The following is a 72,089-nucleotide window of genomic DNA, read 5'->3' as shown; positions in this document are numbered from 1 at the left end:
AATGATAATGTTGTTAGAGTTATGACTAGAGGGGGTAAAATGACTCAGGAACCTTTATATCCTGAGGGCCACCCTAAGAGAATTGAGAAGGATTCTCGGAGAACTAATGTTGATGCACCTAGTCCTTCTAAAAAGAAGAAAAATAAAAATGATAGGACTTTGCATGCTTCTAGTGAACCTGTTGTTGACACACCTGAGAATCCCAATGATATTTCTATCTATGATGCGGAAACACAATCTGGTAATGAACATGAACCTAGTGATAATGTTAATGATAATGTTCATTTTGATGCTCAACCAAGCAATAATAATGATGTAGAGATTGAACCTGTTGTTGATCTTGATAACCCACAATCAAAGAATCAACGTTATGATAAGAGAGACTTCATTGCTAGGAAGCATGGTAAAGAAAGGGAACCATGGGTTCAGAAACCCATGCCCTTTCCTCCTAAACCATCCAAGAAAAAGGATGATGAGGATTTTGAGCGCTGTGCTGAAATGATTAGACCTATCTTTTTGCGTATGCGTTTGACTGATATGCTTAAAATGAATCCTTATGCTAAGTATATGAAAGATATTGTTACAAATAAAAGAAAGATACCGGAAGCTGAAATTTCCACCATGCTTGCTAATTATACTTTTAAGGGTGGAATACCTAAGAAACTCGGAGATCCAAGAGTACCAACTATACCATGCTCCATTAAAAGAAACTATGTTAAAACTGCTTTATGTGATCTTGGAGCCGGTGTTAGTGTTATGCCTCTCTCTTTATATCGTAGACTTGATTTGAATAAGTTGACACCTACTGAAATATCTTTGCAAATGGCTGATAAATCAACTGCTATACCTGTCGGTACTTGTGAGGATGTGCCTGTTGTGGTTGCAAACGTTAAAATTTTAACGGACTTTGTTATTCTTGATATTCCTGAGGACGATCGTATGTCGATTATCCTTAGTAGACCCTTTTTGCATACTACAGGGGCTGTTATTGATTGCAACAAAGGCAATGTCACTTTTCATGTTAATGGTAATGAGCATACGGTACACTTTCCGAGGAAACAACCTCAAGTCCACAGTATCAATTCTATTGGAAAAATTCCATCAATTACTATTGGAGGTTTTGAATTCCCTCTTCCTACTGTCAAGAATAAATATGATATTCTTATTATTGTGGACGTGCACATCCCCGTTGAGGTAACCTAGTGCTATTCGAAAATTCTCCGGTGTCATGCGATTCGGAATGAGTTTGTTAACAAGACTTGATCAACCTTGTTAGTGGATTCCTTTTGATGAGCATGAGATGGATGAAGTTAGAAAGCACAACCTTCTGTACCCTCCTTTTACTTTCTGTTATTTAGATTAAATAAAGCAAAAATAGTATTTTCTGTCTGTTTTCTGAATTATCCGTGCAATAAAAATACCCCAAAAATAAAAGTTCTCCAAATGCCTTGAACTGAAATATGATTTTTTGTAGAATATTTAAGAATATCTGGCACTGAGAACACATCAGGGGGAGCCAGCACCTGGCCACGAGGGTCCAGGGCGCGCCCACCCCCTGGGCGCGCCCCCTGCCTCATGGGCCCCACGTGGTTCCCTCCACTTATTCATGCACCCACACACTTCGTCTTTCTCCAGAAAAATCACCACCTAGCTCAAACCCGTGTTCTAGCTCGTTTTGCTTCCTTGCTCAAAGCTCCACTCACAAAACTGCTTTGGGGGATTGTTCTTTGGTATGTGACTCCTCCAATGGTCCAATTAGTTTTTGTTCTAGTGCTTTATTTATTGCAAATTTTTTCTACTTAGGTGACCCTGTTCTTGAGCTTGCATGTCAAATTTATTTGGTCCTAAGTAGTTCTAATGCATGATATAGTCTCTAGGCACTTGTGGGAGTAATTGCTATCAATATTGTTGAGTTTGGTTCACTTTTATTTTGAGTCACTAAAAATTTTAGAAATTTTTCAAAGGAAGAAATATGTTTAGGAAAATGTACCAAGGTGGTTCTTCAAGGAAGTAAGGACCCATGCCCGCAATACATGAGCTGGACTATGAACTACCAAGAGAAGCTCAAGTGCGGCCTTGTGAATGGCCATCAGAGAATTTCATGGTCCAAGCAGGAATTAAGGAGGAATTTGACGCATATGTGCGTAATGCTGAACTCGAGGGCTTCATGCTAGATAAGTGCCCCCAATATTACCACATAACTGATTCCTTTGTGAAAAGGTTTAAATTTACATCCTCGTGCAATTCTCACACTGTCGTATTTGATCTCTATGATAAATCTTATACCATGGACTTAGAAGATTTTAATACTGCTTGTAAACTCCCGCAATGGGGTAGTGCTAGTGAACCTCGCAAATCTGAGTTTAAAGATTTTCTTGCTAGTATCACTATGGGGGAATCTAGAGAAATAACACAAGCTACCATAGGGAGCATTCATTTTCCTGCTATACATTATTTTGCTCTCTTTATAGGTAGATGCATTAACGGTAAGGACAAGGCATGTCACATGTGTGTTCCGATCTTAGTGTTCTCAAGAGTGCTGTATTAGGAGATAAACAATACAACTTGGGGGCTATTATTGCACGAAGGTTGCATCATAACAGTATTAGTGGAGATTTGTTTGGTGGAATTTATGCAACCCGTGTAGCTAATTATCTTGAGATACCCATACATGAAAATGATATCGAATTGCCTCCTACGTATTTAGATTATAATGCCATGGTTCATCATCAGTTTGTTGAGAGGAATGAACAGTTCCTCCAATACCGACTAATCTTTGACAGACGTCGCACTGTCCATGTTGCTCTCCCTACTCCTGCTTTCTTTGACTTTCAGGCAAAAAGTAGATATGTTATAACCAGGGAGGAGGCAAACGAGTACGAGAGGAGGACGGAGGCATCTCGCCTCCAAGCTGCAGCTCTTGAGGCAATAGCCGCTGCATCTCAGTACGACTCCAGTTACAACTTCGGATATCCGCCAGGACATCCATGGGCATAGATCAACTTAGGCCAAAAGCCTAAGCTTGGGGGAGTACGTATTTCTCACCGACATTACATTCATGTTCACACACTCATTCTAGTTGTCGGTGCTCATACTTTTTCATTGTACTATCCATGCTAGTTTAATTTCTGTTTTTAGTCTTCTTCTTGTGTGTTTGAAAAACCTTAAGAAAAAAAAATGTTGTAGCTTTTAGTTAGTTTACTTTCCATGCCTGTAGTGGTAATAATTAAAAGAAAACCCAAAAATATTTCTCGTACTTCTTTTGCTTGTTGGGAGCTTTTCCGTGTAAATAGTTTTATTTATTTTCTTTGGGGGTCGAGATGAGAAGACCATAATTAAAATGTTGAAGTGGCTCTTATATGCATTATTGTTGATTTAACAAAGAGCCCATATTACCTTGTCTTCTCCTGTGTATTAAAATGCCTGCAGATTCCAGCTTAGTCCAATTGCACGTGCACCACTATTATTGTCCACACCGTTTGGTCGTGCAAGTGAAAGTCAATAATGACGATATATGATGGACTGATTGAGATGAGAAAATATGGTATGAACTCGACCTATCTTGTTTTTGTAAATATGATTAGTTCATCGTTCCTAATTCAGCCTATTATGAATGAAACATGTTTGCAATGACAATTAGAGATTATAGTTGCTCATGCCATGCTTAATTACCTAGGAGTTTATAATGGTTTACCTTGCAGGCCAACATGCTATTAAAATGGTTGTGATGTGGTATGATAGGGTGGTATCCTCCTTTGAATGATTCGAGTGGCTCGACTTGGCACATGTTCAAGCATGTAGTTGAAACAAAATCAACATAGCCTCCACGATATTTATGTTCATGGTGGATTATATCCTACTCCTGCTTGCACTCAATGTTTATTAATTTTAATGCATGTTCATGACTGTTGTCGCTCTCTAGTTGGTCGCTTCCTAGTCTTTTTCTAGCCTTCACTTGTACTAAGCGGGAATACTGCTTGTGCATCACTTCCATAATCCCCAAAGTTATTCCATATGAGTCCACTATACCTTCCTATATGCGGTATCTACCTGCCGTTCCAAGTAAATTTATATGTGCCAAACTCTAAACCTTCAAATGAAATTTTGTTTTGTATGCTCAAATAGCTCATGTATCAACTAGGGTTGTCTGTATCTTCCATGCTAGGCGGGTTATTCTCAAGAGGAGTGGACTCTGCTCCTCACTCACGAGAAAATGGCTGGTCACCGGGATGCCCAGTCCCATGCTCAAACCAAATCAAAAATAATTGCAAACAAACTCCCCCAGGACTGTTGTTAGTTGGGGGCACCCGTTGTTTCGGGAAAGCCATAGATTGATGCTTGTTGGTGGTGGGGGAGTATAAACTTTACCATTCTGCTTGGGAACCGCCTATAATGTGTGTAGCATGGAAGATATCGAGATCTCTCGGTTGTTATGTTGACAATGAAAGTATACCACTCAAAATATTATTTATCTCTATTTCAAAAATCAAGCTCTGGCACCTCTACAAATCCCTGCTTCCCTCTGCGAAGGGCCTATCTATTTACTTTTATGTTGAGTCATCATCATCTTATTAAAAAGCACCAGTTGGAGAGCACCGCTGTCATTTGCATGCATTACTATTAATTTACATTGAGTATGACTGGATCTCTTTTACCATGAATTACAATGTTTGGTCAGTCCTTGATCTTCAGGGGTGCTCTGCATTTATGTTTTGATACCATCTTGTTATATCATATTATGATTGTTTTGAGAAAGTGTTGTCATCCGAGATTTATTATTGTTGCTTGCTAGTTGATTATGCCATTGATATGAGTAGATATGAGACCTAAGTGTTATTGTGAATATGGTTAGTTCATAATCCGTGCTGAAAACTTGAATGCTGGCTTTACATATTTACAACAACAAGAGCAAACAGAGTTTGTAAAAGTTTTTCATTATCACTTTCAGTTTATCAACTGAATTGCTTGAGGACAAGCAAAGGTTTAAGCTTGGGGGAGTTGATACGTCTCCAACGTATCTACTTTTCCAAACACTTTTGCCCTTGTTTTGGACTCTAACTTGCATGATTTGAATGGAACTAACCCGGACTGACGCTGTTTTCAGCAGAATTGCTATGGTGTTATTTTTTTGCAGAAATAAAAGTTCTCGGAATGACCTGAAACTTCACGGAGAATATTTTTGGAATTAATAAAAAATACTGGCGAAAGAATCAAGACCAGGGGCACACCCTGTCCACGAGGGTGGGGGCGCGCCTGCCCCCCTGGGCGCGCCCCCTGCCTCGTGGGCCCCCTGGAGCTCCACCGACCTCAACTCCAACTCTATATATTCACATTCGGGGAGAAAAAATCAAAGAGAAGGATTCATCGTGTTTTACGTTACGGAGCCGCCGCCAAGCCCTAATCTCTCTCGGGAGGGCTGATTTGGAGTCCGTTCGGGGCTCCGGAAAGGGGAATCCGTCGTCGTCGTCATCATCAACCATCCTCCATCACCAATTTCATGATGCTCACCGCCGTGCGTGAGTAATTCCATCGTAGGCTTGCTAGACGGTGATGGGTTGGATGAGATTTATCATGTAATCGAGTTAGTTTTATTAGGGTTTGATCCCTAATATCCATTATGTTCTGAGATTGATGTTGCTATGACTTTGCTATGCTTAATGCTTGTCACTAGGGCCCAAGTGCCATGATTTCAGATCTGAACCTATTATGTTTTCATGAATACATGTGAGTTCTTGATCCTATTTTGCAAGTCAATAGTCACCTACTATGTGTTATGATCCGGTAACCCCGAAGTGACAATAATCGGGACCACTCCCGGTGATGACCGTAGTTTGAGGAGTTCATGTATTCACTAAGTGTTAATGCTTTGGTCCGGTACTCTATTAAAAGGAGGCCTTAATATCCCTTAGTTTCCAATAGGACCCCGCTGCCATGGGAGGGTAGGACAAAAGATGTCATGCAAGTTCTTTTCCATAAGCACGTATGACTATATTCGGAATACATGCCTACATTACATTGATGAACTGGAGCTAGTTCTGTGTCACCCTATGTTATAACTGTTGCATGAGGAATCGCATCCGACATAATTATCCATCATTGATCCAATGCCTACGAGCTTTTCACATATTGATCTTTGCTTAGTTACTTTTCCGTTGCCACTGTTACAATTACCACAAAACTGCCACTGTTACTTTTGCCACCGTTACCGTCACTTCCATACTACTTTGCTACTAAATACTTTGCTGCAGATATTAAGTTTTCCAGGTGTGGTTGAATTGATAACTCAACTGCTAATACTCGACAATATTCTTTGGCTCCCCTTGTGTCGAATCAATAAATTTGGGTTGAATACTCTACCCTCGAAAACTGTTGTGATCCCCTATACTTGTGGGTTATCAAGCGTATGCGATGCCGGCATCTGTCCCAAATGCGAGTCTTCAGACAACTATTTGTGATATCTTGAATATCCCAAATGCTCCATCCTTGCTACTGGTTTGTGCTTGCCTTACCATGGCAGTCGGTCTTCTGTGGTGCTACGTTTACGATGCACGCCCCATCACAAACAGTTCACGATTATAGTACATGTATGATAAGCAGACAATAACACACATTCACTTCTCCCCAACCGTATGATATATAATTAAGAAGATTAGCTAATCATCGTACGAGTGTTTGATAGGATTACGAAACATCGGACGGTCGTACCAATGTCGTACAGGATAATTATCGCAGACGCTATTCCGTGGTGCAACATTTATGATGCGTACCACATCACAAACAATGCAGGATTGTAAAGCATGTACGATAAGGTGACTATCACAAACATTTAGTTTGCTCGCACCATTTGTGATATTGTCTAACATCACACACGCTTTTCAAACGGCGACTGTGTGCATGGTTACACATGTTTCCTCTCTGTGAACTGGGTCAGATTATGATGTATATCACACACGTTGTGCTTTACAGACCATGTGCTCCACAATGACCTGCAGAGCGTATTTTCACCCTAACTTAATTGCTTCTATTTAAAATTGTACCGAAATTGAATTTGAAAGTAGTTATAACTTCATTCATATCCATCAGGTTCAATAACCAATGCATTATTAGATTCACACGTACATATGTTCAAGAATTACATCAAAAAAAAAGAATTACATAAGCACCAAATAAAGAATGATGAACCAGGGTTGTATACTTGTACTATTAAAGACGGTAAAGAAAGACGTGAAAGACATTCTGGTTGGTGAAAAAGGTGAAGTGGAATGCCCCTATTGTGCTCTCCTCCATGTAGAAGGCAAGCACGACTCTCGTCCAATCCCTTGTGATGGCCGACCGCCAATCATGTAGTTTGAGAGGTAATCTTGACTAAACTGCTTCGGGAACCACTGCAAAGGAAAAAGATTAAGACATTGTCATCTAACACAACTCATTACGGGCAGTAAAAAGAAGGCGGTAGAGTTCTTACTTACCATGCTGCAGTTCACTGTTGTCTTGGATAAAGTGTAAACAAATAGTTTAATTGCCATCTTTTGACCCATTTTACTAACAACCTTTATGAATTTCCTCACTTGATGCTGGTTCATGAATATCTCATTGCCCCATACGCAGAAAGTGTTGAAGTGCGGATCTTTACCAACGACGTATGTACCTAAAAGTACCAAGTTAATATTATAAGCTAAACAACAATTGCACAATGATGTAGTACAACACTTCATCCGTCCCATTATATAAGATCTTACTACATCCAATACACTCACATATTGGATGAATTAACATCTTATATTATGGGGCGGAGGGATTTTATTACATTGTTACAAATATCGGCCGATTAACTGAAGTTAACTCCTGATGTGTTGTTGTTGTTGTTGTTGTTGTTGCTGCTGCTGCTGTTGTTGTTGTTGTTGCTGCTGCTGCTGCTCTTCTATGTATATCTAGACATCATCAGAACATTTAGGTAACACTCTTCCTTGTTGCTATGTAGCCTAGGATTGCATATTTAGTCATTCAGTACAATGCATGCTGCTACGTAGCCTCAGATATATCCTACATGGCCCTAGTTAACCTATCGATAAATGGGTTAAAGATATATTCAATGAAATGTCCGATTCAACGATTAATCCCATATCAGCCCCGGGCCTATATGGTACCAGCTACCGATATCCTGAACAGTGAGTATATATAAGCCATGGGATGAAACTAACCTTGATGGAAAACATCAGTTGTTCCCAATATTGTTCTGTGTAAGTACATCTAAAGGCATGTTAAGCACAACAGGCTAAACATCAACCAAATATATCCATGGTAGAAACATAATCACCAAATGATAGCTTCAGTGTGCAGGTTTAAGCACGCTAGTTAATCAAAACAAGAAGTGGAAAGGTATGTTAACTGCAACGGACATAACGTTTAAAACAAGCAAATATAGTCATTCAAACTGGTATTGTGCAGGTCTAAGTACACTAGTTATTGTTAAAAAAAGGAAAGGTGTGTTAACTACAACATCCTTAACAGCAAACAAATATCGTCATTCATAGTGGTACTGTCAAAACTGTTATTGATGAAATTGAACGGCATAGTAAATAGTTGCACATATAGAGCATCACATTGTGAATAACTGAAATAAACAAGTCATAAGGCCATCTCTAGCCGATCACCTAAAAGTTATCGGAGTAAAACCCTTAGTGGAGTACGTATAATCCACTAATTCTTGGCCGTTTCTAGTCGATCCCCTAAACTTAACGGAGTAAACTTCAATTTGATCAAGTTCAAAGCAATTTGAACCAAAAGTAGCATACAATCAAACATAAACATAGATAGTTTTGCACAACCGAACATAAAACATAAATTTAAACTAAACTACTTTCGGTCGAAGTGGAGGTCGAGCCAATCCTTCCTCGTTAGGTACGGTGTGCCGCAAGCCGGGTCCAGGCCGGTGCCGTCAGGGTCGTTGGGGAAGACACTCCTCCACTCGTCAACGGTATTGTTGAAACTGGTATTGATGAAATTGAACTACACAGTTCATACCTGCACATATAGAACATCACATTGTGAATAACTGTAATAAACAAGGCATACTATGAACAACCAAATATAGCAATTGAAACTGGACATATGCTATCTACAAATCGAACAACCAAAAACCGTTAAAAGAGGCATATGCTAGCAATAACAGGCTTAACAACAAGCAAATATAGTCATCATAGTGGTATTGTTGAAATTGCATAGAACGTAGCTTGTCCTTAAACATCAAATTGTATAATTGAACATCACAATGTGAAAAAAGAGGGGCCATATTACCTACAACAGGCTTAACAGGAAACAAATATGGTCATTGAATTGGTATTGATGAAATTGTACTACAGAGTAAATAGTTGCACATATAGAGCATCACATTGTGAATAACTAAAATAAACAAGGCATAAGGCCATCTCTAGTCGATCCCCTAAAAGTTAACTGAGTAAAACCCTTAGTGGAGTATATGTACTCCACTAATCTTTGGTCGTTTCTAGTCGATCCCCTAAACTTAACGGAGTAAACATACTCCACGCCGTCATTGGGGGAAGACACTCCTTCACTCATCGACATTGATCTCCTCATCTTTGCCGCCCACCTCTCCATACTCCACACCGCCGTCCTCGCCACCTTCGACCTCATCGTTGGAGGAGAGCACGATAACCTCGCCGCCCTCCGCACGGGCCAAGATCAACTGCTCCACCTCCATGAGCTCTGGGTGCTACCGGCGAAGCTCTTGCATGTAGGCCTCGTCCGCAGCCTTGGCCTGGAGGAGCTCCCTCGCCTCACAGTCCTCCCACGCCATAGCCGAGATCACCACCACCGGCTCTAGTGGACGAGTTCGACCGGACGTGTGCTGAAGGGGAAATTGAGCCTAGCCGCCGCGCTGTGGTAGTGGGCCTGCCAGCGGTCGCACTCCATTTCCGTCAGCTCGGCCTTGTGGAATCTATCAAGCCACCGACATGTTTGGGTCTCTTGATCCGTAATCTCGGCGACCCACGTCCCCCACCGCCGCTGCCGGACCCCGAGGTAGGACCTCATCGGCGGCCAGGCCGAGGGAGGACGGGGAAGTCCTCGAACTAGCATCGGGGCGCGGCTGCGGGCCGATCAGGCGACCAGCAACGGCGGCTCAATAAAGAGCCCGCAGAGGACGACGGGCACACCTCGGTGGCCACCTCGCCCACGTCGGGCGAAGAGGCCGGGATAAACCTTTTTTGGGTCATTCGCTCCTCGGGAAGCATAGCCAGGCTTAGGCTGCAATGCTCTGGCATGGGGGTGGGGATGGGATCTGTGGGAATGGTTGCATGTCGTAGGCATCATCTAAGAAACTCAAGGTGGCGAGGGTATGTAGATCGGTGGGTAACCTGCATAGGAAGACAGGCAGAGGTTGACGATGGAGGCGGCACGGCCGCGGCTGCGGCGGTGGCGGGAACCTACCTATGGTTTCGAGCGAGGGTGGGTGGTGTGTGTCTTCGTGAGCGGAAGTTTGGGGGGTGTGGAGGGGGGTGATGTCGCTTGAAACTGCGTCAATATTTCCCCAAAGAGGAAGGGATGATGTAGTACAGCCATGGTAGGTATTTCCCTCAGTTATGAAACCAAGGTATTAATCCAGTAGGAGAACCAAGCAACACTATGTAAACTGTACTTTCACACAAATAACAAATACTTGCAACCCGACGCGTATGAGGGGTTGTCAATCCCTCTTCGGCTAACAGCACCAGAAATTGTCAAGTTAACGGGATAAAATTTGTGTAGATTGCATAAATAGATCTCGATAAAATGCGAAATAAAATAAGTAATAAAAAAGTGCAGCAAGGTATTTTTGCGTTTTTGGAATAATAGATCTGAAAAATAAAAGCGAATAAAAATAGATCTCAAAGCAAATATGATAAAAAATAGACCCGGGGGCGTATATTTCACTAGTGGCTTCTTGAGAAATAGCACACGGCGGGTAAACAAATTACCGTTGGGAAATTGATAGAAGATCGAATAATTATGAGGATATACAAGGCAATGATCAATATATAGGCATCACATCCAAGATAAGTAGACCGACTCCTGCCTGCATCTACTACTATTACTCCACACATCGACCGCTATCCAGCATGCATCTAGTGTATTAAGTTCATGGAAAAACGGAGTAATGCAATAAGAACGATGACATGATGTAGACAAGATCAATTAATATAGGAATAGCCCCCATCTTGTTATCCTTAATAGCAATGATACATGCGTGTCTTGCTGCCCCTTCTGTCACTGGGAAAGAACACTGCAAGATCGAACACATCACAAAGCACCTCTTCGCTTGGCAAGAAAAATCGATCTAGTTGGCCTAACTAAACCAAATATTCAAGAAGAAATACGAGGCTATAAATAATCATGAATATAAGAGATCAAAAAAGACTGAAATAATATTCATGGATATAGATTTGATCATAAACTCAAAGTTCATCGGATCCCAACAAACACACCGCAAAAAGAGTTACATCAAATAGATCTCCAAGAGACCATTGCATTGAGAATCAAAAGAGAGAGAGAGGAAGCCATCTAGCTACTGCCTACGGACCCGTAGGTCTATGATGAAATACTCATGCATCATCGGAGAGGCACCAATGAGGATGATGAACCCCTCTGTGATGGTGTCTAGGTTTGATCTCGTGCTTCTGGAAATTGCGGCGGCTGGAATTGTGTTCATCGGATCCCCTAGGGTTTCTGGAATATTTGGGAATTTATAGGGCGGAGAGGTGGTGCGGGAGGTCACCAAGGGGGGCACAACCCCCTGGGCGTGCCTAGGCCTCTTGGCGCGCCCTGGTGGGTTGTGCCCACCTCGGGCCTCCCCTCTGGTACTTCTTTGGCCCACTGGGTGTCTTCTACTCCATATCCCCAAAAAGTTTCACTGCGTTTAGACTCCGTTAGGTACTGATATTGCGCGAAGTAAAAAACAAGCAAAAACAACAACTGGCACTGGGCACTATGTCAATAGGTTAGTACCAAAAAATGATATAAAGTTTGTTGGTGTATGAAAGTTTGGGCCCTTTGGTACCCCTTACTTGTGCACGGGCAATTGCAGCCGCACCCGCGGCAAGGCTTGACGGGGGCAGCTAGAGGCGAAATATAAGACGACCAAGACGGCATCCAAGCCAGTAACCAGATAGCAGAAGACAAGCTGACCCCCAGCAAGATCCTTGCCGGGGCGGCTTGCGAAGCCCCGACAAGATCCTTGCCGAGACGGCTTGCGAAGCACTGACAAGACCACCACCCTTGAGGTTGAGAGCTCTGACACCATCAACAATGTCAAGACCAAGGCCCAGGGGCGCATGTGTAGTGGCATGCAGATCTTTGTGAAGACTGGTGGCATGCAAATCTTCGTGAAGACCAGAAGGCAAAGTTCCTACCAAGGTCCTTGCCGAGGACGTTTGTGAGGCCCCGGCAAGATCCCTGCCGGGGACGTTTGCGAGGCCACGGAAAGACTCGCGCACGGCAAGGCTCCGCCGCCCTGCCAACACTCCAGCACAGTGACTGACCTGCCAGCCTGGCAAGCACCTGCGTGGTGGCATGCAGATCTTCGTGAAGATCCTGCCACCGCTCCAGCGCAGCGGCTAGCCAGCCAGCTTGGCATTGCATGCCTCGTTAGCCTGGATGCGTGTCAAGACAGGGTGAGGCGGCGGCGGGCGGGACGGGCTCTATTCCTGTCCCCGATAAAGTTAGAGGGCACGTAAGCAGCACATTTAATGCATTTGTCCTAAGACGTCAGTGATAAACATGTACACTGTAGCTACTTTACACCTCCTGTGTGCCGATGTGGCAACCCCTTGAACGTATAAAAGGAGGCCCAAGGCGTACTGGATAAGGATTTGGACTTTTTGAACTCTTCGGCCCAGTTTGCATACGTAGCAGCTAGCCGAAGCTCAAGAACACTAAATATACACTCAAAGCAGGACTAGGGTTTTACGCTTCTCAGCAGCTCGAAACTGGGTAAAAACTCATCGTGTTGATCGCTACATCTGCTCTTTGTGCACTCCTCTTTCCCTGCCAACCGTAGAAGGGATCCACGAGATCCCATAGGTGTCGTTCCCCCGACATCTTTGGCGCGCCAGGTAGGTGGAGGCTAGGTTGTGCAACTCTGGTCTAGCAGTTAGCGCGTCAGTTTCTTGATCACCATGTCTCCCAAGAAGAAGACGATCACGGTGATCGGTTCATCTACAGCCGACACGAACGGGCGATGGGGTAAACGCGGATGGCGACAGGGGTGGAGATCACAAGCACCCATGCCATTCTGTTAACCGAAGCCAGGCAAGCGGCATCGTCCGCTGCCGTGACGATGACCCACGCACCGCCGGTTCTAAGGACGGAGCCGTGCTGCCTACGGGCGGCGCGGGGACCTCCAAGTGTGGGAAGGCGACCTCCAAGATGCCCCCGTCGATGCATGCACCGCGGTCCTCCCAGGTCGTGCATGACGAGCAGCGCCGCGACGTTGGTGGCCCCAGGCATCGCCGCGGAAAGAGCCCTCAGCATCATTCTTGAGATGCGCAGGGCCGGCATGCATGCCAGGATTCTGGTGAAAATGGCGCATGGCCGCAGAACTGTGATGGAGCTCCTTCTAACATGGTTAGAAGTCCGAGCACCTCTCGTTCCTCGCACTTGTCGCTACCACCTACACGAGCAGAAGCGCTGGCACAAGCGCAGCTACTCCTCGACTTTCCTCCTGCTGCGGAGAAGCAAGAAGAGTGGAGGGCTGCTATCCAGAGCCTTATTGGCCATGCCAATAAAGATGGGCACCAGGAGAACGGTCCTTCACAGCTTCGGTCCACCGAGCCGGCACGTGCCAACGGCGGAAGGGGAGGAGGCGCTGCAACCACGGTGCACTCCCCTCCACCACGACAGCAGCGGTCGCCGGCTCGCCGGGTTGACGCCCGTGATGACGGATCCACGACATCGTCCGATCCACGAGCTCGTCGCGACCAACATCAAGTTCTTCGGGAACGGGTCAAAGAGGACGCTCGAACTACCATTGAGCGGCGACGGGAAGCGTGCCATCAGTCTGATAGGCGTGCAGGGCCCACTACATACAGGCTTGTGCTGGGGGATTCTGGTGACTTGCCTTACGAGGTAGGTTGTCTAGCTTTTACCCGTGAGCTGCGGCAGTTCCAGTGGCCCACCACCTGCATGTTCAAACCAGAGGTCCCGGAGAAGTACGACGGCAAGACTCATCCGTCCGAATTCCTGAGCGTTTGCACCATTGCGATGCAAGCTGCCAGGGCTCGAGACGGCAAGGTGCTCGCCAACTACTTTCTGTTGGTGCTCAAGCCCAACGTCAGGCCGTGGTTGATGCACCTGCCAGTAGATTCCATCTCCTCTTGGTCGGATTTGTACCACGAGTTTGATGGCGCCTTTACTGGGGGCCACACGGCTCCTGGCCAAGCCAGTGACTTGCACCTCATCCCCCAAAAGGATGGCGAATGCTTGCACAAATACATACAGAGATTCAGCCATGTGTAGTACAACATCCCAGATGTTCATCCTGCCGCTGTCATTAGTGCGTTTCATCAGAACGTGTGCAACCGCAAGATGCCTGAAGAGCTGGTGATGAACAAGGTTACAAATGTTGCCGAGCTTTATGTTTTAGCCGACAGATGTGCTCGGGCTGAAGAAGGAAGGAAGTACCCTGGCGAAGATGCCAGCGCGGGAAGTGACTTCGGAGATGAAGACGTCGTCGCCCCAGCAAAGAAGGGCCGACGACGCAAGAGGAAGCGCAAGGGCAAGACCGTGCTTGACGTCGAGGAATCCGGCAACCCCGGCACCGCCAAGAAGGCCAAGGTTGACGACCCCGGCAAGGAGGTTGCCGGGTGCGCCGCCTGCCAGGCCTTGGCGGCTGCCGACAAGCCAGAGGGCTCTGACAAGCAATATTGCAAGATCCATCACACCAAAGGCCATGACCTCCAGAATTGCCGGCAAGTTTAGCAGCTTATGGAAAGGCAGAAAGCTGAGTATGAAAAGCGAGACAAGGAGAAGGGGCAAGATGGTGCTGAGGGGTCCGGCAAGAAGCGTGGTAGCTGAGGGGGCCGCCGCGGCAAGGACAAGCAACAAGAAAGGCCTGCTCGGGGCCGCGACAAGAAAGAGGGAGATGATGACCATGAAGAGGACGATGAGTCCAGTGAGCACAAGTTTCAGAAAGCTACAGAAGCCATGTGCATTGATGGAGGCACCTCATTGCATTCTTCTCACCGCCAACTTAAACAGTGGGCGCGCGAGATCAATGCGACAGAGTCGTCGATCGATGCCCAGAAGCCGTTGAAATGGTCCAACACGCCTATCATTTTTTACGCCGAGGATCACCCTGATCGCACAACCGCGGTCGGGTGCTTGCCGCTGTTGGTTTCACCAATAATCCGCAACCTCAAGGTGACAAAAATGCTAGTGGACAGTGGGGCCGGTTTGAACCTGATCTCGCCCAAAGTGATCAAGAGGTTGCAAATCTCCGATGGAGATCTCGAAGAGATGGGCACGTTTCAAGGGGTCAATCTGGGGAGAAGCCAGCCAAAGGGTAAGATCACACTACCGGTCACATTTGGTGGTGAGCTGAACTACAGAATAGAGAAGATAGTTTTTGATGTCGCCAACATTCGTTTGCCGTATAACGGGATCCTTGGCCGTCCAGCATTGGCCAAGTTTATGGCAGCGTCACACTACGCCTACAACACACTGAAGATGCCCGGCCCAATGAGCATCATCACTGTCGGTTTCGAAAAGAAAGACGCGCTCATCTGCGCCAACCAGCTCTACCGGGAGGCGGTGGTAGCACGTGCCGCCAAGGCACTTGCTCCCGCCACTGGAGCTCCCGAGGGGAAGAAGACCGGCAAGACCTCTTGCACCCACTCCGGCAAGCGTGCCTCCTCGGAGTGCTGCGCTCCTGACGAGGACGTGCTAGAGAGCTCCATCGGCAAGAGCAAGAAATCCAAGGCAGCACCACCAGAGACCAAGAAGGTGCCCGTCAAGGAGGACGACATGGGCGGAGCTTTCACTATAAGCTCCACCCTCGACAGCAAATAGGAAAGCATGCTCATCACCTTCCTGTGGGCGAATGTCGATGTGTTTGCATGGCAAGCATCTGACATCCCCGGCGCTCCCAGGGAGGTGATTGAGCACCATCTTGCTGTCTGTCCTCATGCGCGACCCGTCAAGCAGAAGGTCGGGAAGCAAGCTTTGGAGCGGCAAGAGTTTATCATCAAAGAGATTAGGAAGTTGGAAGCAGCAGGTTTGGTCAGAGGAGTGCTCCACCCAACATGGTTGGCCAATCCAGTGGTGGTGCGCAAGGCAAACGAAAAATGGAGGTTGTGCATTGATTATACAGATATCAATAAAGCCTGTCCAAAGGATCCCTTCCCTTTGCTGTGCATTGACCAGATCGTGGACTCCACTGCTGGGTGCGACTTGCTGTTCCTTGATGCCTACTCAGGATACCATCAAATCTTCATGACGAAGGAAGATAAAGAGAAGACCGCGTTTATCACCCCATGTGGTATGTATTGTTTTATACGAATGCCTTTCGGGTTGAAAAGCGATGGGTCAATGTTTGCGAGAGCAGTTCAAATTGGTTTTGAGCCCCAGCTACATAGAAATATGGAAGCCTATATGGATGATATAGTGGTCAAAACCAAGGACAAGGCGACACTTGTGCAAGATTTAGAAGAAACATTTGCAAATTTGCGCAAGATCAATCTCAAGCTCAATCCTGAGAAGTGTGTGTTTGGCGTCCCATCCGGCAAGCTTCTCGGATTCTTTGTGTCTCAGCGTGGGATCGAGGCGAACCCCGACAAGATCAAGGCGATTGAGCAGATTGAAGCACCAAGACGAGTCAAAGATGTGCGTCGGCTTGCTGGTTGCGTCGCTGCTTTAAGTAGGTTCATCTCCAAATCTGCTGAGCGTGCCCTGCCCTTTGTCAAAATCTCAAAAAAGGCAGGTCCAATGAAATGGACTCCAGAAGCAGAGGCAGCGCTGCAAGATTTGAAGAGGTACCCCTCCTCTACGCCAATACTAGTTGCACCTAAACCACAAGAGCCGTTGCTGTTGTATCTAGCGGTGACAAATCAAGTGGTTAGTGATGCGCTAGTGGCGTAGAGGGAAGTTGATGAAGAAGCAGTGGCGGCGGTGAGACCGTTAGATGACGAGCCAGACCTCTCCCCGCAGGGTCTGGTGCCGGCAAAGAAAGACCCCTGGTAGAGTCTGGTCCCGACAGGGAAGAGTCTGGTGCCGGCAAGGCAGGATCTGCGCAAGAAAACGGAGTGATACAGAAGAAGAAGATGATGCAGCACCCAGTTTATTTTGTCAGCTCCCTCTTGCAGGGGGCTAGATCAAGATACTCTGGTATGCAGAAGTTGATCTTCGGCCTCCTTATGGCCTCGAGGAAGCTGCGTCACTATTTTCAGGCATATGAGATCACCGTCATCACTCACTTCCCGTTGCAACGGATCTTGAACAACCCAGATGCAACTGGAAGGATTGTGGAGTGGGCGTTGGAACTGTCAAGCTTTGGCCTCAAATTTGAAAGCACTTCGACAATTCAGAGCAGAGCCTTGGTGGAGTTCATTGCAGAATGGACCTCAACGTCTGACGAGGAAATTCAAGAGACCACTCTCCCCGGCAAGGAAACGAGCCATGATTGGATCATGTACTTTGATTGGGCTTTCTCGGTGCAAGGCGCCGGTGCTGGTGTGCTACTCGTTGCGCCCACCGGAGAGCACCTCAAGTACGTAGTCCAGAAGCACTTTCCCTGGGAGAGATCAACAAACAACATTGGAGTATGAGGGGCTGCTTGCCGGTCTCAGGATCGCGGCAGACCTTGGGATTAGGAAGCTCATCGTCATAGGTGATTCTCAGCTTGTCGTCAAGCAAGTCAACAAAGATTATCAGAGCCCGTAGATGGAGGCCTATGTAGATGAAGTGAGGAAGTTGGAAGAGAGTTTTGATGCTCTGCAAGCAGAGCATGTTCCTCGAGCAGAGAACAGCATTGCTGACGACCTATCAAAATGTGCTGCCCTCAAGTTACCTGTGGAACCAGGGACCTTTGTGCTCCAATTAACTCCGCCATCCGTTGAACCATCGGCAGGACATAATAAGCGAAGGAAATCAGGCCCCGGCAAGTACTTTCCCACCGAGCTCCCAGGAGCTGCCGGCAAGGAAGTTGCCGGGGACGTCAAGCTTGCCGGGGAGCAACAGGCTCCGGTGGGGCCTTAAGCCCTTGCCGTAGAGACAACTGCCCCCACGGCAGAAGACATGCCTTTGGTCCTTACCATCGAGCCTCAGGCTCCGGCATGGGCACAACACACTGTTCATGTCGGATTTTGGGTTCCGGCAAAACCCTTGAGGTTCGAACAATGGGGTGCGCACGAAGGTCTCTCCCCCCTAGCTTGCTCTCGCCACGATCGCCAGGCCTAGCGCGGCGAACCCAGAGAACAAAGGGACACAAGATTTATACTGGTTCGGGCCACCCATGTGGTGTAATACCCTACTGCAGTGTAGTGTGGTGGATTGCCTCTTGGGCGGAGGATGAACAGTTACAAGGGAAGAACAGACTCCTGAGGAGAGGTGATCTTGTGCTTGGTGAGCTGGTGTGGTGTCTCTCCAGCTGATCTAGATCTCTCTCCCCTCTACGGTGGTGGCTAGTCCTATTTATAGAGGCCCTGGTCCTCTTCCCAAATATTGAGCGGGAAGGGATCCCACAACGGCCAAATTCGAAGGGAGACAACTAGTACAAGTTATCCTGACTAAAGGTGGTCTTTGCCTGCCAAAAGCTCTAGTGGCGACGTCGTCTTGGGCTCCACAGTGACCTCCATCCTGCCGTCCTGCTGGTCTCAGTCTCGTTGCACCAATATGGAAACCTTTGCCGGATGCCTCGGGACTCATTGCCTGCGCTTGCCTCTTTAGCACCAAAGAGGAAACGAGGACACTGCGCACGCTGGCGCCCGCCTGGTCATGGTCGTCATGGCTTGCGTCACGGGAACCTCGCAAGGTGCCCCTTGCCTTGATCTCTCCGCTCCTCGCAAGCCAGCCTGATGAGGCCGCCCCGAGGAGGTCTTGCGTCGTCCGCCTCGTGAGGCTTGGCCCCTCACGCGGGTCTTGAGTGTTTACTGGTGAAGATGGGTCGTACAGGGCCGCTGGTGGAGCCACGCCGTGGGCTGCAGGCAGGCAAGTCTGGGGACCCCCATTCCTAGAACGCCGACAGTAGCCCCCGGGCCCAAGGCGCGCTCGGACTTGGCTTCGAGGCGAACCCAAGGGGCAAGTGCGTAGTGCTGCTGGCCCCCACAGCCTGCGGCCTTGGCCGACGCGTGGCAATTGATTGGACGTGGGCGTCGCCGGTTCCCCACGCCGCCTCGGCAACTGCCTGACTTGACGAGTCCTTCCTGCATGCAGAGAAAAATCATTATTACCTGTGATCGTGGGGATCGCCGGTTGGTCTTCTCCCGCTATAAATGAGGAGGGGGCGGAGCCCCCGTTGCTCATCTCTTCCTGCTCCGCTCGCTCCTTCTCCCTTGCTCCATTGTTAGAAGCGAGAACCATGGCGCTGATTCGGAGGTTCTCGGCCGCGGAGAAGGGAAAAACCCCTCGCGACAAGCCCGGGCCACTTCCGCCGAAGAAGAGGCCGGCCCACCGCCGCGATGTAGTCGTGAGGCTGGAGGTGTCGAGGCCTTGGTGCGAGCGGCCCCCTCCCGGGTACCCGCTGCCTCTGTACGCCCAAGCTGAGGGCTCCGGACGCAGAGGCGGCGAGCGCCGCTGTCCGTGCCGTGGCCGTGGTGACGCACGCCGTCGCTCCTGGAGCCCACGCAGCAGACTCCTCGCGCAAACTCGTGATGTGGGCGGCGATGCCTCCACGCACTTGGATTCGCTTTCCGCAGTTCTTCTCCGCCAAGATGCCGGCGAGGGGCCCCCTCGAGCTTTGGCTGCAGCACGCTGACTGCGACGCCCCGGTGACTGGAGCGGAGGTTGAAGCCGTTTCCCCTGGCAGGATTTTCAAGACCCGTGGCTAGGGCAAGGTTGCTCGAGTCTGCCGTGTGGAAGGCGCCCTTGCCATCCACTTTGAGTACGACGGCGCCTCCACCAAGTTCTTCAAGGTATTCGACGAGGAAGGTCGGTGCCTGTAGTGCTGCCCTGGAGGGGGTCGTCGCGACGGCGCAGCGACCAGCGTCGAGCCTGCCGCTGGCTTCGCCAGCGGTTCTTCCAGTAGCAGCGGTGACGCTTGGGAGTCCAGCGACTCTCCCGAGCCCTACGAGATCCCGGAGACGAGCGACGACAGCTATGTACCCCGAGCTCTCGCCGGGCCCGGAGCAAGGCCGCAGCATCCGGCCGCCTTCGTCGCTGATCTGGATGGGGTTGGCGCCGGCCTCCCATGGCCCACTGTTGATGATGGCGTCGGCTATGCTGGCGCGTGTAGACAGAGCTCCTAGGAACTCCCTTCTTTTGTTCCCTGCGAGGAATCGAAATGGACCCCGTGGGGGCGTGTAAGGGGTCTGTAATGTCTTCTATTCATATTATCCTTATTATGAAAACTTGTGAACACATGTCTCGTTTCGGCTCAGTCTCCCCTTTCCAACCCTACGGCAACCTGGTGCTCTATGCTGATAGGTCTCGGTCCCCAGGCAGGCTGCAATCGTCGCTGGTATGCCAGGTCGCGATGCCGCGGTCAAGGCCAGGAGGTGAGCGGCCCAAGGTCCAGTAAGAGCTCCTGAGGCGCGATGGTCAAGAGGTCCCCTTTGGCGCGCAAGCTGCCACCGAGAGGTAGGAAAGGGCAGTGACGTTGCTGTAACAAGGCTGCCACAGGTGAGGATCCTGTGCCGTATTGCTTGGTTGACCCAGGCGCGAAACTTATCTTGGCAGTCCGGAGCTGGTTCCGTGTGTTGCGCCAGACTCATGTGTTGGCTGCTGTAGTGCAGCTAGGTTGGGCCCATGCGAGTCTCCTCCTCTCCACGCTCTTCTATGTGCTCTACATCCTCAGGTCCCAGCCCTCGAGCGAGCTCAGCCACCACTGGTAGGCCAGGTTGCGATGCCGTGATCAAGGCCAGGGGGTGAGGGCTGGAGATCCACTAAGAGCTCCAGAGTCGCGATGCTCAGGAGCACCCCTTTTAACGTGCAAGCGAATCGCGTGGGAGAAGAGGGAGCCCGTGGTACCACCTGCTGACATCCTCAGGAGGTCCCTGCAGGTTAGCGCGAAGAGGGACATAGATTGCCACTATGATTACCGGTCTGCCACTGGTTGCTCCGCAAGAGGATGAAGGCACTAAGGGCCTGGTGAGGTGACGTGCGCAGGGCGTGCCGTGAGTCAGAGCTGGACTGTTCAGATTTGTCGACTTTGCTAGGATAGACCCGAGCACAAGCACCGTGCCAGCGTGAGTAGCTCCCGTGGTGGGTGATAATCAAGCAGGTGATAACCATAGATAGATTATGCATGGGAAGCGAAATAGCCTGGGTAAATGCAAGGAAGGTATACGCCGCTGGGACAAACCCGAGAGGCCTGGGGATGATGCAGCCCGAGGGGCGGCCCCAGCAAGGTAAGCTAAAGGTGCAAAAGGATACATGCCGCAGGGACAGGCCCACGCGGCCTGGGAATGATGCAGCACGAGGGGCGCTCCCAACTAAATAAACTCGAGAAATGTCGCCTGGTTATGCTGTTGAAGGGATGTTGGTGTAGCTGAAGATGCGTGGGAAGGGGTTGCTCCTCACGAGCCACCGGGGCCCTAAGCCTCTAGAGGCTCTGGGGGTCCAGGTTGTTCCTTGAGGACCGCCTCCATCTCCGCCAGAACTGCGTGGTGCCTGGCTTCCTGAGCCATCAGGACGCTCCGCAGGTTGCACTGGAAGGCGGCTACCATGCTCGGCGGGCCGAATGGCATGCGAACATAGCTGTGAGGTGGGCCCTTGCAACGTCCCACGTGCGAAGGCCAGAAGGGCTCCTGAGATGCGGCCCTGTTGAGCCCTGGGATGTCGATGCAGACGCGCAGCCCACCATCCTCGCCTGGATGGGGAGCTGCGCCAGGTGGGCGGCGGTCGCCGCGCATGGCTCTTGCTTCTTGAAGCTCTTGGGTAGTCTTGGTGATGAACTCCTGAGCGCCACGCGCTCCTCGCCCGGTGCCCTCCTGAGGGAAACATGCCGCAAAGCACGCCTCCACGTGGTGCCCGAGCGCCTCCCTCGTGATGTTGGCCAGGTCCGAGGCCCTCCAGAAGAGAGCCCCCGAGCCTTGCCCGAGGATGGCGCTGAGCACGCCTTCCTATGCGAGGGGGAGGCACCCCAGGTGCGGGCGCTGATCCTGACGCGGCACCGCTAGAGGCGCCGCTCTGCTGAGGCCCTGCATGGAGTAGCTACTTCTTCTTGGGGATGACCTCAGGAGGGTACTGCGCACTCTCATTGTCTGGATCTACGATTGCTGCGGCCTGGAAGGCGCGCTCGAGGGAGCACACCGCATCTTTTTCTTCGCAGGGGACTGTGATGATCCCGCCGCTCCATGGCATCTTGAGGACGTTGTAGCCGTGGTGGGTCACTGCCATGAACTTTGCCAGTGCTGGGTACCCGAGGATGGCATTGTACGGCAGACGGATGTGGGAGACGTCAAAGTCGATGAGCTCGGTGCGATAGTTGTCGCGCTGTCCGAAGGTGACAGGGAGGCGGACTTGCCCTATCGGGGTGGTGGAGCCGTCGGTCACTCCAGAGAAGGGCTTGGTGGGCTGAAGCTGATCATATGGCACTTGGAGGCTATCGAATGTCTCGACAGACAAGATGTTAAGCCCTGCACCACCGTCAATGAGGGTCTTGGTGACTTGTACGTTGCTGATGACGGGTGAAAAGAGCATCGGGAGGGCGCCAGTGGTGGCCGCGCACTTGAGCTGGTCCACCGAGCTGAAAGTGATGGCGCTCTTGGACCACCTGAGCGGGCGTGTGGCCTCAAGCCTGGGAAGGGCTGCGTTCACCTCGCGAGCAAACTTCTTAAAGATACGCTGAGAGGCTGGGGCCTAAGCTCCGCCCAAGATGCAAGCAATAGCACGCGGTTCCTGGAAGCCCCCAACCCCCTCGTCCTGAAGGTGGTCGTCGTTCCTTCTTGGTGGTGGTGGCAGTGGAGGGAGACCGACATTGCCCTAAGGGCGGTTCTCGCGGGGCTGATCCCTCCATGTGCCCTCACGAGGCTGATCCTGCCAGCGGTCCTCGCGAGGCCGGTCGCGCCACTCTTGGCGGGGCCATGATCGTCCCAGCGTCCTGCGCCTCGGCCCCCTCCTCGGCCGTAGCCCCGGTCATTGCGCTCGGGGCGTCGACCGAAGCGTCCATGTCGAATGGCTCTGAGCTCTTGACAGTCATTGGTGTTGTGGCTGTGTACGTTGTGGAAGGCGCAGAACGGTCAGTTGCTTTTGGATGACTCGGGATGGTCCCGGCCGCGCTTCGTATGCGGCTCTGCCGCGAGCACGGCCACTCCCTTGCGCTTCACGTCCTTGGCCTTGGCTTTCTTCTCCTCCGGGTCGGTAGCTGGGAGCTCGAGGAGGGACAGGCGCCCCTCCTCAGCTCTTGCGCACTTGGTCGCCAGGTTGAACAGCTCCAAAGCCGTGCATAGCTCCTCGTGGATGGCGAGCTCCTCCTTCATCTTGACGTCACGGACGCCATCAGAAAACACCGAAATGATGGCCTCGTCCGTCACCTTGGGGATCTTGAGGCGGACGTTGTTGAAGCGATGGATGTACATTTGCAGGGTCTCCCCTGGCTGCTACCTGACGCGGCGTAGGTCGCCCACGGCTGGAGGGCGGTCACGAGTGCCCTGGAAGTTGGCGATGAAGTGGCCGCGCATCTTGTCCCAGGAGGAGATCGAGCCCGGGGGCAGGTTCAGGAGCCACGAGCGAGTGCCATCCTTGAGAGCCATGGGGAACCAGTTTGCCATGACTTTTTCGTCGCTGTTGGCCACCTCGATGCTCAGCTCATAGAGCTGCAGGAACTCTGTAGGGTCGGGGGTGTTGTCATAGCGAGGAGGCAGGTCTGGCTTGAACTTGCCCGGCCAGGCGACGCTATGCAGCTCCGGAGTGAAGGCGCGGCAGCCTGCTGTGGCCACCGGGGTCCTTTAGAGAGGTGGGGCCTGCCCTTAGTGCCCGCGCACCGCCACAATAGGCGGCACACGGTCTTGTCGTGGTGGTGCTGGGAGCACGAGAGCATTCTCTTGCGGTCGTGGAACTTCTTGACAACTTCCTTCTTCTCGCGCGGGCGCCCGACGCGGTTGGTCACGCCGGGGGGCCGTGCGCCTTGGTGCCAGGGCGCCGTCTCGGTGCGGAGGTGGTGGAGGCGCTCCATGAGCCACGTCGCCCGCGGCTGGCGGCGGGCGAGGCAACGAAGGGGAGGGCACGGTGGAGCCCCCTGCGGTGCTGACAAGCTCGGCGATTCGGTCCAGCCAGTCCTCATAAAGGTCGTCGATGGGGCGATAGCGCAGGAGCTCGCGCACCACTACAAAAAAATACACTTCCGTGATGATACGTGTTTGTCACAGTAGGTCGCGTTTTTTGTCATGCATGTACATCCATGACAAATTTATGACAGAATCAAGATAGTCATACCTGTGTTGTCGTAGAAGTGTTCCATGACATTACCAAAATTATCATCACGGAAGTGTCCACTTCCATGACGATAAATCGCGCGCCACAGAACTGCTTTCGTCAAGGGTGACCGACACGTGGCATCCACTGTAACAGAACGCCGTTAAGCTATCGGGTTCGGTTTTGGATCCGATAACCCGTTAACAGCCCTGACCAATGGGGATTTTCCACGTGTAAAATCATCATTGGCTGGAGGAAACACGTGTCGGCTCACCGTTGGGACAGATGTCATCCACTCATTGGACACAAAGCGCCTATGATACGTCGACACGTGGCACGGCCCAACAGAGGCCCATTCCTGTGAAAAGGCCGGCCCGTTTGACTTGGTTAAAAGGTGGCGGGCCGGCCCACGACAAGCCTGTTAATGGCTTGTTCGCATATAGCCCATTTACATCCCGCTAACCCAGGGCCCGTTTACGGCCTAACCGAATTAGGCCCAGTACCGTCATCTGGGCCATCCAATATAATTCCAGCCGTTTTAACTTCCGGCCCATGTATGGCCCATGACGTCTTTTGGCCCATATGAGGCCCTTATTACTCTCGGCCCATTAACGACCCGTGGTAAAACTGGCCCATAATGAACAGTGTATCACTTTATACCCATTAAAGGCCCATTATTCCGTTGGGCCGTTTCCAGCCCATGTTATCTTTCGGCCTTCTCGGGGCCCATTTATTCTTGGGCTCATTTCCACATTCGTTTACTTACGGCCCGTTACTGTCATTTTCTGCTTGTGGGCCAAATTCAGCCCGTGGTTACAGTCGGCCCGTTTGTGGCCCGTTAATACATTGGGCCGTTTTCAGAGCGTCATCAAAATACGGCCGATTAACGACGGCCCGTTATGGTCGGCCCATGAACGGACGATTTCAACTCTAGCCCATTTACGGCCATAATGTGGGCTGTTATTGGCCCATGTTTGGGCAACCGATCATAAGCCCGTAGAAGGCCCATTGATGATACGGCCCATAGAAGGCCCATTGTGTCTACGGCCCATATAAGGCCCATTGTTTCTACGCCACGTAGAAGGCCCATTGTTTATACGACCCTTAGAAGGCCCATTGTTCTACGACCCGTAGGAGGCCCATGTTAACTACAGCCGGTGGGCATCAAAGTTCGCCACCAGTGCAAATATAGGGAACACCCTACACTATACAAAAATGGCTTGCTGTTTTCTTCAACCGGTGGCTGCACGTTAAGAACAAATTTTGTATCGCACCAAAACAAATTACAACTATAAAACAAAAGGAAGGTTGGCATAAAAGTTAACCGTCTAGCAGATAAATGCACCACCAGAAGTTCAGAAGCTCAGTTCATTTGACATGACTCTTACGTTTTCATGTTGTATTGTCCGACGGAGCACCATAACCTTCGCCTTCAGTTCTCCTAGACTCCTGAACAACATAGCAAATGTCTGATAGTCTAGTTTCAAAACCATGCATATCTTGACAACATCGAACAATGTCTCTCCTTGTTTCACAAAGGGTCTCTGTTAGGGAATGGACTTGTGTCTGGAGCGCAGATACAACATTGTTTTGAGCTTGCATATCTTGATCATGAGGTAGTTTGGACGAGATTGCCTTAACAACCAACCCAGTATTACGCAGGAACGTGCTTTTGGCACTGTTAGTGGACAGGTACTGACCCACTGCAGCAAGAGCTGACATTGCGGTTATAGTTGCCTCGCCACCTTCAGAAGGTGGCGGTTCCACCATTTTTTCCATAGCTCGCTGAAAAGTTGTGGTTTTACATTAGTAGTACCAGAACAGAAGATATTAAGGAGGCAGCAAAACCAAACAAAATAGCTTTGGTCTATATACAGAACTTATTCTGGTGAACCCATGTAAAATAATAGTTGTATTTTATTGCAAAGTACATAATAAAACCAGGTTCCAAACATATGACCATGTACCATCGCTAATGTATTGTCTATTTCTTCACATTGTATTGAGGGCTAAGGATGAAGAGATGAAGTTTATAATACGGTAAGCATAGTATGACATCATTCATATCACAAAACAACTGAGAACAGACAAACAGGCAATTGTAACGTTATGTGGGCAAGTCCAGCACGGAACTAGATTACAGGTCAAGATCAAAGGAACATCACTCCTCTCTTTTAAACCTTATAAGGTGCAATGATACGCTAAGACAATTGTGTATAAAATTGAAAAGAGTAATAGACATTGGCTGCAAACCATGCAGTTCAAGGCACAAGTCAGAGTAAGTAGTAGTTAAAAGGCATGAGGATTAAGCACTTACAATAGCAGCTTTGACTGGTGTAGTCATGCCCTTCTTCTTGCTTGTGTGACAGTCTTTGAAGATTTCCACAGCATTTGGTTCAGGTACTTTTTGGTCCTTGCGGGCTTTCCTCTGCATTTGGAACAAGTCAATATAGATCTGATAATATGGTACAGCGAAAAGAGTGAAACAACAGCTAATTACAAGAGCCTCGCAGTGTGCAATATAGCTACGAGATCCTGTCGTCTGTTGGAATTTCACTTTCGTATGGTTGGCCTTGTTCTTTGAACAATTCACCTACAAGAAGATAGATTTGTGTGGCACATGCATAAATAGGACTTCAACATGTGATATGATGACATATATATAATGTACCTGATACTTCGGATCAGACCAGTGTTTAACGAGGCCTCTCCAGTCTTCATCAGATATATTTTCCACTGGAGATGTTTGGGCAAGTTCACTATTAACCTTGCCTTCAAAGTGAGTTTTCCTCAAGTTATACCGATACTGTCGCAGAGCAGACTTGAAAACATGGGTGCAAGCTTGTCTGGTTGCATCATCTTGGCTATCCAACTTGAACCTCATCTGTTGAAAATTATGGGAGTCTCATTATCAGCAACCTAGAAAGTATTGGACAGAGCAAGACGATATTACTAGTTTCCATACATAACCATACTTATAGATAAATGGTCGAGGAAGGTGTTGAACTGGTTTTCGTCTTTGTCATTCTTGTATTGAATCCATGTTGGGAGGATATGTACATGACACCTAACAGCAACCGCTGCCTCTGGTACTAACTTGGCTGACTCTGTAGCATCACGTGGCCTTTTTAAACCTGCCTCAAAACGGATCTCCATTCTTCCTCCTCTAGATTTAGTTAACCTACCGAGCATTATTCCTGATGTTTGTTTCCTCTTGCGCCTAGGTGCTAGTCCAACAACAAACATAGGAAGTGTTAGTGTACATCAAACTGTGAGACTACATATAAAGAAGCATGCAACTGTAACTTGACTCCAGCAACTACCTTCTTGCTGTTGAAGCTCACAAAGTTCATCTAATCTTGCCAACTCATCTTGTGTCAAGAGTGCTTTGGAAGTAGTGTCAGGTGGCAAGGGAGCTTGGGAACGTGCTGCTAGTTGAGTTGACGAGCGAGTAAACCGTGCAGCTGGTGGTACTATGGAAGGTGTTGCAACAACTAGGGTTGTCTCTGCTTGTTTGGTGGCAGCTATTTGTTTCTGTTTGTCTTGTTCTACAGCTCGTGTAGCATGGGATACCCTGTTGGTACAATTTTCCGCTGGACTTTAACCTTCTATTGCACCATCAGTACCAGCAGAATCTGCAGGATTGTTACGCTTCCCTTTCCCTATCGTTCTGTCTTGCTTCCTCTTTCTCTGTGCCATGTTAAGTCAAACCGACAAGAAAAATGAATAAAAATTTAGTTCTTCAGAACAAATGTACTTTGATGTAAGAACATGGTGTGATAGACAGATATTGTATGTTCTAGAAACAGGAAAACGTGTCTTAGTCACAAGTATAATGTGTAAAGTAAGCAGATGCAATTCAACAAAATTAGAAGCAATACAAGCTAGACATCATACATATCATGCAACCACATATAACAGTGCCAAGTTAGAGGGAGCACCTTTGATGGTGCACTAGGGGAGACGTGCTCATCACCAACACAGCTACGTTGAGTGTCTATGCATGTGTTGTCTTGGAAATCATCTTGGGGGGATGGAGGAGTAGAGTCTGTAGAGGCCCTCCATTTGGAAGGAGCACCTTCATCCGCTGCCTTGCTAACTTCCTTCCACTTTATTGATTTTGAATTGTCAAGTAAAACCGACAAGAAAAAGCAATAAAATTCACTCTTCAGAACGCATTCGTGCATGATACTGACAATCACTACTTTGATGTAAGGCAAACACATGATTCCAGGATGGAATAATATGAAAAATAGGACGACATGGCATATTCACAACTTGTTTGTGTAAACTAAGCAGAAACCATTTCACCAAATAAGAAGAAATGCAAGCTAGACACCACGTGAAAGATGCAACCAATATGACTCTGCCAAGTTAAAAGTGTCCCATCATAAATGGCATTTCAACAAATTAGAAGCAGCGCATGCTATAAATCATATCAAAGATGCAACTAATATCACACTGCATATACTGAAGGTGTCTCGTCATATTGATTTATGCGGGATACAAAAAAACAATAGTTTTATGTGAGGACATGCTTAATAGACAGATGTACTATGTACTAAATACAGGAAGGCATGTCACATTAACAAGTATAATGTATAAGCTAAGCAGAATAGCACATGCAGTTTAACCAGATTGGAAGAATTACAATCTAGACACCATATGCAACATGCAACCACATATCACGCTGCCAAGTTAGAGCAAGCACCTGCGATGCTAGTGTAGGGGAAATGCGGTAATCAACTACAGAGTTACGTTCACTATCTTCATCTAGCCTTGCTGTTTCTTGAGAATCATGTCGGGAGGCTGACGCTGCATTCTTTAAATAAGGAGTAATCCACTTGCCTGACTGCCTCATCATAAGTGATTGATGAGGGATACACAAGAACATTAGTTTGATGTAAGAACATGGTTAATACACAGATGTACTAGTATGTACCAAAAAGAGAAAGGCATGTCATATTCAAAGGTATAATGTGTAAGCTAAGCAGATGCAATTTAACCAAATTGGAAGCAATACAAGCTAGACATCCGGCTGGAGTGGTGAGCATGATCATCTAGGACCTGAGAGCCTGGTGGGAGGCGGGCTGCTTCGCCACCATCGCGGATTTTTAGTTGGCTTCTAGGTGATGCCTCTCTTTGCTGGGCTTGTCACTGGCTCGGCCAGTGCCCTGACTAGCTATTTGTCTTCTGGTGCTCACGGGATGGTGGTTCATGTAAGAAATATCTTTCCTTATCTTAATAAAGACCGATTTCGGCCTCTTGAATACAAGCTAGACAACATATGCAACATTCAACCACATATGACACCGCGAAGTTAAAGAAAGCACCTGGGATGGTGGTTCATGGCGAGCGAGATCATCAACTCCAGAGCTACTTTTATCGTCTCCATCTACTGACACTGCACCCTTTATAACGCTGAAACGTTTCTTGCCTAAGCTCGAAGAAATCTGGAGTTGCTTCTCTCTTTTATTTCGTGCTTCTATCAACTGATTGGCAGAGTCTAAAATACCCATGCATAAAAAAACAGTGAGAGTATGGGTGAAGTGTGTGCAGAACTAAAGCACTGTAAAAGTAGCAGATAGCAGGTGGCTGAAAAATAAATGACAAGAGACATATGATAGCTCTACAACATTGCCTGGCAAACAAAATTAGATTCTACTCCATATGATTTTGTAAAATAAGAGCACAGGGATGGCTGGAAAATGCAGGTACTCCTCCAGCACACCACCACATGTGGTCATGCCAAAATAACAGTCGATTGAAAATAAATAGGTCAGTCAATTTTTTTAATGAACCGTCCGATCTATAAGGAACAGGCAGATGGCCTTCGTCTACCTCCCGCCAGTCACTATTGACGATCTTTCTCGAACCGCCAGCGACCACCGGCCCAGACCCCTGCCTCCGCCGCCCCGCCCTCCCCTCGACCTCACACCATCGTCGTGCTTGGCAGCGCCCCTAGGCCATCCCTTTAATCCCGGCCGACCTCCAGATCGGGCTCCAGTAGCTCTAGGCCCCACACGCCCCTAAGATAAACACCGAGGCGCTGCTTCCCCGGTGTAATAGGTGGACTAGCGTCTGTTGCGCCGGGGAATGCTTCCGTTAATTGGGAATCAACTGACCAGGAATTGAAATTCAGGGGGGCGACGGACCTCTAGCTAAGGTGAAATAGTATATGAGGAGAAACCTTGTGCATCATGAGTTACTAGGAACATCTAGTATCAAGAAGAAGCGGTCAACTAGTGTCTTCTGTGGGATGAATACCGTGCAAGCAGACACGTAAGATTTGCACGAATAAGGGAAGAGGAGTACCATTTCCGGTTGCCAGTGTTGGGTCCTCCATATGTCGCGGCGATCATCTTCTTTTTGCCGGGGAACCCAATGTTTTGGAGGAGGGTGCAGCCTTGGACGAACCCATGGCCAAATTGTTGATTGTGTTGCCGTGGCCGTATGTTGGCGGAGGGGAAGCAGATCCGAGGCGGCGCAGGACGGCGTAGCAAGAATAGCTCCGGTGCGGTGGACGGTGGCGAAGTTGGAGCCGCAGCGGTGAGGTGCAGGACGGCGTGGTTGAACTGGCTCAGGTACGGACGGCTCGGCCTCGGCTTCAACTACTAGCCGTGGAGGGCGTTGCAGTTGAGCTTGCGATGGACGACGACGTCGGGGTATCGGCTCCGGCGTGATGGAGGAGGGCGGCGGTTGATGGGTGGAATGGGGTGGCGGACAGAGGACGCCGGGGTTTCGCGGCTGGTGGAGAGGTAGTTTTTGTGCCCACGGAGTACGAATGGGGAATCGGACGGGTGGGCGTGGGGGAGGGGGAGGGGGGAGAACCATGTTTCGCTCTCGGACGCGCTTGTTTTTGGCTTTTTTGAACAGAAGATGGGACGCGCTTGTTTGAAATTTGGGGAAAGTACAAACTTTACCCCCCTCTTAAATTTCGGACCTACTGCGGGCTGGGGGTAGGATGGTAATCCCAGGTGTCCCAAATAGTGGGCGGGAGCGATTTCGGCCGCGCGCATGTGTGCTTAGGCGGCCATTGTGTATGAATGTTTTTCGGAGGCGGTTGCGTGGCGTCTAGATGAAGCTACAAACCTACCCCGGTTTAGACCTTTGGACGTCGGGCTGGTAGGTTTCACGGGTCGGAGTTATTAGAAAAGTAATATCCTTGTACTACCAAACATTGGTCTCACGCGGTTTCGGGCGAGTAGAGGCTCTTTTGGCGCTTCGTTCGAAATTTTGAAACACAAGCATTCACGTTTAGAGTACTCTTGAACTTTGAGGATTGACCTAAATAGACAACATTAAATTTGACCTTGTATGTTTGAAAACCTCATTAAATTATCCGCTTCTTTTTGAAATTTTGACACTTGAAAATCCTATAACTACGATTATTTTGGAATGGAGGAGCTAAATTAGAATCTATTTTGTACACGACTACATATGCTATTATGTACAAAATCAGAGCAAAGATTGGTGCCCCCATAATTTAGGTATGATTTACAAATGCCATGATATCAAATTCAAATAATTGAATGGACTTCATGTTGAATTCGATTTTTTAAAACCACCTTAAGTTGAATTCAAATGTATGCTAGTTCAGAGGTAGCTATTTATAATGTTCATTGTGTAACTTTCGTATGTATAATGTGCTTTACACACACAACATGAACTATACTCACGTTTATATTCGATTGCTAAAGTGATGCATTGTCTGGAGTTCAAAATACTAACTATGTGGATCAATTGTGTCAAATAATAACATAGACATGCTCAAATTCGATAGAATTAGATGTCTGATGGATCAATGACCGTTCCTTACGCGAATTGCAAATATCATGATCCCATCCTAATATTTGGATACAATTTATATCTTTAATCAATGTGTACAACAGTCTTGTACGTGTAGTTTCAGTCTCCATCGGTGGTCTCTCACACATGCTCACACACTCTCCCGAGGTGTCTTTCTCACACACATGCGCTCGATATAACCCTCCCTCCCTCTCGTAACCGTTTACGACTGTTTTCACTTACCTTTATCACAAGCACTCTTCCTCTCGCAAGCATACACATGCACAATCCCCATAGACCCTTTCTATATACATAGACCTACCTACGTGTCTCATGTACGCACATTATCTTTAGGCCTGTCTCTCACGCATTGTCTCACACCTCTCTTCCTAATCGACGAGTATGATTCTAGCAGAGCATTCTGTAGGATGCCCCTTAAAGTTAGGTTGGATGAATAGTAATATCAGAGATAAAGGGGTTACCTTAGTCCGAGAACCTAGGGTTACAAATCCTAGTCGGCTTTGTCAGTGGACATAGAATCCTTCACAATTATGCTATCTTTGTCTTGTACGACTAGTCATCCATGGGTCTCCCTAAATGCGTCACGGGCCGACCAATGTGACGCAGGACGGAACCGAACGAAGGGCCTCACCTCGACCCACCGGACCTCACGCGGTGACACACCCTCTGCCCCCATGTTTCGTTATCTTCTCACACCCACACATACCAACACAGAACCACACACAAAAAATATATTCTCCTGGTGCCTCTATCCACTCCCCCTTGCATATACACACTCAAGGGAATCTCTCGCCGTGACATCATATTCGTCTCTCTCTCTCTCTAGACCACTCTCATTTCTCGTGCTATCTCTCCCACACCCCCCTGTCGGCCCCTCTAACCATGCCTCTCTCGAATACGTAATACACACACATACCTCTCTAGGCCCTGCCAAATGCATCAACTACACATTCACACATGTTACATCACGTACCCCATTGATCTAAAAAGCCCTCTCTTCATGTTTATTTCGCATACAACATTCCTTTTGAATAAAGTGTGGCCAAAAAAATATTTTAGAATTTCTACATATATACAACATTACAAAGTTATATGGAGGAGTATGAACGCTTGCATTGCATGGTGCCCACAATGATATTTATTCCGCACTGTGAATTTTTTTATATTTTTATACTATATATAAAGTTAGTCATAATAAAGAGAAACGAAGAGCATCTCTCTCTCCATCGCATACCCCCCCCCTCTACGCCCCTTTCACGTACGCACACAAACTATCTCCAGGTCCTCTAAAAGTAAGCCCCCAGCACATTCACACATGTTTCATCTTTCTCTCGCGATATATACAGTGACGATCATTGTATTTGAAGCGAAAGCACAATACGTACATTGGACTTCAGAATCCACTCATTACGGTCACCATTTATGTTTTGTGGTTATTATACAGTCACGGGCTCACCGTACAACTCTGTATTTGCTCAAGACACGACTAGTTGACTAGTTAAACGCTCCACGTGGCACCTCTAGTGTTGCATCACATTATCTCACTACCATCGGGCCCACCTGTCGGCTTGTATTTACTCTACATCTACACTCTTATAAAATACTAGCAAGATGCCCATGCGTTGCATGGAACATCAAGATGCATTTGTATGAGTAGTTTATCTTGTGGGAGAAAAGTATGAACTAGGGAAGGCCTTATTTGCAAGTGTGGAGAGGGGTGTGGGTATCTTTTTGCAAAATTGCCATAGTTTCCTTCCTATCCGTCAGATATAGATCGGACGACCTATATTGCAGGATGGCAGGCACACGATCATCACCGACTATGCTTTTTTTATAAGAGTAGGGATAAAATACACTCTTATAAAAAATAGAGTTGGTGATGATGGTGTGCCTGCCATCCTGCAATATAGGCCGTCTGATTTATATCTGACGGATAGGAAAGAAACTATGACAATTTTACCTAAGATGTACGCACACACCTCTCCACATTTGCAAATAAGGCCTTCCTTCGTTCATCCTTTTCTCTCACAAGATAAACTAGTCATACAAATGCATCTTGATATTACGTGCAACGCACGGGCATCTTGCTAGTAAGAATGAAAACAAACGACAAAAAAATATTGGACGGTTGTTCGAAGTCATGACCGCGGGCACAACAGACAAGGTGGCCTTGTATTGGTATGCTGAGCCGTCTGTTTTAACACACAGGAGCTGGTGTGGTGATTATACACACACGCACGCATGCACATGAACTGCATGCATGCAACACTCACACGAACACATGCACCCACGCACGCACGCAACACTCACACGTACACACGCAACCACGCACGCACGCAACACTCACACGCACACACGCACGCATGCATGCACACACCAGTACACCACACGACCAACACACACTCTCACGCTCAAGTGCTCAACCTACACGTGCATGCGCACACATCAGGCCCTGACAGACACATACACAACCAGGTGATTCCCACGCACGGGGTGGAGTCTTGTCGCGCTTGCGTAAATTTGTGTTTATCTGACCTTTTCCCTATGCGAACTGACAGGTGGGACCCACAAGGAACGTGGTCAATTTAACTAGTCAACATGGTGCCACGCAGACTATTTGGCCGGTCAACAGAGTGCAATTCGATGCTGAACTGTGAGAAAGTGACCATATAATCACCGCAAAACGTATATAGTGACCGTAATCAGCTTATTCTGAAGTTCGGTGAACGTATTACGCTTTTCTCTTTGTAGGCCCTCCAAAACTACATCTCTACACGTTCTCGCATGTTACATCTAAGAACTATGCAATACAGCACTACTACTACACTCTAACACAATAAATCATATGTGTTTTTAGTTTTACTAGATATCATATTGTTACTTAATTATTCAGTTTGCATACATTAAAATTGCCTTTGAAATGTATGGCCAGTATCATATACCGCGCGGGAAAAATCCCGCCCTTTCCTATTTAATCGGGTTTGTATCGATGGATTGTGCGAAACAGCAAAACTATAGTACTATATACAGTACAAGTGACAGTTCACTGGGCCGTCGTGTCGTGTACTCCTCTGTCGTAAGAGTGGAGCGCTCGCTTTCATAAACCTTCTAGTCCCTTTCACCGACATGTGGGGCATCAAGCTACCGGGTCCATGTGTCATACCGGAATACAGTGCAGAGCAGCCGGGGTGAAGCACCCAGTCATGGCGCCGGCTAGTAATGAGCAATGAGGCGTCAAATCACAAAGCTGCACCTTTCCCGCAGTTAAGTTGGAGGGACGAAGTAATAATGCTAAAAAATAAGTTGGAGGGATGAAGCAACCATCATTTCACTCGTTCCTGAATCCGCTTCTCCCTCATCTTCTTCAAGTTAACCACGTGTTGCTTCTGTCGTTGTTCTGCCTCATGTGGGAAGCGGTTGGCTTGGTAAAGCACTGACACGTGGGACCGCATGTTAGCAAACCGCCAAGACAACGTCCTCTAAAAATAAGAAACCTCCCCCGCCATCCGCGCGGCAAAATCACCTCCTTTTTACTAATCTTGATTCTATAATTTTTTAGATCAATATAATTGAGATTTGTATAGATAGCACACAGGAGCAAAACCAAGTGGTACGGTTAAGGGCATCCACAATGTGTAGCCAAATGTGAAAATAGCTTTTGGCATCGTGGGAACCATTGTGGACGGTGTTGCCAAAGCCAAAAGGATGGAACCGAAGCTCCCTGATTGATTGATTGATTGAAGGAATAGAAAAATGCAACGTCTCTCCTCTTTCTCCCGTGCTTGGACGCATGTACAATATAGAGGACAGAGTCTACTCCCCTGTCCCTTCTATCACAAATCACAAAGCAGTGAGGTGTCAAATCACAAAGCACGGACGAAGCAACCATCATTTCACTCTTCGCTGACTCCGCTTCTCCATCGTCTTCTTCGAGAAACCATCTCACCGCACTAAGCTGGACGGACGACACTATTGTGTACGAGTAGTACTAGTACATTTACGCGTCCTTTGGTTCAATGGACTTCCTGGATGCAAATAAGGCGGTTGTCTCGGCTTGCAGGCGGCACTTGCGAACGACTTACCGTGGTCTCCCTCAATGGTGTTCTCCGTCGAACGCACTTCGCCAAACCACAACGTTTGAGATATCGTTGATGTCACCGCAATGGGGAAGGAAGTCATTACTACCTCCATTTTTTTTGTACACAAGGCCAGTATATCAAAATTACAATTTGCAAAAGGCCACTAACACTAATCGAGGCAAAATTGATGGGGTTTGTCTCGTACTAGCAACCAAGGACATTAATATCCCCTGCATGCATGCGGAAGTGAGAAGGTTGGTTTGTATGGCGCTGCATTAATCAAGCAATGGAGTGAGATGGTTAGCTCTTTGGGCTTTGGAGAAAAAAATACGCATTAATTGACATGTGAAACGAGGATTTGTATCGATTAATCCCGCGAAGGAAAACCCCACCTTTCTTTTTTAACACTAGTACTCCTAGTACGTAGTACTACGTACTTATCCTGTTTGGGTCTAGGCCTTGCATTGCCATACTTCGCCACATGTTTTTGCCAAGCTTGCCTAAAGTTTTCAAAATGAAAAGGAGGTACACTTGTGCACGGTTGTCGCGGTCGCACCGCCCCCTCATACGGTTGCTCCTGCACGCCGCAGTCGCAGCGCACCCTCACATGCGCAGTCGCTCATGCACACCGCAAACCCAACCAAGGGAACACACCCTCACTAACACGTGCTATCGCATGCGAACAAACCAAACTCAGCCATCCTACCGCTGACACATAATTTTCGTTCATAGAGTATGTTTATCCAACCACATGTTGGGGAGTATCCGTACGGCCCGTGCGGTGGTCTGTTGGGGAAGAAGAAGAGGTGAGGAAGAAGGGTTAGGAGACGTAGGATATTCATCCAACCGCCTGAAATGGTAGACTGACCCAAGTCAGGCGACTTGCATAACAATATATGTTTTTACACAGCAAAAGATCCATAAAAACAACAACATAAAGAAAAACTATCACTGCTCGCGGAACGAGACGACCTCGTCGTCTTTGGCTGCCGGCGCGAACCAGCCGTAGCTGCCGACGTGTGTCTCCGCACCATGGTTGTCCTCGGCCTCCAGCTACTCGTTCACGCGGAGCGTGCGGGCGCTCTGCACGGATGAGAGCACCGCCCGGTTCAAGTCAAGGACGTCCGGTTCCGCATGCAGGAGGGCCTCGATGGCAGCGGCATCCGCGCGCTCTGCGTCGAGTCGAGCCGCCGCCGCCCGGTTCAACTCTAGGACGTCCGATTCCGCCTGCAGGAGGGCCTCGATGAGAGCGCCATCCGCGTGCTCCGCGTCGAGTTCAGCCTCTGCCGCCCGGTTCAAGTCCAGGACGTCTGGTTCCGCCTGCAGGAGGGCCTCGATGGCAGCAGCATCCGCGCGCTCCGCCTCAAGTTGAGCCTCCGCCGCCCGGTTCACATCCACGACATCCGGTTCCGCCTGCAGGAGAGCCTCGATGGCAGCGGCATGCGCGCGCTCCGCGTGGAGTTGAGCTTCTGCCTCCCGGTCCTCCTTTAGTATCGCCAGGTTGAACCGCTGGTCCGCCTGCACCATGGGGCACTCGAACGCCGGCACAAAGTCAACGTCCATCGTCTCATACCCATCAGGGGCCTTCTGCGCTGCGACCTCCGCCATGAACATTGGATCGGCTTCCTCCTCCTCGTAGCTTGGCTCCAGAGAACTCGGGGATTGGCCCGCCGCAAAGCGAGCTTGGGAACGGAGGTCTCTAGCGCTGACCGCCGCTGCGATCTCTGAGCGGCGCTCCGGCGTCAGCATCTTGTAGTACGTGATCTTGCGGCGCACCACGGCTTTCCGGCGAACTAGGGGACGCTTGATGCGGGCTAGGGGATCGAAAGGTGGGGGAAGGGATGGAGATTAGGTGTGGTTTTAGGGCAGTGGCTGGCGTAGGCCGAGCAGCGAAGGTTTTGGTGTGAATAGTGGTTCCGGTGACGACCGGTCAATCGGCTTTGACTGTACATCGCTCTTGTCGCCTTCGCGTTGCAGCCCGGCACGCTGGATCCTCCACGTCGCTCACCGAATGGAACTCGTATTTTCTTCTGGACTTCATAAAAAAGCATATATGTTTTTCCTGTAATATCTAGTAGAAGAACTAATTTGTATGTCTAACAGATGGATAGGACTTGGATAACTTCTGCTTGAAGATTCTCCACTGCATATGTCGAGGGGGTTGAAAACTTCATGAACTTTATTTGAGCTGAGTACGGTGGTCCGAAATCAGATGTGCTCTGCCCGTGTAGCAGTTGTATGAATTCAGTTACAAGACCCCAGTTGTCGTGGACTTAACACGTCAGATGTCCTAGGTGTAAGGACTTAGTCGTGAGGCCAGCGCATCTATGTAGTAGCTTGAGAGGGGTTGATTGGGATGAGAGACGCAGGGCGGTCCAACGCACGAGACAAGGGTTTAGACAGCTTCGGACCCCGGGAAACATTCATCAACCGACCCACCATAACATGAGCCGGCCTTCTGGGCTTTGGGCCTACTCTTCTGTCTGACCCGCCGTCGGGGCCATCATTAAGTCGCCAGGCTCGTGAGTCGTCACACCAGTGAACCGCCAGACCTATGAGTCGCCAATCACCCGGCGGGTCACGATGAAGCGCCAGGTCCGGCCGGGTCATACCGCAGGGTATATCCCCGACATTAGCCCCCAGTTTAATTTGGATTTGTCCATGTTAAACTGATCCTGTAAAATAAGCACAAGAACAAACTTGATAGGTTGTGTTCCGGGTTAAATATTTTCGTGAACCGGCACCTGATCATCTTTAAGTCCTTGTCATTTCCTCCTGGATGCATACTCAAGATCTTATAGCAAATCTCTTTTAACAGATATGTCCAAACCTTGCCAATGCAAAAAATCCGAGCACTTCTTTTGAAAAATCCGGGTCAATAGGCCAGCTTCAGAGTCAATTTGCTGGCATTGGTCTCTTGTAGAGAAATATTGTAAGAAATAATCCACTTGAGTCAGCTTCCAAAGCGCCGGCTTAAAAATATAGGTCTTAAAATACTCATCTGGTTTTCAACCGGCTTAAAGATATAGATCTTGTCGAGTTATAATTTCCAAAATCTCCGGGTTATAAAAGACTGATGATGCCGGGTCATAATTGTTGCCAACGCCGGTTCATGTTTATTGATGACGCCGGGTTGTAGTCACAGGGTCATAATGATTGGTGACGCCGGGTCAATCTGGTTTGCTCAAAACAAAGAATTTGAAAATATTTCTTCGATAATAATATAATACCTGTAACCCCCAAGTCTTGAGGAGAACAAAGTGATGGCTTAAGACTTTCTTCAATATAAATGCTGCCACTTCGAAGAAATCCATATTGTTCATCTCAGTCACTAGTAAAAACTGAATACTCCATATTATGTAGCCCCCAAGTGCCGGGTTGTCATGCTTGCAGTAACCTGGGACTTGTAATTGCCTTATGGTCATATAAACTTTAACCAGCGTAGCCCCCAAGGGCCAGGTCATTATGCAATAATGAGCAGGGACTTTGTAAATATGATATTTGATAATAACAGTATATGATGTAATCTCCACCATGGGGCTTGAACCCACGTCCACAAGGTTAAGAGCTTTGTACTCTACCAACTGAATAGTGGATCTTTCAATATAATGGATTAAGGCTTGTGTACCTCGAATTTTCGACTGGAGCAATTGGTAGCCCCTAAGGGCCGGCTCATTTAGAATGTGATGAGTCGGGTCTTCAATAAGTTGAGCCAAAAAGAATGACTTTGCATTAGCCCCCAAGTTCCATGGTGCATGCTGGCAGTGACATGGGACTTGTATATTCGTTGTAATCTCGATTTGAACAATGTAGCCCGCAAGTGCCGGGTCGTAAGCCTGCAGCGACTCGGGACTATTTCCTCCATTGTAAAATAAATCATGCCCATTGATAACAATAATAGCCGTTGCGCTGAAGCGACTTTGAAAACCTCAATCATAACACTGGTTATTGATAATCACAATAGAAATCCAGCCATGTTGCCTATTCAAGATTTGAATACCTCATCGGTTGACAAGTAAACCCGGAGTTTAAATACCTGGCGGCTCTTGGCCAATGGCGATTTATTACGCCTCCATTGTAAGCCGGAAATTTTATAACCCGGCTACTTATAGCCTTTTGAGAAAATCAAGAATTGATAACCTTTTTGAGACACCAATGTCAATCTTGCGATGATGGGCTTGGACTTAAACATTTATATAAGTCATAGTTCTGCAAATCCTGCACAGAGTTTAAACAACATACGCCCTGGCGACTTAATGTCAAAAGCCAGGGCGGGTAACTACCCAAATGTAGTCTTATCCTGCACACGAGTAGATCACAAGAAACCTCGGCGGTTTACCGCAGGGCGGGTCATAATATCTTGCATATGACCACGGGTGTGTAAAAAAGGAGTCACAGATAAGCCTGTTATGAATCATAACTTTGAAACATAACAATAATATCATACTTGTGATATTGAATTTGCATTTGTCGGTTTATATGACCTGTGATATTGAACTGTATCGCCGGCTTACGATACCTGTGCAGTAAGTGTGATGACCCAATCCTTAGAAGCCAATTGTTCCACATAGATGATGATTGTCATAAGCCGGCGACTTATCATCGAAAATCAAGCCCGGTTTAAATAGAAACCACTCATATACACTTTAGATGTGTTCAAAAGAGCTTCAAATAAAATCCCAAAAATTATTTGCAAAAAGAGACTTCAAAGTTTTTGAGGCTTCTGATTCGAATACGATCAGAAAACCGTCCCAAAGGGGTTAAGCTAAGATTCGAATACGATCATATAGCCCCCAGTGGCTTTTGGCGTTGCCGATCAAGAGGGTACTGACAGCTATGTTCTCTTTGGTTCGAATACGACCTATGTTTGAACAGGAAGCCCCCAAATGACCTTGAGAGTTGTTTAACGACGCTGATTCGAATACGATCCACGTCGGTTCCCAAAGGGGGTTGAGCTATGGTTCAAATATGACCAAGAAACTCCCCAATGAGCTCGGCAGTGTGCCAATCAAGTGGGTATCGACAGCTATGTTCTCTTTGGTTCGAATACGACCTATGTTTGAACAGGAAGCCCCCAAGTGATCATGAGAATATTTAACGACTCTGATTCGAATACGATCAGGGTCTCACCAAAAGGGTTAAGCTAAATTCAAATACGATCATCTCCCAATGGTCATTAAAGCAAGGTACCTTGAGCCGGACGTTTGAACCGGATTTGAGAGCTTCAAAACTTTGTGGGAGAAAGATATCTCTTGAACCGGATTTTAAACCGGAATCTTTATTTGAACCGGCAATTTTCTGACGGCCTTTAAAGTTTCATCGATATGGTAGCAGCCTCCGGAACCGGGTTATCATTCCCTCCAACGACCCGGGGTTCCCGAGTCATGTCACTGTAGCCCCCGAGTCTCAAGATGACTCGAGGAGTTGGCTTGAGATTCTCCATACTTAACTGTGATATAAACCGGCATAACTTGTATATCATTAGTGTTGATAGCACGATGTGTATCCACAGAAGGTTGAGGTGACTGCGGCGGGTTATAAATGATCCCGTATGAGCCGTGTCAGCAACTCGGCCAATGGTTCCTTCCAACTGGCTGTTTGAAGCTCAACCAAACCGTAGTGACGGCGACTTGTGCGCATGTCCATTGAGCCATCCGGTGCAAACGGCGGTTGATAGTATATGATAATTTGCCTCCATTTTGTTGAAAGAAAACCAGGCTTCCCAAGCAGTGACTTGCTCATATTCGATAATCCGCTCATGCAGACAGGTGCGGCCCGGTGTATTGTTGTAGACTAGGCCGCGAGAGACGGACGGTAAAGATGACCGCAACATCTGAGGCGGCACAGACAGATGAACCGGCCGTGGCGTTGTAAGCCGGTGCGGACGGGCAAGTTGTCCTCCTTGTTGTAAACCGGCGTGGCCGCGAAATACGGCCACGACATTGTAAGCCGGCGCGGTCGCGAGAGACGGCCACGGCGTTGTAAGCCGGTGCGGGAGTCCGTTGAGTAATGACGACCACCTATGGCAAAAGATGTTGGCATGCCACCAACTCCACGGTATAATATCATTTTTTGTCATAAATAATTGCCCTGCATAAACAATATTGCAGACCAAGGCAAAGATAAACTGTTCTTTGACAAAAAACAACATGTGCTAATAAAACATACTTGGATGGATATCACCTGATTTGTTAGGATGACGGATGATCCATTTATCGTGACAGAGGTGGCTCAGGCAGATCAGTGACCCAATATAGTTTCGGCGGCTCGGGCAGACCGGCGACCTTAATATAATCCCGGCGGCTCAAAGCGGTAGGGGCGGCTCAACGCGGCTCCGGCGGGTTGATGTAGATTAAACTGTACGGACGGCGACTTGCGGCCCGGTGCGTGACGATGTTGACACACACTTCATAGACACAACATGGCACCACCTTTGCTGCACATAGAAATATACAAACCAAAGTAATTGCTCTTCTTGATTAAAATATGTATTAAAAGTAGATAGAAACAATAGCACCTGGTCTGCTTTATCAGATGAACACAAACGCTGGCATTGAAATAATGCTGGACAGCGTTAGACGCAGTAGCACCCACGTGGCCCCTTTTTTAATTCTTGCGTAGACGCTGGTGCTTGGCCCTTCACGTGGGTGGCGGGGCTGCAGCTCCAGAGTTGTGACAACGGGACTGCTGCTATATCAGCTTCAGTTCCCCGTTTTATGACAACATGCATGCCTTGGTGGCAGAAAAGAGCAGCTCCACGCGCAGGTGAGGGCGGCTTAAACACGGCCGGGGCGACTTCTAGCAACCATGGCTTGGTGGATGCTTAACACGGAGGCAAGGTCCGCGACCCGGTGGGTCCTTCACTTTCAAGGTTGGAGAACGGTGATCCGCCAGTGACGATGGGGTGAGGCAGCAAATCGGTCACGCGAAATACAGTGAGGCGAGGCCGGCTTAAGCCATCGTGGGACAGGGTAACGTAACCAATCATGGCAGAAGCACGCAACGGCGCCGGCGACTCAGAAGTAGAAACTAGCAATGGCGCAGACGGCTCAGAAGCAGCAGCCCAAGGCCACGGTGGATTGAAGGCGAAGCAGGGCCGGCCCGCAACAGCTCGAAGCGAACGGTGACCCCAGCGGCTCAACGGAAACATCGCCGGTGCGGAGGCGTCGGGGCATATGGCCGCAGTGGCGGTGACCTGGCCGCGTGGGCGTGCTAGTACGGAGGCGAGGGTGATTTGACGCATGGCGATGGAGGCGACCGGACCGCGCAACGACGGCGGGTTAAGGCAGGCCTACTGCAGCGGTTTTGATGGAGGTGACCCAGCACGGGGACGGCTCAGGAGGCGGCCGTAGTAGGAGCGGACGGTGAAATCCGGCGGCCCATGGGCGAGTCACCGGTGAGGCCGTGGTGTAGATCAGTTTGCAGACGAACGATGGCGGGTGGATGGCCGAGGCAAATCAGGCAGCTCGGGGCGCAGTTACGGCTGTAGTGGAACACAGAGACCACGGCGGCTCAACGCAGATGAAACCGTGGAAACAGCGGTTCAGACGCGGAAGAAGTGGCCTGCGGCGGAGGCAAGTTGCTCAGCCGGCGGGTTGTGAACTTCTCAAGTCCTGAAAAGATCCCTCCAAGAACTCAACACCACCGTGCGTATGCCCCACGGTGGGCGCCAACTGTCGTGGACTTAACACGTCAGATGTCCTAGGTGTAAGGACTTAGTCGTGAGGCCAGCGCATCTATGTAGTAGCTTGAGAGGGGTTGATTGGGATGAGAGACGCAGGGCGGTCCAACGCACGAGACAAGGGTTTAGACAGCTTCGGGCCCCGGGAAACATCATCCGGTAACAACCCTACGTGCTGTTTGAGGCTAGGTCTCATTATGATCACGGGAGAGTCGCCGGCTCCGGCTCTCGGTGTTTAGCCCTAGAGATTATTTCTTGTTGCTTGTCCCTCTTTGGGGTGCCCTGCCCCTCCTTATATAAGTTAGAGGGGCGGGTTACATGTGGAGTCCTAGTAGGACTAGGACTAGTCTATCTTTTCTTACAAGTTGAATACAAGTCCGGGTCTCGCTTCCTTGGTAGGAGAATATTCTTTATGCCTTTCTTCATCAACCGGCCCATCATAACATGAGCCGGCCTTCTGGGCTTTGGGCCTACTCTTCTGTCTGACCCGCCGTCGGGGCCATCATTAAGTCGCCAGGCTCGTGAGTCGTCACACCAGTGAACCGCCAGACCTATGAGTCGCCAATCACCCGGCGGGTCACGATGAAGCGCCGGGTCCGGCCGGGTCATACCGCGGGGTATATCCCCGACACCAGTCAACTGTGCAAAATCATCTACACTTGTATGGGATGTCGGTCACATATACTAGGTGGGTTCATCATGGTGAAGCTGTGAACGTCAACGTTATTGACTACATGGAAGCAGCAGATCACCATCTTGATCTGCCTGATGCTCAGGTGGAAGAGGAGGAGGAGGAGGTGGTGGCGGAGCCAGTGAGTTTGACCAACATTGAAACAATGCTACGAAATGCTCGTGCATTCCGTGAGCTTTCACCTGCAGAAGAAAAACGGTGGGCCCGCATGTTGGAACAATGCAACGTGGCTGTCACCCCAGGAAATAAGCTATCAGTATTCTCAGCTATGGTCACCTTTCTTCACGTGAAGTCATCTGAGCGGATGACCAACAAATCATTCGATGCGATGTTGGCTGCTTTCCGCAAAGCTTTCCCAGATGCGTCTGAGCTACCACACACCTACAGTAAAATGAAGAATTTCCTTCGTGCAGTTGGAATTCGATATGATATGATCCATGTTTGTAAGAATAATTGTGTTCTGTTCCGGAAGGATTATGCCAACTTAAGTGAATGCCCAAAATGCAAATCATCAAGATGGAAAGATGGCGATGCTGTGAAGAGGATTCCTCATAATGTTCTGAGACATTTTCCAATTACACTAAGATTGCAGAGGTTGTTTCATGATGCTGAAACAAGAGAGGATGTACTATGGCATTCTAGGAACCAGGATTTCAGAGATCATAATGTAATGAGCCATCCATCACATGGTAGTGAGTGGAAAAGCTTCAATTAGAAGCACGATACGTTTGCTGCTGACCCGAGAAACATTAGACTTGGCTTAGCTTCAGATGGATTTAACCCATTTGGCCACCAGAGCGCCACATATAGCATGTGGCCAGTGCTTGTTATCCCTTACAACATGCCTCCAAATGTCTGCACCAAAGAATCAAAATACATGATGGCCTTGCTCATCCCAGGTCCAAAAAGTCCTGGAAAGGATTTTGATTTGTTCATGGAGCCTCTTATGGAGGAACTTCAATAGCTATGGAGGGGTGTTCTCACTCAAGGCCTATATAGCAGCCCACCAGCTGATTTCTTTCTGCGTGCTGTTATAATTTGGTGCATCCATGATTATCCGGCTTTGGGCACTATGTCAGGGCGAACGACACATGGTTACAATGCATGTGTTCGCTGTGACAGGAATCCGCTGTCATACACAATACTTAGCAAGATCTGTTACATTGGACACCGCCATTTCCTTGCAAAGGACAAGCCGCATCCTAGAAAATACCGAAGACATGTGTTCAATGGAAAGCATGAAAACTGTGATGCGCCAAAGAGGCTCACCGCCGATGAGTTGCAAGTGGAATTAGAGAAGGTCAGGCATATTACACCAGGAAACCATCCTGATAATGGTAGCGGGAAAAGGAAGCGTGGCAGGGCAGAAGAGAGATTATTGTTTACCCACAGGTCCACTTTGTGGGACTTGGAGTATTGGAAAGATTTGGATCTGTGGCATAATCTTGATGTGATGCACATCGAGAAAAATATATGTGACAGCATTATCGGCACACTTCTTAATATTGAAGGCAACACGAAAGATACCTTAAAATCTAGGACTAATTTGACACACCTGGGTATAAGAAAGGATTTGCAGGTGCAAGATGAAGGTAAACCACGGGATATGGCACCACTTGTGTACGTCTTGGACAAGGTAAAAAGAAAAGAATTCTGCAAGGTCCTGTCACATGTGAGATTCCCACATGGATTTGCTTCCAACCCTGAAAGGAGAGTCAGTGCAGATGGAGACAAGGTACAAGGGTTGAAAACTCATGACTGGCACGTCCTACTTCAAAGGGTTTTACCTGTTATCCTTAGAGGATTGGGCTGCCCTGACTTATACAGAGCAGTTGCAGAATTGGGACAATTCTTCAGGGAACTCTACAGTAGAAATATCAGGATAGATGCTTCGGAGCATCTTAGAGACAAGATACCAACTATCCTATGCGACCTTGAGAAGATATATCCTCCAGCCTTCTTTGATGTGATGGTGCATTTGGCTGTTCATCTACCTGATGAGGCACTACTTAGGGGTCCAGTACAGTATGGCTGGATGTACCCTATTGAAAGGCGGCTAGGCACTTTCAAGGGCTATGTTAGGAACAGAGCTAGACCCGAGGGTTCCATTGCAGAGGCCTACATTGCTACAGAAGTGTTGACATTCTGCTCAAAATACATTGAAACAGCTGATCATCTTAGCAAAGACATGGATGAAGACAATTCCGGGCTCAATGTTTTCGATTTTTCTGTTCGAGTTACAGGGAAGAGTCGACAAGAGGACAAACCTAAAGATTTGGACAAAATGGTTTGGTATGTGTTGAATAACTGTCCTGAGATACTACCTTATATCAAGTAAGTGCTAAGTACTGCAGCTTATACATCGTAATCTACTAAACTTGCAGCACATTCTTATATATTTAGATGTTTGACGCAATCACTATGTTGTGCAGCATCTACAAAAAGGAGTTACTGCCGCAAAATCCAAGAAACATTGACAAACTGGTTATGGCAGGATTTGCGAAATGGTTCAAGAGCCATGTAAGCTTTTGAATTGCATTGTCAGTTTTTTTAATATATTGAGTACATAAGATGATCAGCTTGTATATTTTCTAACCATAGGTTAAGAAGATGCGGGAGGATGGGCAGGCAGTTGATGATGCCCTTTACTCACTAGCAATGGGTCCTGATACTCGGGTAAGACATTATGAATCTTGCGTTGTTGGAGATGTGCGCTACAACACCCTTGCATGAGACGAAGGCAGGAAGACACAAAACAGTGCCATCATGAGCACGGATACTGTTGGGGATATTACCACTGGGCGTAAACCGGCCAGGAGAGGCCGGGTTAACCCCATAAGTAGTTCATCTGTATCTGAAGCCCATGAAGACAGACGGTGACGCTTTATGGAGGCCCAGGGCCCAAAGCCGGTTTAAGGCCCGTAGACATAAACCGGCATTGATATGTAAACTTGTATTGTAAGGTAGAAGTAGCAGAGACCGAGCCGGACACGATTATGAGCCGGCCTCGGGATTCTGTAAACCGACGGGCGTCAACCCATGTATATAAGGGGACGACCCGATGGCGGTTCAAGGACAACAGACAACAACTCGAGAGTCAGGCAAAGCGTATTCGCTCCCTGGTCATCGAAACCCCATCAATTCCATCACAACTAGACATAGGCTTTTACCTTCATCGTAAGGGGCCGAACTAGTATAAAACTCTCTTGCGTCCCTCGTCCGCTTTAACCCCTTTAAGCTAACCCGTAGCGATGGCTCCACGACTAAGTCCTTTCTCTAGGACATCTGCCATGACAAAACCACGACAGTTGGCGCCCACTGTGGGGCCATCGCACGATGGTTTCAAGTTCTTGGAGGGCAACTTTGAAGGACTCAAGGGTTATGTTGTGGGCCGGATGACTAAGAGTCGTCGCGGCAAGATCTACATCGACGATGCAGGCTGGGGCCCCGAGGCCGGCTCAATCGAGTACGGGTACCGGGTCCCCTTTGGTGGCATACACGTTTTCATTGGCAAGATCGGCGAACCGGGCCCTGAGCCGGACATCTGCACCGACCTCTTCGAAACAGCTCAGCATCCAAGATCTGCCCGGGTCAAGCCTGTCATGAAGCGTGCCTTCGTGGGAGTTATCCATGGAGGGGAATCTGAGGATAGATCGGAATCTGGTAGTGAGACCGTCATTTATTCTGGCGACGAGTCATCGACCGGAGAGACCGAGTCGTTATATCAGTTACAAGATGGCCGGATTGGGGGCTGTTCCGATGGCGACAGTATTTCGGACCCCTCTGATCTGCCAAACCGGGTTGCGATCTTCATGGCCGGTACGCAACCGACGCTCCACTCTTCGACCGCAGCAGCGATGATTTCCGGATCGGCAGTGGCAGCAGCGGCCGGGGCAGGAGGCCCTGTGCGACTGCCAGCTCAGGTTCTATCTGATTTGTTTGACGCGTTGGCAACGCTAATGGCGGAGGTTAACCCGGCGGATCAGGATGCGCACAATGCAGAAATCGCGAAAGTGAAAGATCAGATCACCCAGGCCAAAGCCGACTTAGCAGCTAAGGATAACAAGATAGCCGCGGAGCGGGCCGCTTTGGATGCACAAGCTTACCGGACTATGCTGGATCAGAGTGCGTCGAACGAAGTCCTGAAGAGGAGGCACCGATCTCGCCTGCCACCGGTTTATAAAGCTAGAAATCTCTTTAACACCCCAGGAGCAGGGACCAGTAATCCGCCGGTGGTAAACCGGGCAGAGGCACCTGGAGCAGGGGCGCCGGTTCAGCCACGTTTGGTGGATCCGCCTCATCAGAACAATATTGTGGCACCGCATGTCCCCACGCCACCGGTTCATTATTCTAACCCGATGGACAACATTGTCTCTGCCGCTTCACGGCTGGCGGCCATCCCGATCGAAGGAGATTCTCCAGCAGCTGTTGAGACGCGTCGGGTTAAGGAGCTTCTTCAGACAGCCTTGGTTCAACAGGAGGCTTATTCATATAGTCGCGATCAGATTCATTCCACTCCCCGTCCAAGCCGGAGTTACAGTAGGCGTATGGATGAACCGGCAGTGTCAAGCAATGCGCGGAACGGTGATCCACCTCGTGGCAATAACCCGGTGGGTGGTGCTGGTGATGCTCAGGAGGTGGTAGACCGGGCTCGGGCACGCAGAGAGGCCGAGTTAGCAGCGCAGCATGAAGCCCGTCAGCTTACTCCGGTTCGTCCAACCACATCGGTAGAACCAGGAGTTACCTCTAGTTCCTTGGGAGTGCCATGTCTTGTCCCAGCGTTGCGCAATGTGCGCCTGCCCAAGGATTTCAAAGGCCCGCGCAAGGTGCCGAATTACACCGCCGATTTATCCCCTGAAACATGGGTCGAAAGCTATGAGATGGCCATGGAGATGTTGGACGTGGATGATGCGGCATGTGCAAAGTACTTCACCATGATGCTAGAAGGGACGGCCTGCACTTGGCTAAAAAGCTTACCGGCTAATTCTATTAGGTCATGGGCCGAGTTGAGAGCCCGGTTTATTCAGAATTTCAAGGATACATGCAAGTAGCCCATGCCAATTGTGGACTTAGCTGCATGTGTCCAGGAGGAAGGAGAGTCAACAACCCATTGGGTGCGCCGGGTTTCGGAGATTTTGCATTCATCAGACCGCATCAACGCTGACACCGCAGTTTTAACATTGGAAGGCAATTGCCAGTTTGAACCACTGAAGTTGAAGTTGGGACGGCTCAAACGTCATTGTAATGATATGGGAACCCTCATGGTTGCACTGGTGAAGTATGCCGACTCTGATAGTACCAAGGATCCCGAGTCTGACGATGATAAGACAGGGAAGGGAAAGAAGAGCGGCAACGCCAAGGGGCAGCACCACAACCCGGCGGGTCATGGAAACGGCGGCAAGCGTAAAGCAGACCACGGTCTAGACTTTGTGGCTAATACTAATACACATGACAAGGGCCAGCGGCGTAAGGGTAAACCGCCCCGGCGCGGTGGAGGGCCAAGTCCTAATCGGGACCATTTGTCTTATCTATTGAACCAGCCCTGTCCAAAGCATGGGACGAAGGAGGAACCATCTACGCACCTCTGGAAAGATTGTTACATCATGCAAGAGTTCAAAAATTATGATTCTTTCCGGTATGATCATGGATCAGGGGGCGGTTCGGGCTCCGTGTCTCATGGGCCGAGTTATGGTGGAGGAAATTCCAGTTCAGGTTTCCACGGTAATCAGGGTGGACATAACAATCAAAGTAATCAGGGTAATCAAGGTGGCTATAATCATCAGGGCAATCAGCAGCAGCAGCAGTCGGGTTACCAGAGCAACCCGAAGCAGTTAAATAGCGGACAGTATCATATCTTCACCACTAGCTTGGACAAGCGCGACCAGAAGCTTCATAAAAGGGCGGTGAATGCCGTTGAACCGGCGCTGCCCCGTTACTTGCGCTGGTCCGAGCAGCCGATTGTATGGAGTAGAGAAGATCATCCACCCCGGGTTGACAATCCGGGTCATCTAGCTCTGGTGGTGGCACCTCAGGTGGGAGGTTATAAGTTCACTAAGGTACTCATGGATGGAGGGAGTAGTATCAATATCCTTTATCATGAAACTTTCCGTCGCATGGGGTTAACAGACAAAAATCTTAAACCGTCCAATACGGTGTTCCATGGTGTGGTGCCTGGTAAATCGGCATATCCTGTTGGTAAGATAGCTCTGGAGGTGGCTTTTGGAGATGAGCATGAGTCAAGATCAGAAACTTTGACCTTTGAAGTGGTAAAAATCAAAAGCCCGTATCATGCCCTGTTTGGACGGCCAGCTTATGCTAAGTTTATGGCACGACCTTGTTATGTCTATCTGCAGCTCAAGATGTCGGGTCACAAAGGAACTATAACCGTGCATGGGAGCCGCAAGATTGCTCTGGAGTGCGAAGAAGGTGATGCGGCTTACGCTGAGTCGGTTTGTGCAACAGAAGAGTTGAAGTTTTACAAGGACAATGTTGATCCGGCAGATATGACTTCATTGAAGAAACCAACTACAGAGCATGATCCGGCCTTGAAGTTTAAATCGACTGATGAGACTAAGCTTGTTGACTTCGTGCCTGGCGATTCGTCCAAGCAGTTTAGCATCAGCGCTAACTTGGATCCGAAATAGGAAAGCGTGCTCATCTAGTTCATCCGTGAGAATTGGGACATCTTTGCATGGAAGCCTTCTGACATGCCTGGTGTACCGAGAGAACTCGCTGAGCACACTCTCAGTGTTGATCCTAAGTATAAACCGGTCAAGCAGTTTCTCCGCCGGTTCAATGAAGAAAGACGCAAAGCTATTGGAGAAGAAGTAGCCAGGCTCTTGGCGGCTGGATTTATCGTTGAAGTATTCCATCCTGAGTGGTTGGCTAATCCGGTGCTGGTCCTCAAGAAGAATGGCACTTGGCGTATGTGTGTGGACTACACAGATCTCAACAAAGCTTGTCTAGCAGATCCTTTTGCCCTTCCCCGTATTGATCAAATTATTGATGCTACGGCGGGTTGTGAGCGTTTATGTTTTTTGGATGCATATTCTGGTTATCATCTGATCAAAATGGCAGTTAAGGACCAGGACAAGACATCCTTCATAACTCCCTTTGGAGCCTTCTGCTATGTGTCCATGCCCTTTGGGCTCAAAAGTGCCCAGGCAACTTATCAACGGTGTGTGCAGAATTGTCTTCATAAACAGATCGGCCGCAATGTCCACGCCTATGTGGATGATATTGTGGTAAAATCAAGGAAGAAGGGGACATTGATTGATGACTTGAAGGAAACCTTTGATAACCTGCGGGTTTATAAAATGATGCTTAATCCGGCCAAGTGCGTCTTTGGTGTACCTGCAGGCAAGCTCTTGGGCTTTTTGGTGTCTAACAGGGGCATTGAAGCTAATCCGGAAAAGATCAAAGCCATCACCTCCTTGGCTAAACCAAAGTGTATCAATGATGTTCAACGCCTGGCAGGCCGGATTGCCGCATTGAGCCGGTTTGTCAGTCGCCTTGGCGAGAAGGCCATCCCTTTGTATCAGATGCTGAAGAAAACCGATAACTTCGTCTGGAGTGACGCCGCTAATGAAGCATTTGAGGACTTAAAGCGGCAGCTAGCTAATCCACCGATTCTCGCTGCTCCGGTTGACAAAGAACCATTGTTGCTATATGTGGCAGCTAACGCTCGGGCTGTTAGTGTGGCTATTGTGGTGGAGCGCAAAGAGGCAGGAAAGGAATATCCGGTTCAGAGGCCGGTTTACTATATCAGTGAGGTACTTATTGAGTCCAAGCAGAGGTACCCGCATTGGCAAAAATTGGTGTATGGGGTTTTCATGGCAAGCCGGAAGCTCAAGCAGTATTTCCAAGGTCATCCCATCACGGTGGTCAGCTCTGCTCCGTTGGGAGATATAATCCAGAACAGGGAAGCAACTGGCCGGATTCCTAAGTGGGCTATAGAGCTCGGGCCTCACGGGTTGAAATACATACCCTGAACGGCGACCAAATCTCAGGCACTTGTGGATTTCATCAATGATTGGACAGAATTACAAGCGCCAGAGGAGAAGCCGGATCACACTTATTGGACTATTCATTTTGATGGGTCCAGGCAATTGGAAGGCTCGGGGGCTGGAGTCGTATTAACTTCCCCACGAGGTGATAAGTTTTGTTATGTTCTCCGTTTAATGTTCCCCTGCACTAACAATGCAGCTGAATATGAAGCTTTACTCCATGGTCTTCGGATGGCTAAGGAGATGAACCTAAGCCGAGTTAAGTGCTTCGGTGACTCGGACCTGGTGGCTCAACAAGTGTCAGGCACTTGGGATTCCAAGGACCCACTTATGGCAGCATATCGTCGTGAGGTGGATATTGTTGCAGGCCACTTTAAAGGTTATCAGGTGGATCATGTGGACCGGCAGAAGAATGAAGCGGCGGACGCTTTAAGCCGCCTGGGTTCCCAACGTAAACCGGTTCCACCTAATGTCTTCCTGGATGTTTTGCATAATCCGTCCGTCAAGCTCCCTGGTGAAGAGGATTTGGCTGTTCCTGATCCGGAGGCTCAGTTGGTGGCGGCTCTTCATATTATCCCGGATTGGACGGTTCCGTATCTGGCATATATGAACCGGGGCGAGTTACCAGAGGACGAAACTTTGGCTAGGCAGATAACCCGGCGGTCCAAGTCCATGACTATTATCAATGGAGAGTTACATCATTGCAGTGTGACAGGGGCGTTTCAACGTTGTGTGTCTCCTGAGGAAGGCCGTGAAATTTTGCGTGAGATCCACGAAGGAGATTGTGGTCACCACGCTGGTTCAAAATCTTTGGTGGCCAAGGCATTTCGTCACGGGTTCTATTGGTTGATAGCTCATGCTGATGCCGAGGACTTGGTCAAAAGATGTGACGGCTGTCAGAAATTCTCAAGGCACGCTCATGTACCGGCTCAAGAATTGAGGATGATTCCAATCACCTGGCCGTTTGCAACTTGGGGGCTGGATATGGTTGGGCCTTTCAAGAGGTCCAAGGACAAGAAGACCCACCCTTTGGTGGTGGTTGATAAGTTCACGAAGTGGGTGGAGGCAGAGCCAGTTAGTAAGTGTGATGCAACCACGGTGGTTCAATGCATTAAAAAGGTGATCTTCCGGTTTGGCTTTCCACACAACATTATAACAGACAATGGTACCAATCTGTCAAAGGGTGCCATGGAGGAGTTCTGTCAACGTGAGCACATCCGGCTTGACGTGTCATCAGTGGCTCACCCCCAGTCCAATGGTCAAGCAGAGAGGGCCAATCAAGAGATCTTGAGAGGCATCAAACCCCGGCTTATGGTTCCTTTGCAACGAACGCCGGGTTGTTGGGTTGAGGAGTTACCTTCTGTGTTATGGAGCATCAATACCACACCCAACAGATCGACAGGATACACACCATTCTTCATGGTTTACGGAGCGGAAGCAGTTCTTCCTAGTGACATCCGTCATGACTCGCCTCGTGTAGAGGCATATGTTGAAGCTGACAACGAGAAGGCACGACAGGAAGCTCTTGACCTGTTAGATGAGGAACGTGACATGGCAGTAGCCCGTTCGGCGATTTATCAGCAAGATCTGCGTCGTTATCATAGCTGCCGGGTTAGAACCAGAACCTTTCAAGAAGGTGATTTGGTGCTTCGGCTCATCCAGGATCAGACGGATATGCACAAGCTATCCCCCCTTGGGAAGGACCCTTTGTGGTCAGCAAGAATCTACACAACGGGTCGTACTACCTAATCGATGTTCGAGAGCGCAAAGACTCCCGTAAATCGGAGGAGGAGACCAACCGGCCGTGGAATATTGCTCATCTTCGGCCTTACTATACTTGAGCTATAGGCTTTGCTTATGTACATATTATGACAATGTATATATTATGATCAATACAATAAACCGGAACCTCAGCTAAAGCAGGGTATCTGTTGTTTTTCTTACATCATGTGTGGTTACATGGAGCTTACAAAGCGGCGTCCGGTTTACCCCTTGATTTAGCTTCTCAAAGCTTCATATTAGATCACTTGGGGGCTTGGTCGTATTTGAACCATAGCTGCACCTCTTGATCGGCGTAATGCCACAGCATCACTTGGGGGCTTGGTCGTATCCGAACCATAGCTACATCTCTTGATCGGCCTAATGCCACAGCATCACTTGGGGGCTTGGTCGAACCCGAACCATAGCTACGCCTCTTGATCGGCGCAATGCCACAACATCACTTGGGGGCTTGGTCATATCTGAACCATGCTACACCTCTTGATCGGCGTAATGCCACAACATCACTTGGGGGCTTGGTCGAACCCGAACCATAGTCACGCCTCTTGATCGGCTCAAAGCCACATCAGTCCGGGGCCAAAGAGAGTGTTGTAAAACAACACCTCAAACATAGGCACCTTGGGGGCTTGGTCGAACCCGAACCATAGCTACGCCTCTTGATCGGCGCAATGCCACAACATTTTGGGGGCTTGGTCGTATCCGAACCATAGCTACACCTCTTGATCGGTGTAATGCCACAGCATCACTTGGGGGCTTGGTCGAACCCGAACCATAGTCACGCCTCTTGATCGGCTCAAAGCCACATCAGTCCGGGGCCAAAGAGAGTGTTGTAAAACAACAGCTCAAACATAGGCACCCACTGAGCACAGCTAACAATGTTGCTTGGGGATTCTTTGCTATCGAATTTAGGGCCTGGCAGCCCGTAAAAAGCCTCGCCTACAACGGTTTTCATTTGCCTTTTGCTAAGCTTTCTTTGTTTTCATAAGATTTGTGATGTTTTTTAAACCAGTGTTTATCAACCCGGTTAGGCTGTCAACTACAAGTTGTCAGTACATGATCAAATTATAATCCGGAGACTATCAGCCTGGTCTGGTTTTGACTCAAAGTCACCAGTATGGAATAAACCGGTGTTTATCACAGCCCGGAACGGTTTTCTGATAAACCGGCATCATATAACAGGAGTTACTTATACTCTGGATTAGGGTTATTACCCTCATTACAAAGTTGGTCAGCCAACACTATGCCTAAAGGTCATAGGTATCATATATTTCCATATTTGGTTATCTTTTACAACCTTGGTCATATATATATTTGGGTATCATGACCCGCCCGGTGGTAAACCGCCAGGGCGCTTTAAGTTTCTTGTCTGTAGGAACAACTTGAATAAATAGCTATGGATATGAACATCATATCTTAGGCATGGCGGATTAACACGCATCAGTTGCAGATAAATATGCACGAAGGCATAACAGACCAAGTGTTTTAACTAGCCTATTACAAGGCGTTTCAGTGCCGAAAGGGATAATTGTTTCTCAATAAGCATTGCAGCAAGTGGAAGACTAAACCGGCCCCCGGATTATGATTGCTTATCAGCTTGACCTGACGGCTGCGGATCATCTTGCACCGGTTCATCTTCTTCGTCTCTAACCAGCGGCTAGAAGTCAATAGTTGTCCAGTCGATCCCAGTTAAAGCTTGGAACACAACTTCATCGCTTATAAGGGATGATGGTTCAATATCAGGGGCATAAGTGTGCTTACGGATTGGAGGGATCAGATTCTGCGCTTCTGGAATTGGTGCCGCAACCCGTCTGTTCTTATCATCATAACTTGCCTGATAGTATGAGAGATCAGCTTCTTCAGCCAATTGACAAGCCAGTGGACGTACTTCCCGGTTTATGGCGTGGAGATCCTCCTGGCCAAATTCTGATCCGTCTTCTTTTAAGCTTGGGAAGCCTTTAGCCACGTCCACCGGATCAAGATAAGGCACCCACGCCTTTGCCCGAGTTAGAGCGGTTAGAGCTCTGGCCCTTGCTGCAGCTTTCTTCAGTTCTTCAACCCGGGCAGGCAGCATGGATAGCCTTTCTAAGGTGTCTTTGATCAATGTTGGAGGAGTTTTATTGTGTGAAGCGGTGCAGATGATCCGCTACGCACCGGTATACAGCTGCTCTATCAGAGTATAGGCCGCTTTCAATTTCTTCTGTACGCCAGAGCCCACATGGCTAATATGAGTTCCTGCATCATTATAAATGTCAGTAAATTGGCAACACATGGGAAGATATGTTGAAAGTATAAAGCAAGGATGCTTACCAAACACAGCAGTGGTCATCGCATGTACTTGCCGCTTTACACCAGTCAGCTCGTCTACCACTGGTTTGAGAGCTGCCTCTGCGTTTTCAGCTCTTTTCTGTAAAGCGGACTTCTCTGTGTTCCAATCCGCCCGCTCCTTGTTGAAGCTCTCCTTTAGCTTTTCCATAGCGGCTAAGGCGCTCGTCAGCTCATGTTTTTCCTTGGAAGCTTCGGCTTGTTGGGACTTGATATTTTTCTTGCAGATCGGCGATTTGAGATTCCTTTTTGCTCAGCTCAGCCTATAAAGAGACAGATATATAATGAGTTGACGGTACATATTTGAAGTACCAAGCACGTAACAAGTTATGCCCTTAGTACTTGGGGGCTAATGCATATTTGCTCTTAATCAACAATTTTTTACAAGTCCCAAGCACAATACAAGTATTAAGCTTGGCACTTGGGGGCTAATGTGTATTTGCTCATAAAATGCTGATATGGGAATTCTTCTACAAAGTCCCGGTTCATCTTTATAAGTTAAACCGGCCCTTGGGGGCTACATCAGTGGAGTTAAGATGCATTGTTGCAAACATGAAATTGTTACTAAGTCCCGGTTTAACTTGGTATCTTAAACCATCACTTGGGGGCTATTGGAGTTGATAAGCTGCAAGTAAATATAAGAGAGAAACACTTATGAAAGTTACCTCATATTGCTCCTTCATCAAGTTTACCAAACTAGCTTCATAGTCACGGCTGGTATACATACGGTTCAAGAAGCCAGAGTGAATGTCTTGAGCATTGAGATGGGTGTAGCTTGATAAATTAGCATTCCATTTGCCTTTGCCGATAGCAGAGAAATCGTCCTTGGCAGTATGCTTTGATAAAGCGACAGGATTGCCAGGAGTGGTGTGGCCAGTGCCAGTAATCATAATGTCATCATCTTGGTCATCAGCAGCCTTCTCTGGGGTTGGCGGTTTATCAATATCTTTGACTGGGCTTGCCGGTTTAGTGCCAGTTCGGACAGGGCTGATTGGCTGGTCAGCATGGCTTGTGGTGTCAACTTCTTCCTGCTCAGCAACGAAGTCATGATCTTGAGGCGGTGGGTCATTCAGCATGGCATCAATGTTGGTTTCTTCAGGATCTGGAGTTTTCTCCGGTTCAACAGCCACATCTTCATCAACTGGTTTATTCAACCGAGCTTTCTTGCTGGGTCTGGGCTTGGTGCTGAGAAAAATCAACATGAGGATCAGTACAGTATATCAAAATAGCAACATCAAGGATAACAACAAGTGCATAGCTTACCCATGAACTGTTTTGAGGGGTGGAAGTTGTGTGGCCGATGACTTGCCAGAAGATGAGTGAGAAGTACCCTGATAATTTAAATCAGACGGGTTAAGAGGCTGGCGGAAACAACCAGCTTTGGGGTATGAAGTATCAATGGGATAAGAGACCTCTGATCAGCGTTTCCGAACCGGACTGTTCGGTAAACCGGTGGAGGTAACTACCTGGCCGTTGTGCCGGGTTGTACGATGAGCCTCGTGCTGCTGCGTCTTCAAAAGAAAGTTTGGATCCAAGTAAGTAAGGGGGTGAGAAAATTTTACTTTCCGGTTTGCTTGACGGATTTTTGATGTTGGCAGAGGATCTGAATCGGAGGAAAGAATGGTTACCTCTATGTCCTCAGCATGACTGCCTTCACCGTCGTCCTGATAATATTCATTGTCAATGAGATGTACAAAAAATGAACCAAGAGAGTCAAGTTCTACCTCTGGTTCCGGATTACCCACATCATCTTCAGCTGGTGGATCAGAGGATGCAGTGGTCCTTCTCTTGGCAGGTTTTTTACAACCTTGGTCTTCGGATGAACTGGCTTGACCGGTTTATCTTGCGGCTTCGCCGGTTTGTCTTGGGATGGTTTCTTGTTCCAGAATGGATCATCACCGTGTCAGAAAATAATCACACTTTCAGAGAATGTTTGGACAGAAGAAACTTCAGATAAAAATATTATATGATTCTTACAGCTGGTGGTTTGTTGAAGGTGGAGAAAGGGAGTAGTCCGGTTTGGGCACAGACAGCCTCCGGTTCGTTCAGTACCTTTTTTACAGCCTCAGTAACTTCTGCATCTGTAAGCTGAATGTCAATGTGCCGCTGAGCATCCTTCAAACTCCCCGTGTACTCACACATCAAACTGGAGCGCTGGCTTAAGGGCAGAATACTCCAGCTTATCTAGCAATGAGCAAGATCAACTCCTGTCAAACTGTTCGCCATGAAGGCTCTAAGCTTTGATAATTGGGGAGCATAGTTGGCCCTTTCTCTTGCCGTCAACCTTTGAGGAAAAGGATGTGTGTTGCTAAGGCGTTCAGGGCGGTAACCCGGCAGGGGGTTTTCATCAGATGGAGATGTATCCATGCAGTAAAACTAAGTCTGGTTCCACTCTTTCGAGTGACTGTGGAGTTTGGGATGAGGGAAGGTGACTTCCGTCCTTTTCTGAACCGCCATTCCACCCAATTCCGTATTGGGTCCATCTGAGAACTCTGTGTGACGGTTTAAGTGAAAGAAATCCCTAAACAGTTCGACGGAAGGTTCCTCTTGCAGATAAACCTCACAAAAGACTTGGAAGTGGCAGATGTTGGTTACAGAATTTGGACCGATGTCTTGAGGGCGCAGTTGAAAACTAGCCAGTACATCCCAGAAATTTTTTGAACCGGGAGGGCTAAAACCTCGTCCTAGATGATCAGCAAACACAACTACCTCTCCATCCTTGGGTGTAGGAGGATTTTCTGGGCCAGGGACCCTCCAGTGGATAACATCTTTCTTGGCTAAAGCGCCCGTTTTAACAAGGTTGTTTAACTGCTCCTCGGTTACTCGAGAGGGAGCCCAATTGCATTCATAGACTTGCTTGGCCATGACAAGGGAAATCTGAAACATGATTATCGCCGGTTTAAGATTTATAGTGGACAACTATACAACGATATGAGGATACAAGCATATTGATAAACCGGATTGGGTTATCCGTAAACCGGAGTCTGACGATGGAAACCGTATAATACATTGGCGGTTCAACAGGGGACTAATGGTATCTACTGGGTCATCATTTTGTATATGAGGTTAAACCGCCCAATCTGGTGTTAAAGATGTATAAGTGAAGGGAAAAACAGGTTTCACATCTTGCTATGGTAATTTCAGATCTACCGCGCGTTGGAAAAACAAAATATATTCTGACCTAATTTCCAGCGTACTAAAATTTCACCAAGTTGAGATGAGTTGGATATCAAACATGTGCTAAAACTACTACCGCGCGAGATCTATGTGGTTTTTGGATCTAATCCATGGATATAAATAAGGAAAAAGAAGGGCGGCGACGAACACTGACGAACGACAGAAACCCTAAGTACAAATCTATGGTAAGAGAAAGGGGAGAGTTACGGAGGCTGTTGAGCAGCGGCGGCGCGCGGAGGAGCTCTGGTCCGTTCAGGTCGATGCAGCGGCCAAGGTTGGTGCAGCAGTCGAAGGTTGACAGCGGCGGCCGAGGTCGAAGGTTCGGGCGTCGTGAGGATTACGATGAAGCGAAGAGGCACGAGGGGGAAAATGGAAAGACCCCCTGGCCCTATTTATAAGGGAGATAAACGACATGCGCGAAAGTCGAGGAGCCGAATTTTTGGATATGAGGCGGAGCTGTCGCCTCGATTGTCGGAGGCTCGTTAATGACAGGTGACGTCACGGCGATTTACCATGATCTTAGAAGATGATGTCACGGCGGTTTACAAGATTATGTGAAGATGTTGAAGAAGAAATTTTCTTAAGTGTTGAGGATTGACATGAACCAGTTCAAATCACTCTGGGGCCTAATGTTGGGGATATTACCACTGGGATTAAACCGGCCAGGAGAGGCCGGGTTAACCCCATAAGTAGTTCATCTGTATCTAAATCCCATGAAGACAGACGGTGACGCTTTATGGAGGCCCAGGGCCCAAAGCCGGTTTAAGGCCCGTAGACATAAACCGGCATTAATATGTAAACTTGTATTGTAAGGTAGAAGTAGCAGAGACCGAGCCGGACACGATTATGAGCCGGCCTGGGGATTCTGTAAACCGACGGGCGTCAACCCATGTATATAAGGGGACGACCCGGTGGCGGTTCAAGGACAACAGACAACAACTCGAGACTCAGGCAAAGCGTGTTCGCTCCCTGGTCATCGAAACCCCATCAATTCCATCACAACTAGACGTAGGCTTTTACCTTCATCGTAAGGGGCCGAACTAGCATAAAATTCTCTTGCGTCCCTTGTCCGCTTTAACCCCTTTAAGCTAACCCGTAGCGATGGCTTCACGACTAAGTCATTTCTCTAGGACATCTGCCGTGACAAAACCACGACAGATACGTATGACAAAGAGACAACTGAAATGTATGCTAACATAACAGACATTGTTCAGTTGCAGTATATCTCCAGTTTCGAGGATCATCGGTGTGTGGTTCTGTTGTGCTGTCGTTGGTATAACCTATTTTCCAGGATCGCAAAACCCAGAGCTCATGATTATTTCAAATCCATCAATGTCAAGGCGGCGTACCAGACCAACGAGCCTTTTATTCTGGCAAATCAAGCAACACAGATATTTTTCTTGGAAGACACATTTGCACGTAGCGATGACTGGAGAGTAGTGCAAAGGTTTGAGCAGAGGAATTCGTTTAATGAAGTTGCACAACAAGATGATGCTTACACTGCTCCTGATGTACAAGATAACACAGATGTTCCTAATATATTTGAGAACCATCACGTCAATGACGCCGGCGAAAAGATTGCCTGTCGTGCTGTGGACATACAAGAGTTGATCAAGAAGAAGCCAACGTTCGAGGACGTTGAGGACGAAGAAGAAGATGATACCATGGGGAATTACGATTCAGACTGATACACATGGCGAAGATGTTGATGCTGCTGCTGCGGATGATGATTACATTTCTTTTGTCGTATTTGCCTGTCAGAAGGCGTTTTTTATCTACTATGTGAAATTGTGTTTGCTATGACAACTGAGACCTGATGAACAAGTTGTTTAGTATTTTCCTGTGAGAACATCACTTGTTATGCATGCTGATTTGTGTTTGGTGATTGTATGACGACTAAAACGTGATGATATTGTTGTTTAGTTGTACTCATATTTGGCTGTGAAACTTGAATTTGATGACATAGTTTGTTGTTGGACTGCAATTTGCTCGACGTCTTCGAATGAGAACAAAGCTGACCCGACAGGTCCTCTGCTAATTTATTTATTTATTACCAAAAGGGCCTCTGCTATTTATTTATTTATGAGCAAAAGGGGATACCCCCTGATTTCCGTTAATAGAAATCATTTGATGTTCACAACACTACGCCTAGCCTGCTACACAGGTTTCATTCATTACTAGTTTCAGCAAAGTGCTCATGTCATAGCCACTAAATACATCACGAGTGCTACATACACTACAAATAAAGAGACAATCATCCTACAGAGCACATCGATTTTGCCCATTATCTTCACAAGCTCTTTCATCTCCTCATTGCTGTCAAGGCCGTTCAGCAGCTGTTGCTTGGCCATGATCAGAGGAACTGCATCTTTAACCTTCTGCTCTGCATCTTCCTCTTCTGCCGTTCCTTCAGTTACTTGTCCAACACCCCAACCTGCTGGTATTGGGATTCCTCGGCTAACCAAATAGTCAGCGTAGTTGCACTCCCCCACATCAGCAACTTCCCAGAAATACAAATCACACGAATCTTCCCTTTTCTGCACGAATCAAATTGGAAGATCATCAACCAAACTATTAAAAAAACAGCAACTGAAAGCAGCAGAACAACACTTAAACATATTATTACCCCATGATTCGGGCATTTGTAGAAGACTCGGCCAGGGTTGAGGGTTGTGGTTGAGACGCGACGGATGACTCTGCATGATTTGCAGCAGTGGCACCACACCAACGACAGCGGGTTGCGATGAGCAACTGGCTGCGGTGCGCGTGCCGGCGGGGGTGTGATGAGACCCACAGGCGATGGTACGGGTGGCGACTTGGCGCATATTTGGTTGTTGCCTGCTGAAGAGCAGGTGGATGAGCAGCCAACGGACATGGTTGCTGCGGCCAGAGCTTCTGATGCTAGGCATAGTAAATAGAGAAGAGGAGAAGCGAACGTTGGATATGTCAGTTTCATTACTTGCGGGGTAGCATAGCACCATATATAGTCATAGTCTAGGTTTGGATTCGAACCAGCTACAGGAGCACGTCTCTTTTTTTCTAAAACTCAGCAACGTCGCACCGCACCCTCACATGCACAGTCGCTCCTGCACGCCACAAACCCAACCAAGTGAACGCACCCTCACTGACACGTGCTGTCGCATGTGAACAAACCAAACTCAGCCATCCTACCGCTGACACATAATTTTCGTTCATAGAGTATGTTTATCCAACCACATGTTGGGGAGTATCCGTATGGCCCGTGCGGTGGTCTGTTGGGGAAGAAGAAGAGGTGAGGAAGAAGGGTTAGGAGACGTAGGATATTCATCCAACCGCCTGAAATGGTAGACTGACCCAAGTCAGGCGACTTACATAACAATATATGTTTTTACACAGCAAAAGATCCATAAAAACAACAACATAAAGAAAAACTATCACTGCTCGCGGAACGAGATGGCCTTGTCGTCTTTGGTTGCCGGCGCGAACCAGCCATAGCTGCTGACGTGTGTCTCCACACCGTGGTTGTCCTCGGCCTCCAGCTACTCGTTCACGCGGAGCGTGCGGGCGCTCTGCACGGACGAGAGCACCGCCCGGTTCAAGTCGAGGACGTCCGGTTCCGCCTGCAGGAGGGCCTCGATGGCAGCGGCATCCGCGTGCTCCGCGTCGAGTCGAGCCTCCGCCGCCCGGTTCAAGTCCAGGACGTCCGATTCCGCCTGCAGGAGGGCCTCGATGAGAGCGGCATCCACGCGCTCCACGTCGAGTTGAGCCTCTGCCGCCCGGTTCAAGTCCAGGACGTCCGGTTCCACCTATAGGAGGGCCTCGATGGCAGCGGCATCCGCGCGCTCCGCCTCAAGTTGAACCTCCGCCGCCCGGTTCACATCCATGACATTCGGTTCCGCCTGCAGGAGAGCTTCGATGGTAGAGGCATGCGCGTGCTCCGCGTCAAGTTGAGCCTCTGCCTCCCGGTCCTCCTTTAGTATCGCCAGTTTGAACCCCTGGTCCACCTGCACCATGGGGGACTCGGACGCCGGCAAGTAGTCGACGTCCATTATCTCATACCCATCGGGGGCCTTCTGCGTCGCGACCTCCGCCATGAACATTGGATCGGCTTCCTCCTCCTCGTAGCTTGGCTCCAGAGAACTCGGGGATTGGCCCGCCGCAAAGCGAGATTGGGAACGGAGGTCTCTGGCGCCGACCACTGCCGCGATTTTTGCGCGGCGCTCCGGCGTCAGCATCTTGTAGTACGTGATCTTGCGGCGCACCATGGCTTTCCGGCGAACTAGGGACGCTTGATGCGGGCTAGGGGATCGAAAGGTGGGGGAAGGGGCTGGAGATTAGGTGTGGTTTTAGGGCAGTGGCTGGCGTAGGCCGAGCAGCGAAGGTTCTGGTGTGAATAGTGGTTCCGGTGACGACCGGTCAATCGGTTTTGACTGTACATCGCTCTTGTCGCGTTCGCGTTGCAGCCCGGCACGCTGGACCCTCCACGTCGCTCACCGAATGGAACGCGCTTCGTCTTGCGTTTTTGCTCGCTTGTGGGACCGCAGTTGAGAGCAAACCGACGTCCCTCCCGTCCCCCGCCCACGTCATTTTATGCGGAGTAAATAAAAACAGAGGGAGTATACTACGGATGAGGATCCCCTGACGTGGCCGAACCCATTGAGTAACTGACATGCGGGGCCTAGCAAGCATGGGGTCCGCTAGTAAGTGACCGAAAGGGAGGGTAAGGCAGGGATACGTATGTGAAAGGAGCTTCCAATGATATAATTTTCACATTATACATCTCATGTACTATTAATCTTGTCAATAGTCAGATGCGGTTTTGAAAAACGCATTAGAGCATGGTTAATGATATAGCCAGTCGATGGCTATAAGGAACTGCCGTGTCATCTATAGCCATCATCTATTATATGCACTCATACAGTAGTGTGGGCTATAAGGTTGGCTATTTCCCGCAAAAAAAATATAAGGTTGGCTATCGTATTAGTAATTTTTTCCATCTCCTCTCCATCTCTTTCTTCATATTTATTGTACGTATTTAACTAGGAATGTGTATATAGCTAGGCTCTTGCATGAGAGCTCACTCTCCTTACGTTTTCACATCCTCTCCTTCACATAGGCCCTATATAAATGGAAGGAGGGAGTACAACTATGAGCACTGCATACTCTAGTACAGATGTTGTCAGTACTCCACTAGTACTATTGGACAGGGAGCTTAAAAAAGTTACTATTGGACTAGCTATACATGGAGAACAAGCACATTCACGTGGTTGAAAACAAATTGGAAACCATCTCGAGTACAAATCCAGGAGTACGTACGAATCTAACAATATTGATTGGGCGTTGTTGAATGTTGATACTTTTTTTTATCAAAGTAGAGATACTTTGACTACACATAAAACTTATATGTGAACTAGAAAGGATAGGAGGGAGTATATTGTACGTTCAAAAATGAAACGAACATTGAATACCCTTTATATATGATTTGCGGATGCTATGATCACCGGTTCAAAATTTTGAATCTGCCTTAGGTATCAGACATGCCCCCACTCGTTCTCTCTCGATTTCATCTTGGGGTCCGGAGATCGATTGAAAGAGGACTAGGGTGGGTACAATACGTTCGTTTCGCTTATGAACATACAATATACTCCCTCTGATCCCCACAGACCCCCCCCCCCCGTGGGTCATTTCTATCATAGAAACATACCAACCCTTTATCTCCTTGCATGACACACAATTGATCTCTGAACATCAATCGATCTTGTCAACATGTGTCGGGGCTTGAACCGAATGGGATGTCAAAACTAAGACGTGAAGCGACACGTAGTGGAGGCAAAGTGAAACTTCAAACGAACCGTTTGTTTGTATGCATGTCGGACAAATTTTAAATAAACATTCGAAATACAAGCATGGTCTAGGCCCACATGCGAATGATACTCGGTGGAATGTTCAAATGAGGCATGCGGGAGGATGGACTCGACCGGAGGGTGACATGATCGATGGAGAAGAGGGTTGGAGAGGAATGAGAAATAAGCAAACACCACATGATTATACTTGAATGGCTCAAATAAACAATAAGTTGTCTCGCTTGGCCTACATAGTGAAAGGCCTAATGCGCAACACGGAGCACTAACGCTCGAATATGGCCGGGAAAACAGGGAAACCGACATGTGGGGCACACCTGTCGGGACGACGTAGCGCAAACTAGTCCAATGGAGGAGCTGGCCCACGACCTCCTCGCCACCGGCAACCGTTCATGTGGGTCGTGGGGGCCAACAACGTGGCGCAGCTCCAGCACGGCCTCTGGACACGGCGACCGCGGTGAGCGACATGCTCATCGTTGCTAGACACGGTCGGTTTCAGTGTGCCGAGGGTGGCGTTGGTGCTGTGGCACGACCAACAATATGTTTGGTTTGTGCCCAAAGTTGCCCCATCAAAGCATTGGGTAGCCAAAATTTTGGTTGAGGTTTTGGTTGCCCAAGATTTGGCAGACATCGGCAAGAAAAATGAACTAGAGTTGGCTAGAGTTCATTGGCATGCCAAAAAAATGGCAACCATCCAAACAAAGACCAATCTTTGGGTCATGACCAAAATTTTGGTAAGGTGCACTTTGGCCACAATCCAAACACATCCCAACACCCGGCTCGTCGAGGATGCACGGGGTGCCGGGACGCGTCCGCGGAGTGGTGTAGCGCGGCCAACTGCATCCTCAGGACCTGAGACCATGCCGGGTCATCTTGCTTTTTCAATGACATGCGTCGATCGCATGTGAGAAAAGGGCATCTCCAACGTTGCCACGACCGCAGCTGACTACCCTGGCACACCAAAAACCCTCGTCCCTCGCACCATCGCGCGGTGCGTTCCCAGCCAACGCCAGCTGCCCACATTCATGTCTTCCGTTCGTATGCCATCGTTAAGAGGCTCGGTGCCTAAGGAACCAACTCCGGCGACTTAATGACGCACCAGGACGCTTGGCCTCACCAGAATGCGCTACTTAAAGCGGCAACGCCCAGCTAACCTCCACACCGTAGCGCATCATCCTCCTACCCGGCACCACATCCGCCATGACCGCAAGCGCGAACGCTCTGCGGGAGAGCTTGTCTTCGGGGATGGAGCTTGAGGTCGCCGCCCTTGCTCAAGTCGCCGCACAAGCGGTGGCCACGCTGGCGGCCGACGGCGGGAGCACCGTCAGCTACGCGTCCTACTTGCCGCCGTCCAACGTCCGACACCGCCGAGGTCGGGGACTCCTCCGAGGATGAGTAGGGCATGGGAGGCGGCAGGGCATGGTGTGCCAACTGGCCGGTCCGTCTCCCGTGTTCTACTTTTCCTCGCCGGAGACCGCACCTTCACTTCACGGGTTTTGAACCCCGCCCCCGTACATGGAGATCGCAGATGGAGGACGTCGGTCGCCGCCGTAGAATAGGTTTAGGGTCGGGTTTCTTTTATTTTTCTGTCCTATAAAAGTTCGAAATGTAATGAAAATCTGCCTTGTTTGCATTAATCTCGGCCGGTGTATATGAACTTTCACAATAATATAGTATATTGTAGGAGTACTAGAAAGATGCCCGTGCGTTGCACGGAAGATTAAGATCTTGTGGGAGAAAAGGATGAACGAGGGAAGGCCTTATCTGCAAATGCACATTCACGCATTTCACATTTTTCTACATCTACGGGAACCTACGAAAGGGTTAACGTAAATTGCCTCTCTCTCTCTCTCTCCTCCCCTAATTTTCATGGTGGTGGGCCCCTCCCTCCCCCAATCTACAATCAACAGCTCACACGTTTCACATTATGTTAATTACGTAACTGGTACTATGTAGGTGTAGCATTACTCGTCCTACCCAACTAAGCCAACCTCCCAGCATATCGCGCGGGAAAAGACCTGGTCGCGCGTTTTAGTCCGGATGACCGGATTACTAGTAGTAGTATCGATGGATCGCGCGAAGCAACAAGTTTTTTATTTTTGAGGGGGCGAAGCACCTAGTTTATAAAAGGAAAAAAGGCGGTACACTCACAGCACCCCTGTCGCGGTCGCATTGCACCCCACACACGTTTGGTCCTGCACACGGCTCATGCAAAAGGAACGCGCTTCGGCTTGCCTCTTCGCTGACACGTGGGACTGCACTCGGAGAAATCGACCATGCGCCAAACTCCCCCCGCCTAACGCGCGAAAATCCACCCCCCCCCCCCCGTCCCCCTCCACTCCATTCGCTCCACCAAAGACGCCCTCCCCGCCATGCCAATACGTCGGCGCCGCGGTTCGTCGAGGGGACGCACGGCGATCCTCTCGCTCCCACAGTACGCTCTCGTAGACTGCCGTCCTCTAGCCGCGCCGCCATCGCTGGCGACGTTCTTGTGGAGGCGCACGACGGTCAGCGCCGCCACCGCTGGCGATGTTCGTGTGGAGACGCACGGCGGTCAGCTTCTCCCACAGTACGCACATTCTAGACTGAGGCCCCGTGCATGTTGGTGTAGCGCTGAATGTTAGCTGATAGACGCTGTTAATCTCACTGTTTGCTGAAGTAGTTTACAGTCAATATGCTCTGCTTAAGAAGCTTCCTTGCCCTGTTCTGCACTCAATCTGCTTAGCTGAGATGGCATGCCAAGGCCGATTAGTTGCTAAAATATCCTACCATATATTTATTGTGACATAGGTTGCCATGGTCTAGTAGCCAATCTGTTAGGTGAAATAGCTCTGCACCATTTTATACTCGATCTTTGTTGCTGCGATGGCCTTCGATAGTTCGATGGCTGTGTGCTCGGCCTCATTGACTGCTGAAACAGCCTGCCATAATTTAGCACTCAATTCTGTTTGCTGAATTAGCTTTACATATATTTCGTTACTTAGATCTGCTCGTCCAAATATCTTGCCGTAGCTTTAGACATCGACCTAGGTAATTTCTTCTGGACTTCATAAAAAAGCATATATGTTTTTCCTGTAATATCTAGTAGAAGAACTAATTTGTATGTCTAACAGATGGACAGGACTTGGATAACTTCTGCTCGAAGATTCTCCGCTGCATATGTCGAGGGGGTTGAAAACTTCATGAACTTTATCAGAGCTGAGTACGGTGGTCCGAAATCAGATGTGCTCTGCCCATGTAGCAGTTGTATGAATTCAGTTACAAGACCCCAGTCAACTGTGCAAAATCATCTACACTTGTATGGGATGTCGGTCACATATACTAGGTGGGTTCATCATGGTGAAGCTGTGAACGTCAATGTTATTGCTTACATGGAAGCAGCAGATCACCATATTGATCTGCCTGATGATCAGGTGGAAGAGGAGGAGGAGGAGGTGGTGGCGGAGCCAGTGAGTTTGACCAACATTGAAACAATGCTACGAAATGCTCGTGCATTCCGTGAACTTTCACCTGCAGAAGAAAAATGGTGGGCCCGCATGTTGGAACAATGCAACGTGGCTGTCACCCCAGGAAATAAGCTGTCAGTATTCTCAGCTATGGTCACCTTTCTTGTGGTGAAGACATCTAAGCAGATGACCAACAAATCATTCGATGCGATGTTGGCTGCTTTCCGCAAAGCTTTCTCAGATGCATCTGAGCTGCCACGCACCTACAGTAAAATGAAGAATTTCCTTCGTGCAGTTGGAATTGGATATGATATGATCCATGTTTGTAAGAATAATTGTGTTCTGTTTCGGAAGGATTATGCCAACTTAAGTGAATGCCCGAAATGCAAATAATCAAGATGTAAAGATGGCGATGCTGTGAAGAGGATTCCTCATAATGTTCTGAGACACTTTCCAATTACACCAAGATTGCAGAGGTTGTTTCATGATGCTGAAACAAGAGAGGATGTACTGTGGCATTCTAGGAACCAGGAGTACAGAGATCAGAATGTAATGAGCCATCCATTACATGGTAGTGAGTGGAAAAGCTTCAATCAGAAGCACGAAAAGTTTGCTGCTGACCCGAGAAACATTAGACTTGGCTTAGCTTCAGATGGATTTAACCCATTTGGCCACCAGAGTGCTACATATAGCATGTGGCTAGTGCTTGTTATCCCTTACAACATGCCTCCAAATGTCTGCACCAAAGAATCAAAGTACATGATGGCCTTGCTCATCCCAGGTCCAAAAAGTCCTGGAAAGGATTTTGATTTGTTCATGGAGCCTCTTGTGGAGGAACTTCAATAGCTATGGAGGGGTGTCCTCACTCGAGACCTATATAGAAGCCCACCAGCTGATTTATTTCTGCGTGCTGTTATAATTTGGTGCATCCATGATTATCCGGCTTTGGGCACTATGTCAGGGCGAACGACACATGGTTACAATGCATGTGTTCGCTATGACAGGAATCCGCTGTCATACGCAATACTTAGCAAGATTTGTTACATTGGACACTGCCGTTTCCTTGCCAAGGACAAGCGGCATCCTTCTAAAATACCGAAGACATGTGTTCAATGCAAAGCATCAAAACCGTGATGCGCCAAAGAGGCTCACCGCCGATGAGTTGCAAGTGGAATTAGAGAAGGTCAGACATATTACACCAGGAAACCACCCTGATAATGGTAGCGGGAAAAGGAAGTGTGGCAGGGCAGAAGAGAGATTATTGTTTACCCGCAGGTCCACTTTGTGGGACTTGGAGTATTGGAAAGATTTGGATCTGCGGCATAATCTTGATGTGATGCACATCGAGAAAAATTTATGTGACAGCATTATCGGCACACTTCTTAATATTGAAGGCAAGACGACAGATACCTTAAAATCTAGGATTGATTTGACACACCTAGGTATCAGACAGGATTTGCAGGTGCAAGATGAAGGTAAACGACGGGATATGGCACCAGCTGTTTACATCTTGGACAAGGTAAAAAGAAAAGAATTCTGCGAGGTCCTGTCACGTGTGAGATTCCCACATGGATTTGCTTCCAACCCTGAAAGGAGAGTCAGTGCAGATGGAAACAAGGTACAAGGGTTGAAAACTCATGACTGCCACGTCCTACTTCAAAGGGTTTTACCTGTTATCCTTAGAGGATTGGGCCGCCCTGACTTATACAGAGCAGTTGCAGAGTTGGGACAATTCTTCAGGGAACTCTGTAGTAGAAATATCAGGATAGATGCTTTGGAGCATCTTAGAGACAAGATACCAACTATCCTATGCGACCTTGAGAAGATATATCCTCCAACCTTCTTTGATGTGATGGTGCATTTGGTTTTTCATCTACATGATGAGGCACTACTTAGAGGTCCAATACAGTATGGCTAGATGTACCCTATTGAAAGGCGGCTAGGAACTTTCAAGGGCTATGTTAGGAACAGAGCTAGACCCGAGGGTTCCATTACAGAGGCCTAAATTGCTACAGAAGCGTTGACATTCTGCTCAAAATACATTGAAACAGCTGATCATCTTAGCAAAGACGTGGATGAAGACAATCCCGGGCTCAATGTTTTTTATTATTCTGTTCGAGTTAAAGGGAAGAGTCGACAAGAGGACAAACCTAAAGATTTGGACAAAATGGTTTGGTATGTGTTGAATAACTGTCCTGAGATACTACCTTATATCAAGTAAGTGCTAAGTACTACAGCTTATACATCGTAATCTACTAAACTTGCAGCACATTCTTATATATTTAGATGTTTGACGCAATCACTATGTTGTGCAGCATCTACAAAAAGGAGTTACTGCCGCAAAATCCAAGAAACATTGACAAACTGGTTATGGCAGGATTTGCAAAATGGTTCAAGTGCCATGTAAGCTTTTGAATTGCACTATCAGTTTTTTTAATATATTGAGTACATAAGATGATCAGCTTGTCTATTTTCTAACCATAGGTTAAGAAGATGCGGGAGGATGGGCAGGCAGTTGATGATGCCCTTTACTCACGAGCAATGGGTCCTGATACTCGGGTAAGACATTATGAATCTTGCGTTGTTGGAGATGTGCGCTACAACACCCTTGCACGAGACGAAGGCAGGAAGACACAAAACAGTGCCATCATGAGCACGGATACGTATGACAAAGAGACAACTGAAATGTATGCTAACA

The sequence above is a fragment of the Triticum aestivum genome, chromosome 3D (genome assembly GCF_018294505.1).
Source record: "Triticum aestivum cultivar Chinese Spring chromosome 3D, IWGSC CS RefSeq v2.1, whole genome shotgun sequence".
NCBI classification, from domain to species: domain Eukaryota; kingdom Viridiplantae; phylum Streptophyta; class Magnoliopsida; order Poales; family Poaceae; genus Triticum; species Triticum aestivum.
The sequence above is the reverse complement of the archived record's forward strand: the minus strand, read 5'-3'. Positions refer to the sequence as shown.